At 41.2% G+C, this 72089-nt stretch overlaps 3 protein-coding genes and 1 long non-coding RNA gene across 5 annotated transcripts; all 4 read left to right on the top strand.

Annotated features, from left to right (window-relative positions):
- The first annotated feature begins 39684 nt into the window (after positions 1-39684).
- On the top strand, positions 39685-42575 carry LOC130729740 (uncharacterized). 2 transcript variants are annotated; one of them, XR_009016128.1, is made up of 4 exons: positions 39686-39920; positions 40262-41540; positions 41680-41798; positions 42186-42509. It is a non-coding gene; the product is annotated as an uncharacterized LOC130729740 (long non-coding RNA). The 2 variants fall into 2 exon arrangements; XR_009016111.1 differs by having other exon boundaries at positions 39685-39920; positions 40262-41798; positions 42186-42575.
- Positions 42576-48272: 5697 nt separating this feature from the next.
- LOC130736511 (F-box protein CPR1-like) lies at positions 48273-49499 on the top strand. The gene has a single exon (XM_057588337.1). The coding sequence runs from the start codon at positions 48273-48275 to the stop codon at positions 49497-49499; it is 1227 nt and encodes a 408-aa protein (XP_057444320.1).
- A 6498-nt stretch (positions 49500-55997) lies between these two features.
- Positions 55998-57233, top strand: LOC130736500 (F-box/kelch-repeat protein At3g23880-like). The gene has a single exon (XM_057588329.1). It carries the CDS (start codon positions 55998-56000, stop codon positions 57231-57233), a length of 1236 nt encoding a protein of 411 aa, XP_057444312.1.
- Positions 57234-58426: 1193 nt separating this feature from the next.
- On the top strand, positions 58427-61960 carry LOC130736494 (uncharacterized). Its single transcript, XM_057588322.1, has one exon. It carries the CDS (start codon positions 58427-58429, stop codon positions 61958-61960), a length of 3534 nt encoding a protein of 1177 aa, XP_057444305.1.
- Positions 61961-72089: the final 10129 nt, after the last annotated feature.

The following is a 72089-nucleotide window of genomic DNA, read 5'->3' as shown; positions in this document are numbered from 1 at the left end:
ATACTTTTCTAATTGACCTAGTTCATCAAACTCTTTTTCCCATTTCTATATGACTAGTTTAGTTTAGGCTAAAAAGCACTTTTGGCCCCTGATGTTTTAAGTTTGTGCAAATTCTGCCCCTACTCTATTTTTGTCGATGTTTCTACCCCTCATATTTTCAAACAGTGCACCGTCTACCCCTCCGTAAGTCAGATGTTAACAAACTAACGATATGAGCTGATTTGACTTTTTTTTTAATATTTTTTGGACCTGCCACGTGGAAATTACAAGTGAAATTGGAAAAAGGGGGCATGCGAGATTCAAACTCAAGACCTGTAAGTAGCAAAACATGCATTTAACCAGTTCAGTTACATACATAATTGATATATACATCAAGCAAATTTAATTTATATCATTTCCTTGATCATCATCAACTTCATATACTCCTCTTCATCTCTCCAATCCACTCAGGAACCTCTCCTGAGAAAGTCTGACTGGCGGAGGGGTAGAGGGTGCACTGTTTGAAAACATGAGGGGTAGAAACGTCAAAAAAAATAGAGTAGAGGCAGAATTTGCACAAACTTGAAACATCAAGGGCCAAAAATGCTTTTTCTCAATGAGATATTTTCTTTATGATTCTCAATGGACACCAAATTGAGTTTTCTATATGAAATACCCATGATAATGATTTTTTTTTTATCAAGATGTTTATGAGATAAGAAAAGAAAAAAAGTCAATATTTAAACCATTTTTCAGCTATATCCAAAGAGATATAAGAGGAAGAAATAGAAAATATGAAATATTAAGTAAAGAAGAATGATATAAGAATAGACCAATAGCTTTTAATGCATATATATATAATTTTTCCGTACGCGTAATTTATTATTATCAATATTATTATTAAATTTTCCATATGGATTAACATTCCATATTATATTTCAAAAAAAAATATTCCATATTATTAAAATTTAATATGGATTAATTTTCCATATGCACATATATTGATAATTTATTAAATATATATTATTAATAATTAATTAATTTTTTTTGAAATAATTTTTTAATAATTAATTAATAAAAAAAGCTGAAATTCGAGAAAAAATTAATGTCTTATTTAACGTCGGTCGAAACCGACGCAATATACGAGTATGCTCAATTACAGCGCTTGTGCAGCTACAAGCGCTGCTATGTGTTAATAATTACGTTGGTTTTGACCGACGTAATATACGACATGAGAAAACCAATATGAGAATATTGTGGCGTTTTAAGCCGACGTTTTGTGCCAATAATGCCCGCCATTTTATATATTGCATAATAAGTCGGATGTGGTGGCGGTTACCGTTAACCGTCATTTTATACCTTACGTCGGAGCCGATTACGTCGGTTTCTCAAACCGACATTTATGTAAATTACGTCGGTCGAAACCGACGTAATTATCACAAATCGACCGACGTAATTTACACAATTTTTTGTAGTGACTTATTGCTACGGTCTATTCCTTATGCAATTTACCCAACCCACTCCTAGGGTAGAATTGCTTTCAACGACAATATTACGAATAAGATGCTGCTGACACAAGGTCAAGGCTTCATGAATTGCTACTACTTCAGCTACGTATGGAAAACCATGGCCAATGTTTTTGGAGAAGAAACCTTTAATCTCATTTGGACTGGGCGAGACCCCAGGGTCCCTCGCCCAGGGGACCTAACCTTAGGCGGGGAGCGCGCTGTGACTTTGGGCCGCCTTACCCGAGGCCCAACTGGCCCATCTGGATAGGATAAAGGCGCCAAAGCCCAACTCTACCTCTATAAATAGGAGGGAAATACCAATTGTAAAGGACTCTTAGCTCATTTGAATAATAGTAGCATTGAAATTCAGTTGTATTTTCTCTCTCTAAGTGGTTAGAGCTTCTCTCTCTAAGCATTCTCATCACCTTCCTCACACTTTGGGTATTACCTTCCCTCTCTATGTTCTAGCACTGAACATTTGACGCCGTCTGTGGGGAACGGTAGATTTCTATTTCCAGACTACGTGGATCGTGATTCAGAGGAGTGAAACTCGTTTTTCTGAAATTTTCTTAATTCTTTGATTCTCAGTTTGGAGTTTGGCGATTTGGTTTTGAGAAATTCGATCCTCTAAGAGATTCTCCAGAATTCAAGGATTTTTGGCGGGATTTTCGTTATCCTTAGCGCAGTCTGATGAAGACTCCTCGCCAACGATGTGGCAACGACGTCTCTTCCCCAAGGAGCGATAGAAATCGTTGTGCCGAAACGCGTCGAGCGCTAAGTGGCGACTTGAGGATGCAAAATGAATGTTTACAAGAGCAGTTGAGGTACTATCACCTCCGGCAGTGGAATCAAGAGGACGAGGAAGCTGCGGCTACGGCTTGAACCAAGCCTTTCTCGGCAGCAGTACGAGAAGTGACTGTACCGGATGGCTTGGTGAACCTTGTGGTGGAGGCGTACGACGAGCAAACCGATCCAAAGAATCATCTGTCTCATTTTGCTGCGAAAATGGCGAACTACGCGGTCTCCGACGCTGTCAAATGCAGGATGCTTCCATTAACGTTTCGAGGCGCGGCAAAGGAATGGTTCACGAATCTGCCTCCAGGATCCATTGCTAAGTTCCGCGATTTTTCATCGAAATTCATTGATCATTTCTCTACGAGAACGATCGAGGATCTATTTGGTATTCGGCAGGAGGAACGTGAAACCTTGAAACAATATTTGAAACGATACAGTGCCATATCCACGAGGTTCGAGGAATTGCAGCCACGCGTGTGCGTGTTCGCTTTCAAAGGCGGTCTGTCGCGGGGAGAATTTTATTGCGAGCTGAGTAGGGAGCTGGCATGCTCAATGACGGAAGTTCGCGCCCGAGCACAGGACTACATCTTAAAAGAGGAAATTAAAGCACACAAGAGGAAGGGCGAGCGAGCGGCAAAGGTATCGCTGGCGAGGAAAAAGGTACAGGACAAGGAAGCGAGTCGCGAGCAGGGGTTCGGAGAAGCTGGCCGATTCATAAAGAAGAACAAAGGAAAGCTACTCCGCCCGAGAATGGGGGATAGGAAACACTGGTGCTCACGCCGAGAAGCGAAGGCAAGCCAGCGGATGAGGTCGCAGGGATGCTCAAACAAGGAGCTAGCAAAGTTACTTCTCGAGGCAGAAATTGAGGACATGAACAGAGTCGGCGAGCGCAGAAAGGACCCCAGAAGCGAAGCGAGGAATCCGTTGAGGTGGTGTGAGTACCACAACTTAGAGGGTCACAACACCACCGATTGTTTCATGCTAAAGGGTCAAATCAGGCGGCTGATCGGGGCGAGACGGCCGCAAGCGGCGAAGGGAAATAAATTTGAAGAAGTTGACAGCGGCGAGGGCGGAGAAACAGTTGAAGCAACGAACACAATCGCTGGAGGTTTTGAGGTTTGCGGCGACGTATCGACGGCGAGCCGGGGAACAGTCGGGGCGACAACATCTGTACAGGTGTATCCGGATTCATTTGGGTGCCCACACCCAGACATAGTGATGTCGACCGCGGACTTCAAGGGAATCAAGGCCCACACGGACGATCCGTTAGTAGTAATGCTGAAAATAAAAGGTTTCAATGTACAGAGGGTGCTTTAAGACCAGGGCAGCTCGATCGTTATAATCTATGAGGACGCGTTCAGACAGATGGGGCTGACGGACAAGGATTTAAAGCCATACACAGGAAGTTTGGTAGGTTTCTCCGGGAAGCAAGTTTAGGTACGTGGCTACGTAGAGTTGGATACAGTTTTCGGAGTGGGCGAGGACGCCGAGCTCTTGAGGATAAAATGTCTGGTCCTGCGAGTTGCGGCAGCTTATAACGTCATCATAGGGCGAGGTACCTTAAATCGCCTCCATGCAGTGATATCTACGGCCCACCTTGCAGTAAAGTATCCCCTACTTTGCGGAAGGATAGGAAAGTTGGCAGTAGACCAAAAGGGGGCAAGGAAGTGCCATAGCCATTGCCTTAACCTGTATGGCAGGAAGGGAGCTGGCGACGGACACAGGTGCCACGAGATTGGGACATCGGAAGGCGGTGAAGGCGAACGAGAGCGTTTAGGAGCACAGAGCCAAAGCGACGGTAACAAAAGGAAGGGGAAGAATCAGGGCGAAGAATCCGGCAAAGTAGGGGAAGGCAGGCTCTACGCTAAAAAAGATAATGAGTTGTGCGGCGAGAGCTGGGACATGAACGCTACCAGCAGAGGAATACTGGCAATCGAGCCTAGATTCACCAAGGAACAAGAACAACGCCTGAGTGAACTAGTAGAAGACAACGTTGACCTCTTCAATTGGGGGAAAAGAGGAACCGTTTACGGGGAGCCGCCTGCATTTTTCTGGCCCCCTCGGAAAGAAGGAAAGGGAGAAATTCATCATCAGACCGGGAATGAAGGAAAGAAAAGAGCAGAAGGAAGGGGTAACAAGAGAAAGGCCGAGCAACTAAGCGATGTGGGCGGAAGACCAACGAAGTTAGCTCGGCCCACCAATCGCGAGGAAGGACAGGGATAGATCCCTCGCCACGGCAGGAAAGGCAAAGAGGGCGAGGATGACAGGATGCTGGGAGTAATACTTTGATTGAAAAGGAGATCAAAAAGCAAGGACCAAAATAAAGATGCACTCTTTTTCTCCGACACGGGAGTTTTTTAACGAGGCATCCCTTGATGTAAAATTTAAACAAATCAAATACAAAAGGACATTCTTAGCAATACTGCAAACTATCGAACTGAGACGGCAGCCTGGTGGGAAGAATTCCCTGAAGGTGGCGATCCCAACACGACCTTGATGTCTGGGGATCGCTCCGGAAAGTCCGGCGCTGACCGTAGCCCCTGCAGGCAACGTGTGCGGATGAGCTTCCCACCGCCACCCGTTGGCGGTGTGCCCAACATGAAGTGCAAGATGCTGAAGATGTTGTCATGTATCTGGGATGTGAAGACTGTTATGCTTTACCCGCTATTTATAAGCTCAATTTAGTCTCCAGACGTTAATGCTGAAGCTGTTTCTCGAGGATAAGTAACTGAAGCTTCTCTTTACTTCCGTGGCCGGTGGTAAACGTTCTGCATATGCATTAACTCATTTCATTAATTCGTCAATTTCTTTTTCATCATTAATTATTTCTCCATCTTTTTGAAACTTAGACCTTCTCTAAGGGGGAGTACCTTGTACTTCAAGCTAAGTTTTTCACACCCCAAACTTTTTGCTTACGACAAAAAAGGGGAGTATAACCCAGTTTTTTTGATGTGTAAGCTGTGTTAGTGTGATTTTTTTTCTTTTGGAGAATTTAAGAGTTCCACTTTTATGACCATAGATGTGTCACTGGGCAAATACAAGGAATACATTTTCACTTCTTCTGAAGTGATATTGGTTGACTCTGATACCTTACTCTGCTCATGACTCTGAATACTTATGCGCTCTGATTATTTCATTTCATCTATGTCATGCGTTTTCACTCTGAACTCTTCTATTATTTAGCTCAGAATCTAGATATCACTAATGTTTTCATTAAGTCTTAGATTCAGGGGGAGCTAAGCTCAGAATCAAGCTGTGACTTGGATTCATAATGAGCAAAATAAACCATTCACATCAGGATAAGTCTATTTCTATTCTTTATACTATGAGTGAATTCAGTTTATTGTTTAAGAATTGTTCATCAAAATACTTGGTTTTGTCATCATCAAAAAGGGGGAGATTGTAAGATCAAGTTTTGATCATGTAGTACAACTCTATGTTTTGATGATTACAAGTTAACGTTTTAGTATGAACGATTATGGTACTCTAACGTGTTTTCTGAGTGTGTTCATGACAGGCTCTGACCTTGATATAATCTCACACAAATCAGAAGCACTTTGCTTAAAGAGTAACCCTAGCAACGCTTTCGCAATCTCTATGTTCAAACTGAACAGTAGAAAAGCTTCAGAAGATCTGAAGATAGTCAAGCTCTGATGTGGACTCAACTCACTTGAAGTTCTGAAGGTCCAGACGTTCTGATAACCCAGACACTCTGAAAGGTCAGAAGCTCTGATGGTTTAGAAGACTCTGAAGATCCAGAAGCTGAAAAGTGTAGTCTATGAAGTCCAGAAGCAAACTGGCTCTGAAGACTAAGTACTTCTCCTCTGAGTTCAGAATCAGAAGATACAACGGTCAGAGGATCCATGCTTCCCTCTGACTCTAATCAACAAGCTTCACAAGTTCCAACACGAAGCATTCCTCTGATCAGAAGTCAACAAGGTTAAAGGTCATGTCACTATCCAAAGTACAAAAGCAAGTGTACTATCCTGACGACCTAACCTAACATTCTCAGCCACAACAGAAGCTGGAAATCCCAGATCTGCCCTCCAACGGTAGCATTCCCATGCAATGTTCAAACCCTAATCCTTGGAGTATATATAGAGGCTGAAGACTGAAAGATGCTGTTGAAGAAACTTATACGCGCAAGCAATATTCAAATCTTCTTAGCAATCTTTCTTCATCGAATTCATTGTGTTTACTATAAGCTTTTCAGAAGCAATTTCTTTGTAAACAATATCTTTTAAACAGTTGTTTAGTTTACCTTTAGGAGATCAAGGTTGATCGGATCCTAGAGAAGACTAAGAGAGTGAATCTTAGTGTGAGCTAAGTCAGTGTATTGTTAGTCACTTGTAGGTTTCAAGTGCAGCTGTAACAAATCTCTGATTAATGAATTGCCTTCATTCTAAGAAGGAAGAAATCACCTTCACGGGTGGACTGGACTAGCTTGAGTGATTCATAAAGTGAACCAGGATAAAATCCTTGTGTGTTTTTCTCATCTCTTATCTTAAGCACTTTACTTGAGTCTCGAAAGATTTGTTAAAATCTTAAGTGGGAAGTTTTATTCTGAAAACGCTATTCAACCCCCCCCCCCTTCTATCGTTTTTCATACCTTCAAGGGCTTCCTTGACGTTCTTGGGTTCAATTTTTTAGATGAAACAACCATTTGCAATGATTTCTCTAGACCTTGTAGTTACTCTTGTGTTAATATCTCCTATGATGTTTTCCTTTGGATGAATCTTCTGAATTCTGATAGAGGGTCCTTTGTTCTGTGGTGATGTGCTTTCATTTTCATCTTCAGTTTCACTGTCTGAAGCAATGTCAGTGACATGTGGTCTGACAACGGATTGCGGTGGAAGATCTTCTTCAACATCCTGTGTAACTTCAGTTTCTTCCAATTTATCATCAACCACTACATTTATGGATTCCATCATTGTCTTGGTGCGTGAGTTGTAGACTCTATATGCCCTGCTGTTCGTAGAGTATCCTAGAAAAATACCTTCATCACTCTTTGGATCCATCTTTCTTCTTTGCTCTCGATCAGCTAGTATGTAACATTTACTTCCAAGAACATGAAAGTATTTTACAGTAGGTTTTCTCCCTTTCCACAACTCATACAAGGTGGAAGTAGTTTCAGACCTAATTGTCACCCGATTGTGAATGTAACAAGCTGTATTCATTGCTTCAGCCCAGAAGTGATAAGGAAGTTTCTTGGCATGCAGCATTACTCTGGCAGATTCTTGCAATGTTCTATTCTTCCTTTCCACCACTCCATTTTGTTGAGGAGTAATAGGTCCTGAGAACTCGTGACCTATTCCTTCACTGGCACAATAGTATGAGAATCTGCTATTTTCAAACTCTTTGCCATGATCACTTCTGATTTTGACAATTCGATAACCCTTCTCTCTCTGGAGTTGTTGACACAGTCCTTTGAACACATCAAACGTGTCTGATTTTTCTGCAATAAAATTCACTCAGGTGTATCTTGAGAAGTCATCAACACAGACAAAAGCATACATTTTTCCTCCAATACTTTCTACTTGCATTGGCCCCATGAGATCCATGTGAATAAGTTCCAGTGTTCTGGTTGTTGCCACATGCTGCATCTTATTGTGAGAGGCTTTTGTTTGTTTTCCAACTTGGCATTCCCCACATATTTTTCCTTCTTCTATCTTCAAGGTTGGTAGACCTCTGATAGCCTCCTTTGAGATTATCTTCCTCATGCTTGTTAGATTTAGATGTCCAAGCTTTTGATGCCATAGCTTGACTTCCTCTTCCTTGGTTATCAAACATCTTGAGGACATAGATTTGTACTGAGAGATCCACATGTAGCAATTATCCTTTGACCTTGCACCTCTCATGACAACTTCACCATTTCCTTCTGTTACTTGACATCCAGTTTTGCAAAATGTAACATCTAGATCCAAGTCACATAGCTGACTTATGCTTATCAGATTTGCTGCTAGACCTTCTACTAGCAAGACATCATCCAGCTCTGGAGATCCACTACTAACAAGCTTTCCGGATCCTTTGATTTTTCCTTGTGCACCATCACCAAAAGTAACATAAATGGTGGAGTGTGGTTTTACATCACCAAGATAATTCTTTACTCCAGTCATGTGCCTGGAACACCCACTATCAAAGTACCAATCCTCTTTTGAAGAAGCTCTCAGAGAAGTATATGCAACTAGGGCCGATGTGTTGATCTTAAGCTTCCACTTCTTCTTCTTTAACTCTTTAGAGTTGGATGTAGCTGAACTTCTTTTTGGAAACCCATGTAGCCTATAGCAATAAGGTTTTATGTGGCCAAACTTCCCACAATGGTGACATTTCCATCCGGTTTTGTTTCTTTTCTGTGCTTGAGAATAAGCATATGGAATCTGAGAGTACACATGTTTGACACCATGTTGTGACATCGGGTTTGACATGTGAAATTCAGTTTTCCTTTCAGCAGGAACAAACTGATGAGTGACCTTCTTGTCATCATCTGGTGTAGAGTCACTCACATATCCTAGTCCTTTCACATCTCTGGAGGTTTTTGCTGTTTCTAGCATGAGATCAAACATATCAGTTCCATTATTCAACATGCGTACAGATTTAACCATACCTTCCAGATTGGATTTCAAGACAGATGCTTCCTCCTGAAGTTTTTCATTTAGAATTAGAAGTTCTTGTTTTTCCTTCTCAAGCTTTGTGACAGTTTTGTCCAGATTCTTGCCATAGTTGCAAGCCCCATGCCATTTTTTCAACAAGAGCTTGTATGCAGCAGCAAGTTCTTTATCTGAGATTTCTTCATCACTGGAGTCACTATCAGTGTTGTATTTTACTGTCAATCCCATTACTGGATGTTCCTTTTCTTCCTCAGAATCATCATCTGACCATGTTGTCGCCATTCCTTTTTCTTGCCTTTTAAGGTATGTTGCACATTCTGTTCTGATATGACCAAAACCTTCGCATTCATGACATTGTACCCCTTTTACTTTGCTTGCTCTGTCTTCTTCTCTGTTTTTGGGAGCCATCCCTGTGTCCTTGCTGGTGGCAAACCTGTTGTCAATGACGCTTGGTCTAGAACCTCTGTCAAATCTTCTCATGACTTTGTTGAATTTTCTCCCAAGCAAGGCTAGTGCTTTTTCCAGATTTTCATTTGTGCCTCCACCATTCTTACTTCCTTTTCCCAGATTTGACACAAATGCTATGCTCTTGTTCTTTTTCTCAGACCTATCATTTATTGACATTTCAAAGGTTTGCAATGAACCAATTAGTTCATCCACTTTGATGCTACTAATGTCTTGTGCCTCATCGATAGTAGTGACCTTCATGTCAAATTTCTTAGGTAAAGACCTAAGGATTTTTCTGACCAATTTCTCATCTGTCATGGGTTCTCCTAGTGCAAAAGATGCATTTTCCATATTACGCACACGCATATGAAACTCAGAGATTGTTTCTTCCTCCTTCATCTTGAGATTTTCAAATTGAGTAGTTAGCAGTTGTAGTCTTGATAAGTGAACTCTGGTTGTACCTTCATGCGCAACCTTGAGAATTTCCCATCATCCTTAGCAGTAGTACAAGTATGAATCAGTCTGAACATGTTCTTGTCAACACCATTGAAAATAGCATTTAGAGCCTTAGAGTTTGCAGCAGCTTCTTCATCTTCAGTCTTGCTCCAATCTACTTCGGGTTTGAGTTCAGTAGTTGTGGTTCCTTCCTTGGTTTGCACTGGATGAGTCCACCCTTTGAGCACGGACTTGTACACCTTTCCATCATCAATAGATCTGAGAAATGCAACCATGCGAGCCTTCCAGTAGTCATAGTTTGTCCCATCAAGCATAGGTGGCCTGTGAATTGAACCCACATCCTTGCCGTTGTCCATGATACCAGAATAGTAAATCCCTGGAGCTCACCCAATCAGAACAGGGTGTCTGCTCTGATGCCAATTGAAATTCTGGCACACGCGGACAGATGTTCTACCAGATGTCTAAGACATCTTGTACAACATGATACAAAACAGTTAATTGAATATGCAATAAAAAGAACATAAACTGAGACAAGACACACAGGATTGTTAACCCAGTTCGGTGCAAAATCACCTACGTTTGGAGGGTTTTCACCCAAGAGAAAGATAATCCACTATTAAGAGAAATTGTACACAAAAGGTCTTAACAGAACTGCCCCAGTTCCCAGCCTTTTCTACCTATCTCTACAAGTGATTAATACTTAGTCCTCCCCCTAAGTATGAGAGCCCCTCTCACTTTCTCTCAATCACTGCCACAGTGATTCAATAGGTCACAACACGAGCAAAGGCAGATCTCATGATCAAACAACAAAAAAAACAACTCTCAGCAAAAGAATCAATACATGAATAAGCTGAGAGAACAACAAGTGTGAACACAGTCAAGAGTAAACCCTAGTCTTACTCAACAGAAGCTCTCTACCTAACACTAGGTTTCGTTCTTCATATATAGCAGTCATCCAGGCCTTGTCTTCGATGGGCTTGGACGAGCAAAGGTCCACACAACACTCAAGGATTTAGTACGAAACAAATCTGCAAAAGAATCTTCAATATAAAGTTTCCTATTTCAGAAATAAAACTCCAACAAATCTTCAAATCAAATCTTTGAAACCGATTTCATTACATAATAATATAATCCTTGAACGGCGCACAGAAGCTTCCAGAAATACCCTATCTTGATCACCAAGTAATCAGAACGAAGCTTCACAGAAAACCTAGCCAACTTATTGCAGGCAAGATGTTGTGACATCGGGTCCGACATGTTGGCCAAAAACTTAACTTAGCTAAAATGCAGACAACATAACAAAGGAACAACAACATGCAATGACTAAAATCAAACAACTCGTACTGAGGACCAAATTGCAACTTTGCTTGCCGGATGGACGAGATTCAAAACTTACTATAAATGTAGGGATAAAAACATATTTAGCCCATTCTTTTTTTATTTAGTTTATCATTCATTAGATATTGAATTTTAAATCAGAAACTATAAATGGAAATTGATACTATCTTGAGTAAATCAATCACGAGTTCAGTGTAAATAGGACCTACAGACTGTGACAGAGACTACAAAGCATGACAGAAAGCTTCATAGAAAACCTTATCAACACTAAATTAGTGTGATGAAACGGTTAAATGCATATCACAACTTGATAAGTTTGAACCATTTCACTACCAACTCCATCACCATCTTTTAGCTTTTGTATGGTAAAGATCAACAATATATCCACAACTTCAAAGTTAATGCATCCAAAAAGACACCCTAAGTACCTGAAAACCATGTAAAAGAGGCTAAGAGAAATAGTTTGCAAACACAATACCAGTACCTAGAGGAAAAAAAACAAAAAGATGCTAAATAGCATGCAATTATTACATCTGACGTTTGATAAATCCTACTTCCAAGCATAGTAAAATTTTAAGTTTGCTTCAAACTCCAGTTTTACTGAAATCACCACTAAAACATACACTACTACTTCATCCACACTAGGTTGTTTAATATCGCATGATACATATGACATTCTCTAACGCTTGCAGTATCATCATTTGAAGAAAAACTAAGAGTGGGACATCAAGGAAAATGTATAAAATATTCTTACTACTTTGTGGCTTGCAAGAAACATAAGTTCATATATGGTAAACACCAGTTGATATTTATTAAGATTTTATCGTTAAAACCTTATTGTAAAATCTTATTGAATACTAAGCATTATAGTCCAAGTATCTTTTCATGTATAACTTTCAATTCAAATTGCCTTTAATATTTCTGAGTAGTCAAGGAAACAAATATTTTTCAGTAAATTCAATCCAACACCGAATCTCATCTTCCCTATCAATTTCAATAATCATTTTTTTACGAAAAATGAAATATTCTTAAGTTAGAAAGGGACAGTGCAACAATAGGTTTAAGGTGCCATTATCATGTATTAGGCATTCTGCATATAGCTCTTATCTTTTCATTATGCAAGATGAACTAGAACTTAAAACTAAAAAGGGTTGGAGAACATTGCTTACTAATTTTTTTTCCTTGTTTCCAGCTACTGACAATCATCTTCATCTCTTCTTGTTTGCTCACCAGGGAGTGCTAGTAGGCTCTCCCTGTACATGTCAAAATACTTTAGAGCCCATTTGTCCGAAAGTCCATTTGTGTGATCCTCCAGCAGCTCTCCCTTATCATTTAATTTTTGGAACCTTCCACTCTCATTTAATCTGAATACACCACCTCCTTGAGTGAAGCATATTGGCAAAAATCCAGGCATAACAAATAATTTAGTCCAAGAAGTCTGCACTTTATATTCTTTTATGACCCGTATCTCGAAAATTTCTTGTCCAACAACTCTACCCAAGTAACACAGGCCAAGACAATCTCCCTATACCCTTAAGAAATGACAGTTCCTGTGCCAAATCAGGTGTAAGAAGAATCTCAGATAAACTCATTTCAACCAAATCAAAGGCAATGACAACATGAAGTTGTGTAGCCTTGGATTTGACCAACCAATGCAAGGACTGATTCAAGAACAAACCAGATACAGGCTCAGGTTTGAGGTCCCAATATTCAACCTCTTCATCAAAATTGAAGGAGGGCACAATGATTTTCACAAACAAAACCTCAATCGGAGGCCGCGAAAACTTAGCCACTGTAGATCCACCACACATCATACAAAGAAGAAGACAGTCAGGGCTATGCGGCATCATTTGAGGTTCAAGTCCACCCAATCGTATTAAAACAAGCAGATAATCATCTTTGGACTCGTCATAGCCAAAACCATACACAAAACCTGTAACGTCCCAATTTCTCACTTGAGGAATCACATTGGAAACATATCAAAGTCTAAGGACTAATTTGCAATCCTAAAATACAAGAGTAAATTTTTTTTGAAAAGAACTAAACACAACATCGCTAAAGCGAATACAGCTGCCACTTGTTTGATAAAACACTTCAACCATAAGTTTGGAAACATAACATAACCTTAATTAAATAACCCGTTCCCGACATTCAGTTACAACATCATAAGAAGGGTTCAAAATAAGTACGCATATTTAGACAGTGGCAAAAACAAGGTTTTAATAACAGAGCTTTCAGATGGCGAAGAAGACTTATACATAGTCTATAAAAAGAAAGTTAAATTGCTTCTCCCATCGCTACTCTGACGCCTACAATCCTTGTCTCCAATTCGAACATAGCTAAATTTCGGCGGAAGGACCTCCATCGCCTAATAGCGTTAAGCGCCCAAACAACAAGTAGCAAACAGAAAGGGTTAACTCCATGCAAATACTTCACATAAAAAGAGAAAAACATGTTATTCAAATTTTAGTGCATAACATGGCATATGAAATAAAAACTTAATTCAAGATAGATGACAACACATATCCAACAACATGTAATCAAATCAGATATAAACATAATCAAATGTTAGTGTTCTATAATGCGACTATATGTTGCTTGTGACGCCTTGAGATGACGAGGGCGAGGATTGATCGCCTTCTATGTGGAGGGACGCACCACACCCGAACAAGACGTATTCCGATACTGTGTAGGGATGAACTATACAGTTGAGGAAGGCATATATGATTTGATTGTACTACCCATAACAACAAGTTGCAACTTCTTTTCGGGAGCTCAACTCATAAGAACTCCATGGTTAAGTGTGCTAGCCTTGGAGTAATATTGGGATGGGTGACCTCCTGGGAAGTTTTCTCGGGAAGTGCGCAAGTGAGGACAAAGCGCGCTGAAAAGACTCGTGTTGTTAGTGTGAGGCCGGTCGTCAGATCGAGATGTTACAAATGGTATCAGAGCCGACCTCTCCCAGTACCGTGTGGTTCGAGGACGAACCAAGCGGAAGTTGGTGGGCCTGTGACGCCTTGAGCTGACGAGGGCGGGGAGTGATCGCCGGTGCAGTGAGGCATGGACAAGGAGCGGCTCCTGGTAGGCTTCTAGGCGGAGGGGCACATGAATGAACCGATCTCACACCCGAACAAGAGGTATTCTGAGACTGTATAGGGATGGACTATACAGTTGAGGAGGACATAAAAGATTTGATTGGTACTACTCATGACAACAAGTTGCAACTTCTTTTCAGGAGCCCAACTCATAAGAACTCCATGGTTAAGTGTGCTAGCCTTGGAGTAATATCGGGATGGGTGACCTCCTGGGAAGTTTTCCAGGGAAGTGCGCGAGTGAGGACAAAGCGCACTGAAAAGACTCGTGTTGTTACCGTGAGGCCAGTCGTCAGATCGGGATGTTACATTGCAACCAAGATGGATCGATCAATAACGTCTCACAAGACGGGACGATCACGTGGGACAATCACCACCACACCGCCACTTAGCGTCTCAAAAGACGGGACAATCACGTGAGACAATCACCACCACATTGCCACTTTAGGACATCTCGAAAGATGGGACGATCCTGTGGGACAATATCCACAACATCGCCACTTTATAACGCCTCGAAAGACGGGACAATCACGTGGGACAATCACCACCACATTGCCACTTCAAGTTCAAGCCCTATATGCCAAAGTTAGTCAACAACATCTCATCAAGCTCAGTGGTCATTTAATCAACAATTCCAAGTCCAATAATCAAGTCAGAGTAACCACATGTTATTCATATTTCCAACAAGTATAAGTCAATTCAATTATGCATACTAGCTCATCAAGTAGATCATTAAGCAATGAACATGGACTTAAGCCCAAGAAAAACAAAGGCGTAAGCCTTAAGATTTAACAATGGTTGAAGCCTCAGAAAACATTTAGCAGAAGCCTCAGAAACGAAAGCGTAAACAAGTATATATCACAGTAAATATGTCAATTTCGCAATCAAACTAAACACCTTCATCTCAAACACATGCAGTGAAATTAAAGCAGGCAAGACTCAAGGACACTTTTATACTGAGTTACCCTTACCTTCGTGAGTAGTGGTAGTGCATAGAAATTGCGAACCTCGTGACCTTTTAGATCTCAGAAAATTAATCATTTTTATAAATGCTATGCTTCAAGATTCTAGTTTCCTCAACCAAACTCAAGGATTTTCACCAAAACTAATGAGATAAAACTATTGTATGCCAATTCTTTCTCGTTTATATTCTCTTAATGTGTCTTTTTTCAAGTCCTTCTCGTTCTATTTATATGCTTCAGCTAGCCGGAGGTGGCAATGGACCATGCACCTAAGCTGGAGGTGTGGAACATGCACCAAGGGACCATAACGTGGAGGCTTTGGAATTGAATAATATATATGCATGCAAGTTGAATTTGGAACACGTAAGGTATGTACGTGTTGCACGTGGCTTTTCCAAGCCATGACTAAGGCAACCTACAGATATTTTTTGGTGGTGCTACAAAGGTTAAAAATGAACAATGGATATGAGTTAATTTGAATAGTGTAGGATTTAACTCATAGAGCTATAGAAAAATATTAGGAAGATGAATCATTATCCTAAAAATTATTAGGGACTCTATGATATAAATTAAGATCACTTTGAGCAAGTTTAAGTGATCAAGAAACAAGGTGTCAAATTGTTAAGTAACATATTAGTATATATGTAAATTAATTCTTCAAGTTTACTTTCTTCTTCTTTTTTCTATTTATTAAGTCACTTACGTGACTCTTATTCTTCTTCTCTTTTTTTTTTTTTCTTTCTAAACTTTCAAAAAATATTTTCTTTTCTTTATTTGCTTAGAAAATATCAATAATATTAATAATACACTCATTTATATAAACACACAAGGCACAATTAACCCATCAACTTAAGCTTAATAGCGCTTATCACTATAAAATCGATAAATAACTAGTTAACTAATCGTATAAATTATACGGGTCATACAAAACCAAACTTCAAAGTAGCAACATAACGTGGAATTCCTTGGCGGACACGGGTAGATGGGTCATCGTCGTCATACCATGAATCCCAGTCAACATCGGTTGCTTGAATTTGTCTGTGGGCACCAGTTGAAGGTTTCCGCACAATGAGATCACCAACAAATGGACCCATCGTTTTGGTTAACAACATAAACCCTCTGCAAGAACCTTAAGTAAGAAAACTGGGGGCACTATAGAGTGGGAATTTTAGGTTTATCACAGCAAAAGGGTCATCAAGAGATGCTTCGAAATATAATGATTGAATTTCAGAACCAACATTGATTCTTTTGAGAAGAAGACGGTGTGTGGGTGCAGCGGCTAGCTCAAAATGGGATTTACGGAATTTGGGGTCGGAAATGAGAGAGCGCCATGAAGTATATACACATTTGAAGAAGAAAAAAAAGCATGATACAACAAATACAAAAAACATGATACAGAAGAAAATAAGAAAAATATGAGGAAGGAACAAAGTGTCAAATAAATGACAAGAGACACGTTCCAGAAGAAAAAAAAAGTCATATGTCAATTGTCCATAATACTCAGCATAAGCCAGATCACACCAGCATTCCTACATCCACAAGCAACGAAACAAAACTCTGATACTCCTTTGCCATATCAGAATGTAAGATTGGATACTCTCACCACAAATTGTGTGTGAGGTAGACAATATTATTTATAATAATAAAATAACAGAATATGCTAAGAATATTCTGAGGCATATTACAAAATAAAATAAATAATAATAAAGAAAATATCCCGTAGGATAGTATGCCTATTTATCTCTAACACCCCCCGTCAAGCTTAGCGTTGGATTAGGACCAACTCGAAGCTTGGATCGAAAAAGGTCAAACAACGGACGAGGCAACGCCTTAGTGAAAATATCAGCAAGCTGGAGAGAAGTGGGCACATGGCGAACAGCTAAACGACCAGAGGAAACCAGCTCACGAACGAAGTGACAATCCAAGTCAATGTGTTTGGCATGCTTATGAGCAACAGGATTCTGAGCCATAAACAAGGCACTCTGGTTGTCACTAAGAAGAAGAGGAGTCGCTGGTAACCGAACACGAAGCTCATGAAGAAGATTAAGCAACCAAACTAACTCAGACGCAGTATTTGCCATTGCCCGATACTCAGATTCACAACTAGAGCGAGCAACAGTAGGTTGTTTCTTGGCACTCCAAGACAAAATATTATCACCAAGAAAAATAGCGTACCCATAAGTAGAGCGGCGAGTGTCAGTGCAGCGAGCCCAATCGGCATCACTATAACCAAGAACAGCGGGGGAAGAAGTACGACGAAACGTGAGACCAAAATGTTGTGTGCCATAGACATAACGAAGGATTCATTTGACAGCCTGAAAATGATCCACAGTCGGAGCTTGAAGAAACTGACTAACAGTGTTAACAGCATATGACAAGTCAGGACGAGTAATAGTCAAGTACTGCAAAGCTCCAACCAAAGAGCGATAGTGGGTAGGATCTGAGTAAGCAGCACCAGAACTGACAAGATGAGATCCGGCAGCCAAGGGTGTAGAAACATGACTGGCCTCAAGCATCAGAGCACGAGAAAGCAAATCATGGGCATATTTAGCTTGTCCTAAGAACAAACCATCAGAAGTATAGGTGATCTCAAGACCAAGAAAATAGCCAAGCTTACCCAGATATTTAATGGCGAACTCAGCATTAAGGCGAGCAATAAACTGAGTCAGAAGAGAGGGATCACTACCGGTAAGGATGATGTCATCCACATACACAAGAAGATAGAGAGTAATATGTCCTTTGTAGAAAAAAAAACAAGGATGGATCAGCCCGACTACACGAAAAACCATAACGCAGGAGAAAACAGCTCAAGCGTTGAAACCAAGCACGAGGCGCCTGTTTGAGGCCATAGAGGGCCTTGTTCAACCGACACACATGAGTCGGGAAACGAGGATCAACAAACCCAGGAGGCTGCTCCATATAAACAGTTTCAGTGAGATGACCATGAAGAAAAGCATTTTTGACATCCAACTGATGAAGCTGCCAAGTATTAAGCACAGCAAGAGATAAAATGAGGCGTACAGTAGTAGCTTTGACAACAGGACTAAAAGTAAGCGAGTAATCAAACCCTGGAATCTGAGTGAAACCCTGAGCCACCAAACGCGCTTTTAAACGCTCAACAGTGCCGTCACTATGGAATTTAGTGCGAAAAACCCATTTACTTCCAACAACATTAGTAGTGGAAGGACGAGGAACCAAAGTCCAAGTACAATTTTGATGAAGGGCAGAAAGTTCATCCTCCATGGCTGCCAACCAATGAGGATGCTTCATAGCAGATTTGAATCCCTTAGGCTCAGTAACAGTATGCAAAGCAGTAAGAAGACCAGTAGGCTGAGCATGAACCAAGGCATAACGTGGATTCGGCTTAAAAATACCAGTCTGAGAGCGGGTCCGCGGACGACCAGCAACAGGAGCAAGTGGAACCTGAGCCACAACAGGAGGTGTAGCAGGCGGGGAAGTAGGCGGAGCCTGAGTCACAATAGGAGGAGTGCTCGGCTGTGCTGGGGAAGCAGGAGCTGGCGAAGGGAGAGCATCATCCGGAAGAACCGGCGAAGGTGGTGCATCATCAGGAGGAACCGGCAGAACATCTGGGTCAGCACAAGATGAACAAGGCAGAGGACCAGTCGGTGGGGAACTCTCCGGAACAACAGGAATAACAGGGTGTGAAGATGGAGAAGATCCCGCAACCGGTTCAGAAAACGTAGAAATCACCAAATCATGGGGAGAAGAGTTTAAACCTGCAAAAGGGAAGCAAAATTCATCAAACTGAGCATGACGAGACACATAAGTGCGAGAAGTCGTCGGATCGAAGCATTTGAATCCCTTGTGGTTGCTGCTGTATCCCATAAATATGCAAGGAGTGCTCCGAGGACTAAATTTATTTTTCATGTAGGGACGCAAGCACGGAAACACCCGACATCCAAAAGGATGGAAATTAGCATACATGGGTGCAACCTGAAATAGGAGCTGAAACGGAATCTGATCAGATAACACCTTAGAGGGGACACGATTAATAATGTATATCGCAGAACTGAAGGCATCAACCCAATAGGCAGTAGGTACACGCGAGTGATACAACATAGCAAGACCAAGCTCAAGAATATGTCTGTGTTTCCGTTCAACCCGACCATTCTGGGCCTGAGTGTGAGGGCATGAAAAACGATGAAGCACTCCAGAAGAAGTAAATAACGTCTGTACTTTGTTATTTGTGAATTCAGTGCCGTTGTCACTTTGAAAAACTTTAATCGACCGAGAAAATCGATTTTCCATAAACACTTTGAAGCGAAGAAGTACATCAGAAAAATCAGACTTACGCTTCAATGGATAAAACCAAGTAAAACGGGAGAAGTCATCAACAAATATAACAAAGTAAGAAAACCCATCAATAGAAGCAACGGGAGACGGTCCCCTCAAGTCACAATGAATAAGGTCTAAAACTGCAGAAGCTCGCTTATTATTATCATGAAATACTAATCGTTTACTTTTAGCCATCTGACAAGAAGTGCAACAGATGGGCTTAGGCAAAATAGAGGAAACATCTAAACAGCCATGTTTATGCAATTGTTTGATAATATCAAAATTGACGTGTCCTAATCTTGAGTGCCACAATTCAAAAGAGGCACGGGGTAATGGAGAACTGGTAGTAAGCAACGCCTGCGAGTCCTGATTCAGCACATAAAGTCCTTGATCACATCTGCCCCTTCCCAGAACGGCGCCTGTCTTTCGATTCTGAATCACAAACGAATCATCCAAAAAAATGGCTTTAGCATGATGGTCACGAGTCAATTTGCTAACAGAAACAAGATTTGTAGTTAACTGAGGCACAACCAAAACATTAGATAAAGGAACAGAATGTGAAACAGAACGAGAACCAGTATGAGTAATATGTAAACCAGCCCCATTACCCACAAAAACACAGTCATTACCAGAATAGTCCTGAGAGTCCGTCAGCTGAGATAGAGAAGGAGTCATATGAGAGGTAGCACCTGTATCCATATACCAATCAGAACGGTCAGAGTTATCCAACGAACAACCTGCAGCAAACGATTGTGCCAAATTTGCAGACTCAGAAGACCGATCCCAGCGAACCGGACACTTATCAGCATAATGACCTTGCTCACGACAAATTTGACAGCGAGGCGTATAAGAGCCACGGCGGCCAGAGCCACCATTGTGGCGTCGCTGACGAGATCCTCCATTAGAGTTGCCACGATTTCCACCACGAGAACCTCCACCGGAATTACCACGGTTGCCACTATTGGAAGACTGATTACCAGAAAAGCGGGGCTGATTGCTTGCATGGAAGGCAGCAGGCGGAGGGGTCACTGATTCCTCAAGAGAAGCCTGAAAAATAGCATGGCTTTCGACCTTACAAAGAATATCAGTAAAGAAAGGTAAGAGTACCTGATCAAGCTGGCCCGTGGAAAAATTTGCATATGACGGGCCAAGACCTCGAAGGAACCAGTGAACTTTATCATCATTAGGCACAGGTGCACCAATAGCAGCCAGCTGATCACAGATAGTGCGAAATTTCCGCCCGTACTCAGAAACTGATAAAGAACCACGACGCATGAGTTGAAGTTCATCACGGAGACGTAGTTCACGTGCCTTGCTGCGGGAGGCATAGGCAGAGTGTAAAGCAACCCAAACATCACGAGCAGTGGTTGCGCTTAGAGTCTCAGATAAGGCCTCCTCAGTGAGGGAGGAAAGAAGCAGATTGTTGACATTACGATCTCGAGCCTGCCAATCAGCATAAAGAGGATTTGGAGAAGGAGCACCATTACGTTGTGGTTGAGTAACAGTTTGTGCAAATGTCTGTTGAGTAAATTCTGGCGGAGGATCGACGGTAGGGTCAACAATATCATACAAGTTCTGATTCTGAAGAAGAGCAGTAACCTGTTTACGCCAGAGAAGAAAATTATCTGGTTTAAGTTTCACCGTAAGCATATGCACCAAAGTATGCATGGAAAAAGTCGGAGGAGTAGCATCAGAAGCCATGTCAGCAATACTAGAAAATAAATCAAATAATCAAATATGTGGATGAGTCACAAGAAAAGGACAAAGAAAAAAAAAATAATGGCTGTTGGTGGCTGGCTGGCACGGGACCCACAAAAAACAAGGTGATGATGATGGAATGATTGTTGCATATGAAAAGCAACGTGATGATGATGGAATGATACTTGTTGCATATGAAAAGCAACGTGATAATTATGGAATGATGCGTGCAAAGCCTTCACGAGAACAGCACAGAAATTTTGGCTGACAGCACACACGGAAGCACGAGTAGGCACAAAAATCAAAGGGGAAAATAATGGCTGTATCAGAAAAAGAGGGAGAGAAAAAGGGTGGCAGCACAGGAAGGTTTGGGGGCTAGGGTTTCAACCTAAACCTGATACCATGTAAGATTGGATACTCTCACCACAAATTGTGTGTGAGGTAGACAATATTATTTATAATAATAAAATAACAGAATATGCTAAGAATATTCTGAGGCATATTACAAAATAAAATAAATAATAATAAAGAAAATATCTCGTAGGATAGTATGCCTATTTATCTCTAACACAGAAAAAAAAAAATGCAGCCCTTCCAATCCAACAGACTTAGCCATTTACGCCTAAACAGTAACAAAGTTAAAAATACCTGTTACAACATCTCAATGCAAGTAACAAGATTTAGACTCCAGTTTGTTGTAGATGCAGAGAAATCCCTTCTCTTTGCTTTCAACGAAAGCCAGGATTTAAATTGAGCTAATTCAACTATCCTTTATACTTCCACCACCTCTCCCCTGAAGATCGCCTTATTCCGAAAATACCACAGAGAACATATTGCAACAATCCAAAGCCAGGATCTCCTTCTCTGTCTCCTTCTCCTTCTCCTCCTCGTTGATCATCATCTTGTTCTCATGCGCAAAAGAAAGATTAGCAATTTCAAGAATCATCTCGGTGAGGTTGAGGTTCTGCTTCTCCTTCTTTTTTTTCTTCTCGTTAACTTTCATTCATTATGAGAAAGTAAATCGGAGAAAATAACTCCCTCTAAACTGATAGAGTGCTACTCAATTCCAACAAAGCAATAGTCAGACAAAGTAAATTTGGCCAAAATGCCTGCAGCCATATTGCTCGATCTTGAATCATGAGCTAAATGAAAATGATGAAAAGACTAAGAAATAACAAGAAGATCAGAAATAACATAAGCTAAGTAAGAGCAATGTCTCCTATGACTATTCCCAACATTCACCACAAACTGATAATCAATTTCCATCTCAACCTTGAAAAAACCAAGCTCCAAGGACAGCTGCAACCTGCAATGCCCACCACAACACTATCGCTTCCACTATGAGTGGCTCGCTGGAAACAATGGTGGAGAGAAATTGTGAAAGGAGAAAGAGGAGAATGACTGAATTTGATGAAAAAAATTCTTAAGAGATAAAAAAGATGTGAAAAGTCCATGTGATCGGCGATGTGAATTGATTATTGATAAATAAAAATATCACTTGAGGTTTATAATGTAAGATAAATAGATTTAGGAACATAAATAGTTTTTTTTCGGTGGACATTTTAGATTTCAATTATAAGTTAAGGAACATAAATATCTGAAGGTCTTGTTTTAGTTCAAACTTATCCCTATATGTACATAGGGTATTCTTTAATGTTTATTACCCTGTGAAATTTGAGCCAACAACAAGAAATTTGTAAGAGCAGAGTGGAAGATTAAAATAGATAACTCGTTTAGTTACCGGGGTGGGATTAAGTTGTTATTTTTTGAGGGGAAAAAGTGTTTCAGATGTGTTATTTTTCTATTTTCCTACTTTGAAATTAGCTATGGTTGTTTTAGAGTTGAAAGTATAGAACACAAGGAAAAAATTGTGTAAATGAGCACAACCCCTTTGACCTTCTATTCCAAGTTAAGCAGGTTAAGTACTTAAAAAAAATGATTTACCTAATTTAATCCAATTAAATAAATCCAAAAATAAATTTACCCTTTACCCACCATCCTCCTCCCTCCCTACTATCCTCCTCCCTCCCTACTGGCTACTTCTCCCTCTGTTCACCAACTATCATCCTTCTCCTTCCTCCCCACCGCTCCCCTCCTACAACCTGAAGCAACCACCGCACCATCCTCTCTCCCCACTGGTTAGCCAATTCTGGGATCTAAGGAATACAAACGGAGAACCCTCTAGAATCGACACTTTCCTGACAAATCTAAATGAGCGTCGAAGATGCTTCTCCGGAAAACGCCCACGTACTGCACTTTTACCCCCAAATAGCGTCGTCGTTCAAATACTATGTCGCCACCTCATCACCAACCCCGTCTCTCCGGTGAACCCAGAGGAGCTCCTTTGTGTGTGCACCAACCTCTACCAGCAGCAAAACTCGCCCGAGCCAAGGTTCCGCTCAAAACTCACCGCCTGCGAGTTGAATTGAAGCCATAATTTCGAGGTTGGACCGATAGTGGATGTGGTCATTTGAGGTCTGATTCGATGGGATCTGAGGGATGGTGGTGGGTTCTGAGCTTGGGGTGGCGTGAAGAAGTTATTGATGGTCGTGAGTGGGTTGGGGTGGCGTGGTAGGTTCTGAGGTCTGATTCGATGGGAGCTGAGGATGGTGGCAGGTTCTGGGTTGGGTGTAGTGTGGTGGGTTTTGAGGTATGATTCGATGGATCTGAGGCATGGTGGTGGGTTTTGGGTGATTGGTTCTAGGTTGGGGGTGGCGGAAGAGGTTGGTGTTGGGGGTGGCGTGAAGAGGTCTGATTCGATGGCTTCTGGGAGATGGTGGCGGGTTCTGGGTGATGGTGATGGGTGGGTTGGGGGGTGGCGTGGAGAGAGGTTTCATGTTAGTATTGGTAATGGTGGTGGGTTCTGGGTTGGGGGTGGGATGAAGAGGTTGGTGATAGTGGTGAGTAGTTGGGGGTGGCTGGAGCCGTGGAGAGACCCATGAGAAGGTAGAAAGAGAGGAGGGAAAGATTTGATAATTAGGTCTTATTTGAAGGGTAAAACAAGAATTTTGCATATAGAAAGTTTAATTAGAATCTAGGGTTAATCCTCTAACTGGTCCCTGTGGTTGTGTGGCCGTCTGAAATTAGTCCCTCCCGTAAAATCTAAGTCCTCGCGTTTGAAAAAGTGTGTGTAGCAGGTCCTCGCCGGAGGGACTAATTTCCACACACTTTTCAAACGCGAGGACTTAGATTTTACGGGAGGGACTAATTTCAGACGGCCACACAACCACAGGGACCAATTAGAGGATTATCCCTAGAATCTAATTAGTTTAAATTAAGTTAATTATGATTAGTAACTTGTGATAGAGAGCCATATGCCCCTTGTGTAACTTTGCACAACAAAAAAGTTTGTTGTGCACTTACCGTACACCAATTTTTGCTTGTGTAACCCTCACTTGACCTGCTATACTAGGTTATAATAGGTTAAATCATTTTTTTAAAAATATTTTAATTATAGTAAAAAAAACCACGTCATTTTTAATCTTAATTCATTATCATCTTCAATATTTTTTCATCATCTTCATCTTCCAACAATAAAAACCCAAAATATTAATTTATTCACATTCATTTTCATCATCTTTATCCAGCAACAACCATAAAAACCCAGAAAAATAAATTATCCACCCTCTCACGCACTCAGAACGCAAATCCTCTCAGATCTAAACTTCTCTTACTTCTACAACCCATCTCCTCTCTTGTCGCCGTTATTTTCCAATCTCTTGCCGTCGTCATTGCCGTTTTTCACCACCGATTCAAAACAGCGACCAAAATGAAGTCACAAAGCCATAGCTACAACCTTTTTCGCGCTCACCTGCCTCTGCATATGCCTCTGTTCACCTTTTAATGACATGCAAGCATTGATCATACTACTGCACAAAACTAAACTGTTTAATCAATATTTTTATTTAAGCCTCAAGCATCCCATTTTCAAGTTCTATCTTCGTTACCCTTAGGTAGAATATTTATAATGTTTCAACACTAATAAAATGTAATCCATTCACCTTACATACCAACCCAATGCTATTGAGATTTTTATTATATTTTATACCATTTAGCTTTAGAAAACTTCACCTCATTATATAATTTACATTTACTCATTTAGATTTTATACCCTAACACATTTACAAATTTACTTTTATCTAGTTTATGTTGGATTCCATGAATTATGAAATGTTTCATTCTTTTAGAGATTTTGGATTATATAGAGTTTCTATATTTTTTTAAAATTTTTCATGTTTTTAAAATAAATTGTGTGTAAATTTCAAAATATATATTTTTTATTTTGAACTTAACTACTCGAACCGAACCAATCCAATTGAGATCGGATTTGATTGGTTCAAGTCCAAAAGCAAAAATCAATAAATGTGAATAAACTCAAACCGAATATATTAATTGATTGGAATTGGATATTTAAACACCATGAATTGTAACCAACTTGATCCAATTACACGGCTAGTTTACATGTCGTATTTATCCGGTTGCATACATGTTGGATGAGACATATGGGAGAAGATTTGACACTCCACCTATTAGATTTCACACCCCATAATTTCGGTTTTTTAAGTTCTGAATTGGTTTGGAATTTTATATTTCAAATTACTTTGGGATTTAAAATCTTGGACGTGCAAAATACAATGTAACGCTCCACTTTTAAGTGGAAAAAATGCTTTGAAAACTCAATTATTTTGGAAATTAAAATATCGAAATATTTCGGAAATTTAAAAACCGAAATTGTGGGGTGAGAAATCTAATGAGTGGGGTGTCAAATCTAACTGTCATAATATCGGAGAGTATGAAATGAAATTAAGTAGTGTCTCCCTCTTCCGTCGCCTGTCTCAGCCACGACCACCGCGCATCCGTCATCCCCACCACCGTGATTGTGACCCGTCTATTGGTCGCTGCTGCTGTCAGTGGACAATACCATGCCAAAACCACTTCATTATTTCACTATCACCACCACAAGGTATGTGCCAAATGATTTTTTCCTTCATTTTTTTATAGCTATATGCATATTGAATCTGGTAGAAACCTGGCATGCTAGCCTGCCTAATTTGTCTTCAAAGTGTGATACTTTTCATGTTCTTTAATATAATCAACTATGTAACCAATCTGTTGTTTCAGAGTTGTCTTTTTAGGTACTAAAAATTAATCATGGTTTTGTGGGTTGTTTGGTTTGAGTATGTGCTTTCTCCTTATGTGGTTTGGGTTGGATGCTTGGATTAGCTTTGATGAGGCATAAATGTGCTTTCTACCGACACAATTTATCTATCCATTGACAATATTTTCAGCTCTATCTACCACTAAAAAATGAACAACCAGCGTCGATGAAGGACCATAGAGAGCCTCACCCTCTCTTCCATTCTCCCTCATGATTTGGTTGTTGAAATTCTGCTGAGGTTACCGGTGAGGTCTTTGCTTCGTTTCAAATCCGTGTGTAAGTCGTGGCTGTCTCTGATTTGTGATCCCCAATTCGGTAAATCTCATTTTGACCTAGCTGCAGCACCCACCCAATTCGGTAGATGCATCATTTCACGATGAGTCTTCAAAAGTAAACCTCAAATTTCCGCTGTTTCCATCACCACATAGATATACTGGTTATCTTGGTTTCCATATTCAGATTTTGGGTTCTTGTAGAGGGTTCATAGCTCTACTCCGTCCAGGGGGCGGTGTCATTGTATGGAATCCATCAACCTGTATCCAGAGAATAATTGCAGATGATGACATTGAAATGAATAATATTTATGGAAATCAAGGTTTTGGGTATGACAAGTCAACCAATGACTACTTGCTCGTTCTTATAGATTTGATTCCTTTGGAGTTACGTGAGGAAGAAACCACTGTAGCTGATTATCATTCTAGCATTGAAATTTTTTCCTTCAAAACACATTCCTTGTTTTATCCGGAGCCTATTCCATATGCGAAAATGGATGGTTTTAATAACAGTTCTCTTGGGCCCTTCTTGAACGATGCCCTGCACTGGTTGGTTATCAATGCTGAAACCTATCTTCATGCAATCATTGCCTTTGATTTGGTACAAAGGAGTTTGTCAGAGATTCCTTTGTCACCAATTTTAGCCGAGAAATTACAACATCAACTATATTATTTGAGGGTCATGGGAGAATGTCTCAGCCTATGTTACTCGGGTGGTGCGACTTCAATGGCTGAGATTTGGATGATGAAAGAATATAAAGTGCAGTCATCTTGGACTAAGTTATTTGCTTTCTCTACTTGTGACATCCCCAAATACTTCTTTTGTCCATTATGTTTCACCAAACACGGTAGAATTTTTGGAACAAATGGCTTTGACAGATTAGTGATACTTAATGACAAAGGATGGCTGCTTGATCAGTGCACAACTTGGCCCGATGTCCTTAACAATTTTTTTTTGTCTATCAAATTGCAGTATGTATAGGGTTTAGGGACTTTGAGGAAGAAAGTGGTGACTTCAAGGAAGAAAGTGGTGACTTTGACGAAGTAAGGGAAGATGACCAGCTGATGAGTTCCTTAGAGGAATCACGTGAAGATGACCAATAGTAACTGACAATAAGAATTAGTGTATGGAATTCTTCAAACTAAGATTTTATAGAATTTATAATAAGGTGACATTCAGTTTAAGCTCATCTTTTCCAGCAGGCCATGAAGGGTCTAAGAGTGCACTACACAGTTACGCTTGATGTCCTGGTTTGCCTTCAAATGATGATACTTAGCATTTGGTAGAGAATGTTATTTATACAATGTTAAATCATCTCGCTGGTGTTAGTACATGCTATTTAGCATCTTTATTCTTTTCCTCTTAAGTTTCAGTTTGTTTCTCTTTCTTTTACATTGTTTCCAGGTTCAATCTTTACTTAGTTGTACTGTATTTAGGTACCTCTTCTACAAAATTAATTCCTGACTTTTGTAAGGTATTGTGCTGTTACTCAGTTTGACTTGAAGTTATGGTGTCAATCTTAATCATCTTGGAGCTAATAGAAGGGAAGGGCTGAAGGAGGTTGAAACTAATCAAGTTATGATATGGATTGATCTCGCATGTGGTCAGTTTAACCCCTTAATCATACTGATGTTCATAAGGCATCTGTCCAGTTTCATGATATCTGTAGATACTTTCATTGCCATAGCGCAGTGCATTGGAAATGATGGTGCAACTGTGTCAGGATTGAATAAATTTTAGCTTAAGCAGAACCTTGCCCATTACTTTTTCTTCCTCTGTGTAGATTATATTTCTCTGCATAAGGTAGCAAACTTGCTTTGTTATTTGGATGTTTTATTTTTTGGTTCCCACTCTGCACATGATGTGTGTGTGATTCTATTGCACTCAATGCAGAAGTTCTCATGTCTCTCCAAGCTAAAAGCTTTTCTTTTTGCAGCTTCAGACAGACAGGCATTTATATATGCCAACAACCAAAAATTGGAGGCATAAGTTGTGATTTTATTCCATTTTTCATAGAACTTGGTGCACTTTAAAAAAATATTCCACGACTAACCAACAAAGAAAAAATGTAAATTTATCTATTCAATCCCCAATTTCAAATGTCGGACACCGCACATATAACTCAGTTTTTCTTATATGCAAAGCTGCAGCCAAAAAAAGGTCTTTGTTATCCAGGGCAAAGAGACAACCTGGATTGAACATAATCATAAAATGAGTGAAAACATGCCAAGTTTATTGTATTTCTTACAAATATTTTATTTTTACTCCTTCATTTTCTTCCACCTATGAGATCCCAAATTGTAGAGATTAATTTTAATCATTTAAAAGAACCAAGAAAAATTGCACTAAGTTTTCATCAACAAGAAAATGGTATAATACTCGCTCCAAGAATGCAATACCAATCAATGAATTCTGGGTCTGAAACAAGCGTGTGAACACACAGCTGAACGGGTGGAAATGGAGCAAATCTTCAACACCGACTGGGTTTTGCCATCTGATTCTTGTCCCATTTGAAGTTATATGTAGAACTCTTGATTAGAGAACTATGAATGAAAACACAATTATGGGTTTGGATTCTTTTTTCTACCTTGCACTCTGGGTTAATGCTTTTGCCTGAGTTGGTGTTAAGACGTACCCCAATCATTCAATTCTAGCTTTTTTTCACTATGATAGCCATGATTGCCTTACATTTTTTATTTTTCTTCAAGATTGCTCACTCCTTACCAAAAGTTTCTGAAAACCGGACCGGTCATCAAACCGGTCGAGGCACAGGTTCAAGGTTCAAAGGTCGAACCGGGGTCAAACGGGGTTCGACCGTGGTAATATAAATAATACATTACATATATTAATATAGATAATATATGTTATTTTAGTGAATAATGAATAGCTTATTGATAAATTATAATAAAATACTTTTTATTAAATATAAAAATAAAAGAAATACAATATTACAAATTTACTCAAATTATTACTTAGTTTATGTCATTAATATGTACATACTTGTAAATTTGTTTTTCTTCTATATATTAATAATAAAAAATATATATTAATGTTTGATAAATAAAAACAAATATATCTTAAGTAATATGCATATATTATTAAAAATTGTTACTTAAGTTAAATATGTGCCTTGAATGCAAGATTTGTTTCCTCAATCACTATGTAATTATAATAAATATAAAAATACACACAATTTATCCTAATAGAACTTGTGGCCTAGTGTATACAAACCTTTTTGGAACTCCAAGGTCCCAAGTTCAACCCATAATGAGGACAAAATTTATTCTAAAAATAATTTTTTTCTCAAACCGTTGACCAGCCGGTTTAGACCGGTTGACCGGCCGGTTTAGACCGGTTTTCCCGATTCTTGACCGGTTTGTTAGTCCAGAGACCGGTTCAGTAATCCCCGGTTTAATTACCCTGACCGAACCGGTCAATGGTCCAGTTTTCAGTTGAACCAATTCAACCGGACGGTCCGGTCCGTTTTTTAGAACACTGGTATTATCGCTTATTACCATTTAGTACAAATGCACTTGTCCAACAACTATTCCCTAGACCAAATAGCAGCATTTAGTTGGGTTTCTTAAGCAATTAGTCTAAGGTTTGATCCCTGAACAATGTATATAGAGAAACATTTGTTATGAAAGACCTACTTACTTAAAGTGATCTCAAATCTCAGAGCCTCTGAGAATTAGTCTTATGAATTTGACAGTGGTTGGAAAAAAAAATGCATACAGTGATTAATTGTTTTTTTCACTAAATACAGATACAAATATTTTCCTATGAAAAAACCAAAGGATACAATTTTAATAGCGATTAAAACCCTAATGTGTTAATTTTACAAGGATGAAAAAATACTTAATCCAAGAACTTTTGTTTGCTATTTAACTTTGGCCCTCCATGAAAGTCTTGGCTGCACTTTTTCCTTCAAGACTCTCCTTTGGTTATTTTGTGAAATACTCCCAAACTAGATATAATACCCGTGCGTTGCACGGGTTAATTTACAATATTTTTCAATACATCATTTTTTTGAAACAAAACTTTATTGAAAAAAATAAATCATGAGAAGAACCCCTCATGTAAGTAATTACAGTGTGCTACACATGACCCATAAGACATCCCGCCTCCCACTTTTTATATTTAAATAATTTTTTTCAACAAATACACACATATTATAGTTAATATTAAATACCTATATAGCGACACATTTTATTTAAAGACTGTTTTGTCTTAATTATTTAACGTATTTTTATTTTACCATTTAATATATAGTACTTCTACATGTTTTAATGTAGTTTTTTTTTGTTGTTGATGATTTTTTTCCTGAACTAAAGAAATAACAAATGAGTAATGTAAAAAAAGTTCAAAATTTAGTTCATAATTTTATTATTTAATATAGGTAGCTAAATAGTCTCTAGTTAAAAGTTACTTTACTTTGGCATGTGTAAAGTTAAAAACTAAAGAGATTGGTAAGTTGAATAGAAAATAGAATTTAATTTGTTCAACTTAATTGTTTAATGCATTTAATACTTATAGTTCAAGTGAGCTTTACATATATATACTGGATATAATACCCGTGCGTTGCACGGGTTTATTTTCAATATTTTTTAATACTATATAGAAATTATTATACTTTAAATCAATATTAATATAATTTTTAATTATAATTAAAAATAATTATCTTGAGACAACTTAGAGCTTTCTTTGTGTTAAAAAATACATACTTAAATTTATGAATTTATTTTAATAATTATCATTAAATTAGTTTCAACAATTTAATAATTCATTAATTTGTTTATATGAAAAAAAAAAAGCAAGTTTGAAAATTTTTATATTAAATAATAAATTTTTAATATCATAAAATAATTTATAATAATAATAACAACATAATTTGTATGCTTTTTTATCAACAAAAAAGTAATTTAAATTTTTAAAATTATAACAAATTATAGATTTTATAGCTCTTAAAAAAATTAAATAGCGTAAAACATTATTTACTAAATTTAAATTTATTTAGTTTTTTTTTTTGTAGTTAGTTTCCTCTGTTATCCCTTCTCAAGTCATTTTCACTAATCTAAAATAGATAGAAAATATATATTTTTCCAAATAATACACAAATACCTTATTGCGAGAAAATTTTAATTTTAAAACTATTTTGTCTAAATTATTTATTAATAATTCATATTTTACCATTATTTAATTTTGGTTCTTGATGTTAATTTGTTTATGTAGGAAAATTTGGTTTTTTATCATGAATGATAATGAGTAGTTACTATGAAAAATGGAATGTCATGAGTTTTTTTTTTTTTTTCAAGGAGGTGAATAGAGCGGTCTTCATTTCTGCTATATATTGTATTTAATGCTATGGTTTAAGGCTCCCTTACATATATGTACACGATTCGAACCCAAGACATTGCTTAAGGGAAATAAAGAATCCACAAAAATATTTTAAATGATTCCTTTTTTAAGATATTTATTTACATAAATTATTTATAATATTTTGTATTATTATATAAATAAAATTGTTCACATGTAAATTATTGGTACTTTTATCAGTGTAAATTTTGGTCGATAAACATCAGTGTAATTTTTTTTATTAGAGTGTCTTGTTTTACTCTTTTTAGAGAACTAAGTGTTATGTCATGGAGCTAGCATTTTGTCATGTTTTGTTCTACCTTATACAACAAACATAAAAATTAGTTGGTTGTTGAATAACTTATTGATGTGAAATTTTTATTGATCATTTTCAGTTTAATGTATAATACAAAGTTTCTTTTTAATTTTTTGATGTATTTATAACAAAATTTAAATTGAGTTTTACATTTTTGAAGGTAGTTGAATAGCTAATAACTTGAGAAATTTTATTCAATGTTAATTTTATTTATTTAATACAAAGGTCCAAAGTGACTTTTACATTTTCGTTGGTAGTTGAATGGATGACTTAGGAAATTTTATTTAGTTTTTAATTTTATTATTTAAGTTACTAATACAAATGAAATGTTATATCATTTAAGACATTCAATGTAAAGGAGTGCAACTAAACTCAAGTCTCCTTTACATAGATTTTTGAGGAATTTTTAAAATTTAAATTCTAAGTATTATGTGGAAAAAAATTCTCATTTTAAATTCCAAATTAATAGGAGAGCTTTCTTAGTTCTTTTTCCTCCCCTCTTAAAATTTAAAGGGCTAAACAAGTTTTTGGTCCAAGAGGAACATAAGGGTTGAAGGGAATAAATGGTGAAGGGTCCAAAGTTTGAATCTTGAAGAGAGTCTAATTTATTTATTTTTTATGCATCGGCTGACAGAGTCTAATTTACCAACATTACTAACAACTAATATTTGCCTATAAAAAGAATAAGTTTTTGGTCCTGAAAAATAGTAAATTGGTTTTAGTCCCTTAATTTGTTTTCATTGAAATTGAAATACATCATTCATTTATGGAAATGCACACGTTTTAAATTATCTCCCCAATTTTTTAATGATGTGTCTTGTAACACCCCATTTTTCCCATTGTTTTATTTAAAAACGTTTATCAGAGTTTAAAAACATATCAAGGGAGTATTATACTTCTTCACGAAAACTCATTAAAATTAACACTGATTGTGTTTGAAAATTTATAAGTTCATATGCTTTCCAAAGAATGAATTATTTCTGCCAATAAAATTTATAAACCAGCCAGATAATCCTAAGATGCATAAAATCACTTATTTAAATAGGTCTATCTTTCATGATATTCCAATAAAATTCATCATACTCAAAACTGAATTTCATAGGCACTTCGGCCATCAACAGTACGACATCGCCATAATTTAGAAAATTATTCAACAACGTCCATAAGGAGAGGTTATAAAATCCTCTCAACATAAATGTAAAAGTAACGTAAAATATTTACTCAGTGTTACATTACAGAGCAAGACACTTATTTTATTATAATAATAATAATAATAACATAAACTAAGACTCTCCGAAGCTACTCCTCATGAGCCACATCTCTACCTCCAGTACTTGAGCGATGTCGCATAGAACATCATTCCAACAGAAGGGTAAGAACTTACATTGTATAAAATATAGCATAACAAAGAGCAAGTAAACAATTCAAATCCTGCTTTATAAACTCTTCACCTTTTCTTTAAAATCTGAGTGATTATAATATTTTCTCTCAAGACAGTTTCATAATTCTTATTGTTGTTTCGGAAAATTATAAGTTTTAAGAAGAATAATAATTCGACTTTACCACAACAGCAAAACAATTCACCAACAAATCACCAAACACATAAACCACTGAAAACGTGAAACTTAGTGTGTGAGACTCTAATGTATGCATGTGGTACCAATTGTTAACCTTAGCGGTATCACCGCATCCACTCCAGACAGTTAACCACCAATGAAGTCCACTCCAGACTTCCAGAACCACGCCAGTTCTGGGACAAACCTCAGTTTTCTGATGAAAACCGACACGTTGCCTCTTGACTAAATGAAGTGTATTTCGTGCAAAAACTCATAAATTAAAACATGCAATTTGAGACCACTCCAGCCCCAAATATATAACATATTTTCTCACCAAATTCCATAACGGAAATCACACCAAAATTGCACAAAATAACACTTCAATATAATTATCAAATCATTCACTATTCAACCGATAAACTAGCAACACAAAATCATCAAATGTCTCATATCAATTACTAGAACCAGTTCCAGAATCAATCACAGAAATAAGCAGAAACATAGCAAACTTGCAGATAATTCTGGTACTAAACGAGCACTCCAAAAATTATGAAAATTTTACCAAACATAGCCTTATACGTTAGTTTTCGTATAAAATTGGTTTCACCCAATTTGGAATTCTGTAGAGAGAGTTATGCTCTCTACAGCACAGGCTGTTAGGGTGTCTGCGAGCATAAACAGAGTGAACTTGCAGATAATTCTGGTATTGAACCAGCAATCCAAAAATTATGAAAATATTACCCAATATAACCCTATGAGTTAGCTTTCATACAAAATTAGTTTCACTCAATTCGGAATTCTTTAGAGAGAGTTATGCTCTCTACAACACAGGCTGCTAGGGTGTCTGCGGGAAGAAACAGAATGAACTTGCAAATGATTCTGGTATTGAACCAGCAATCGAAAAATTATGAAAATATTACCCAACATATCCCTATGAGTTAGCTTTCATACAAAATTGGTTTCACTCAATTTGGAATTCTGTAGAGAGAGTTATGCTCTCTACAACACAGACTGTTAGGGTATCTGCGGGCAAAACAGAATAGAACCCAATTTAATCCCGGAACCTCAATTTCGCTCAAATTTAATTTTGCTCACCACATGTTAACACTCAACACAATCTCTCAGTTCTGAATTTTCAAAGAAGATGGGGGTTCCTTCATGTTAAACTCAACCTCTGTTATTCTACAATTATACAAGGTAAATTCAAACCCTTACCTTCTATGACACCGGTACAAAGCCTCCTTGACCCTTTTCTTCTTGAAGATCAAATTCTAGGTTTTCTCCACCTTTTCTCCTCTCCTTCACCTTTCACGTGTTCCTCTGTTCTGCTGCTTCTCTAATCCTAATTTTCTGATTTCTCTCTTTTTAATTCTCTCATAACCCTTAAATAATCTTACAATGGGCCCCACTCCCAACTACTCACTTAAAACCTAAAACCCTTATTTATCTATATCACATAATTATTTAATAAAATAACTTAATGACCTTATCATCTAATTAAATCACATAATCACATAATCATCAAATTAAATCACATAAATTATCAAATTACCATATAACATAATAATTAAAATAAAATAATAAATAACCTAATAACGAAAAGTGGGGTGTTACATGTCTCACCCACATGCCATTTTAAATGTTGTGGTATTTTTGTTTTTCAATGTGTAAAGTTCTGAGTTTATTTTTAAATTAGAATGTTTCATCTAAAATAATGATTACCTCGTCCTCGAATGATAGCTCAAGCTATAAGACCTAAGAACATATGAGTTGGGTGTGGGAGGTCCAGGAATAAATCCCTGGAAGGTGCAATTTATATTTCCGATGAACAAAAAAAGGATGATGACTAACTTACCCTCTAATTTTTAGGGTTCACCGTGAAGAAGAGAGAAAAGTCCCTCTTAACGATCGCGAGATTCCCTTCCTCAATTTAGCCTCAACCATCGTCATCGAGACAAGTTAATGCAGCTTTTAGTCATTTTGTTCCTAATCAAGCCCCACTCGCAAAGGAAGAACAATGAAGCCCTCAATGAGAAGTCATGTCGCTTCGGAGGGAAATCAGTGATTTTGACTTCAATGAGTCATGGGAGTAAGTTTTGGGGATGTCCACATTAGAATGTAAGTACAAATATTTGATTTACAAGTTTTTTTTTTGTCTTGACCAAGGTATTCCCACAGCCGACAGCTGTGAGACTAATCTCTCGCCCCACGGTCAGCGCACTAAGTGGTAGGAGGCTAACCAAGGAGTTTTTTTCTATTCGCAAGAGTTGGGATTCGAACCCTCAACCACTTGCTTAAAGGATGAAGTGCTGAACCACTACACCAACCCACTTGGTTTTGGATTTACAAGTTAGTTTCTTGTATTTGATTTTTCTTTTATGTTTTTTATATGAAACTATGATGATATTTACAATTTGGATAATTATTTTGTTACGTTATTTATTATTTAATTTAAATTAATTTATTTTATCCAATGAGTACCGATCGTAGTCGTTAAAAGTGACTATTTGAACTCTTAAAGTCGAGAGTTCAATTCATAGAAACCGCGCTTTTTGAGAGATTTTTAACACTCATTTAAACAAGATTGCCTCAATATATGATACTTGCGATTAAAACAAAAAATTATTCTAAGTTAAAGAAATATCATGTTAGCATTCACAACACTTTTTCTTACATACTTTTTCAATTTTTTTTCCTATCTCTACATTAAACAAAAAATTATTCTAAGTTATTGTGAGTGGCTGGGATGCAGGCTCTAGAAGTACCTCATTGAGAATTGAAATTCCAACGGAGGGCTGGAACCTATTCCTCTTCGGTTGTAATTTTCCTATGAACTATTTTTTGACTGAGGTAAATGGTTTAGTAAATGGGAATTGGGCTGTCAAGCTGTTACAAAGCCCGCCAGTGCAACACCTCACTGGGTCATGTGAGCAACCCATCAGTTCCAAATCGGGTCAAGATTGTGGGGAAGAGATGGTTTCAATTGAAGGACTTAGAGCATCTCCAACGCCGGGCTCTTAGCCCAGCTGGAGGGCTTAAGAGCCGGCTCTTATTTTTTCTGTGCGTTGGAGAGAGCCTTCAAGCTCTTAGCTACAGTGTAGAGGCTCTTCTGCAAGAGCTCTTGCTTTATGGGCTCTTACATTAAAAAATTATTATCTTCTCTCACATGCATCAACAAGAAAACGAGGGAACAATAACAGAATGAGAAAAGAAGATGAACAGAGACACAAGTTTTACCAGAAATTCATCCATTAACAACAAAAAATCAACATTTCATTTTCATTAGATAAAGGAAGAAAATTTCTCAAAGATTAAATTTTTACAATGAAAAAAAAAATATAGCTCCGATCTGAGGTCTGTTCTTGCATGTCACCGATCTGCTACTGGAACTACCGATCTAGAGCTTGAAACATTGATCTGGACTGCTATTGCTTTGCATGTGCGAAAAATTGGTGGCGGTGAGGGTTGTTTTGTGGTGGGTCAGTGGCGGTGAGGTGGGTTTTTGGTTGCGGTGGTGGGTGTTTGGTGGCGGTTAGGTTGCAGTGGTGGGTGTTTGGTGGTGGTCACTCGATTTGGTGGGTTTTGGTGGCGGTGAAGAAGAGGGGAGAAGAAAGGAGGAAGAAAGGGAGAGGTTTAGAGGAAGAGAGAAGAAGAAATGAAGAGAGGAGGAAGAAGACGTGTTTTCAGAGAGAAGGAGAAAGTAGGAGCGGCTAGGGTTTTGGGTGAGGAAGAGAGGAAAAAAGCATTATATAGGGGGTGACCTACTGAGCAGTTCATCCAGCCGTTGTGGACCGGTTCCAGACCGGTTTTGACCGGCTGGAGCCGGGTTTTTGCCCGTTTAGGCTGGTTTGACCGGCCTGGACAGTTTTTTTTATCTTTGGACTATTTTTTTTAAATCATCTTTGGACTCCTTGATCAGCCCAATATTTTTTTTTACTTTCAACCCAAACATTAATATTTAATTATAGTATTAAGGAAATTAAAAGGAAATAATTAAATTTAATTATAGTATTGATTTAGTATTAAATTTTAAATCTAAATTTGGTGAAAATAGATATTATAATTTAATGCTGTATGGTGGGACACGGGTGGGACCCTTGTAATAATAATTTAAGAGCCTATACATTAGAACAAAATCTGCTTGAGGCTCTTAGTAGACTCTTAAATCTGATGTGGCACATAAATAGTGTAGAATAGTGTATAAGAGCCCAAATAAGAGTCAAGGCATTAGAGTTGCTCTTATTGACCTAGAGGAAGTGTGTCATGAATACGCAGTCTCAGAAATGAAATAAGAGAAGAGGATCGAATTGAATATAGTGAAGGTGAATCCAGCGAGCAATCGAAATTTCAATGCCATCTGGCTTCGAAGGGCGTAAGTAGAATTAACAAACGTCGGGCGTTGCAGATTCTGGACTCTGGGAAAACGAGGAAGGGGGAAACAGGCAAAAGGAGAGGCAGAAAAACAAGAGCAGAGGTAGGCTCTGCGATTCTCAGAGAAGTCAGTGAAGGGTCTGGAGGCGTTGATCCCACACTAGCGAGTCTACAGACAACAGTAGAAAGGACAGGGTCTGGAGGATACTTCACAAGGGCCACAAAAGCATGGTTATTGGGGAATGGAGCAGGCCTTCGTTATCCAGGTACTGATGCAGAAGCAATAAGGGGTTTGGCAGAGGAAGGACCTGTTCGTTGACCTGTTCGTGTGGGGGTTGATGGGGCGTGATCGCAAATGGCTATCATGGAAAGTTAGGGGGTTAGGATGTGCTGAGGAGAGAAAGTCTGTTCGAGATGTTGTCAGGAAAGCGAAGGTAGAATTATGTTTTTTTTTTCAGGAAACAAAACTGGGAGAAGAAGAATTAAGGATAGGGTGGAATTTGATACAATCCCTCAATTTACAAGGAGAATTTTGTTCTGCTGATGGAACTGCGGGGGGATTAGTTTCTTGTTGGGATCAATCTTCAATTACAGTAGAGGAGGTGGTGAAGGACTCCAATTCTATTCTGCTAGTGGCAAAGGTCTGAGGATGGTAATTGCACCTGTGATGTGAGAAGGGAACGACTCCATCATCAGTGATGGGCTTAAGACGAGCTCATATTAGGAAAAGCTTACTGGGCTTTGTTTTTGTAATTCCCAAAGGTAACTTTGGCCATTAGAAACTATATTTATTTTATTTATTCGTAGTCAAGGGTCTGTAGTGGGAAGTTTGTGAGCTAAGTAGTCATTCTTCTTGGTGTTGCCTCATGTTTGAGTACTCTTTTTCCTCCCCTAAGATTTTTCCCACTGGGTTTTTTTAGGGAGGTTTTAATGAGGCTTGCTCATGAATTGCAACCGCACCAAAATAGATTAGCTCTGGATGATATTTTGTAGCATTGATTTCAAATTTTACATGAGAGGAATGTTCTCATGAACTTTTTACTTATTATTAATAAATTCAGTTTGCTCTAAAAAAAAAAAAGAAATATCATGTTAGGCGTCCTCCCTATCAAATGTTGTTTGGATAGAGGACGGACCTCTAGAGAACGGACCTCTGAGACTTTCCGATTTTTTGGTTGTTGACCGTTTGGCTTCCATGCTTGTTTTTAATTTTTGGTAGATCTTCGATGCCGGTTTGATTTATTATTATTATTTTTTGGTTACAAATGAGAGGTTAAGCCCTGAACGAAAACAAACTATTATGTTTTGTTATTTATTATTTAATTTAAATTAACTTTTTTTTTTGAGAGAGAATTTTTTTTTGAAAACAAAGAAAAATTTAAATTAACCATTTTTTTTGGTCAGTAAAATTTAAATTAACTTTGAATAAAAGAAAAATGCAACACACCACATTTCCATCCGTTTACATTTCGCATTCAAGCAGTCATATATATGTTCGATGAGAGAGTATAAAATGAAATTAGGGATTTGCGAAATCACAATGCAGAGAGGTTAAAGGTCTCGCGCGTCTCAGCCACGATCAAAGACGTACCCCGTCGCGCATCCGTCGTCCCTACCGCCGGAGTGACCCACCGCCACTGAGACCCTTCCTTTCATCGCTATCTCACAATCCCATGCCCAAAACCACTTCATTGTTTCAATTGCTCCACTAGGTATGTGCCAATTCATTTTTTTCCTTCGTCTAAATGACTTTGTTTATTTCATACTTATATGCATATGCATGTCGAATCTGGTACAAACCTGGTTTGCTAGCCTGCATAATCTGTCTGGAAAGTGTTGAAAAAGTAGATTCTTTCATGCTCTTTAATTTAATCAACCATGTAATCAATCTGTTACTAAAAATTATTGTTGGATTTAATGTTTTGTGGGTTATTTGGTTTGAGTTTGTGCTTTCTCCTTATGTGATTTGGGTTGGATACTTGGATTAGCCTTCATGAGGCATAAGTGTGCTTTCTACTGACACAATTTATCTGTCCATTGACAATATTTTCAGCTCTATTTGCCACCACTGCTAAAAAATGAACAACCAACGTCGAAGAAGGAGCTCAGAGAGCCTCAATCTCTCTTCCATTCTCCCGCAAGGTTACCGGTGAGATCTCTGCTTCGTTTCAAATTGGTGTGTAAGCCCTGGCTCTTTCTCATTTCCGATCCCCAATTCGGTAAATCTCACTATGACCTAGCTGCTGCACCCACCCACCGATGTCTGGCAAAACGTAATGATTCTGAAATTGAGTCCCTAGATATAGATGCAGCACTTTACAATCATGAGTCTTCTGTTGTAAACCTCAAATTTCCGCTTTCATCACCTCCTGGCGAACATAGTGATTATTTTCTTTACAACCCTGTTGATTTCTTGGGTTCTTGTAGAGGGTTTATACTTGTAGCCTATCGAGGGGGTAATATTATTATATGGAACCCATCAACCCGTGTCCAGAGAAGAATTGCAGACAACCGTGAAGGGATGAGGTTTCTTTTTTTAAATGGTTTTGGGTATGACACATCAACGGATGACTACTTGTTTGTTTGTATAGAAGTGATTCCTTGGGATACCTATATTTATAGTGAACAAGATCCAGACATTATAGCTAATCATCCTACTTGCATTTGCCTTTTTTCCCTGAAAACAAATTCCTGGTTTTCCCCAGAGGGTACTTATGCTCAATATGTGGATCTGCGCTATTGTGAATTCAGAGTTGGGTCCTTCTTGAATGAGGCTCTGCATTGGTTGGTTATCTCTGTTGAAACCAATAATCATGCAATCATTGCGTTTGATTTGGTAGAAAGGAGTTTGTCAGAGATTCCTTTGTCTCAAACTTTAGCCAGGGAATTAGAATGTAGAGAGTATCATTTGCGGGTCATGGGAGAATGTCTCAGCCTATGTTGCCCGGGTGATCACTATGACGTGGCTTCAATGGCTGAGATTTGGATGATGAAAAAATATAAAGTGCGGTCTTCTTGGACTAAGTTATTTGTTTTTTCTACTTGTAACATTCCCCACAACATGTTTTTTCCAATATGTTTCACCAAACATGGTCGTATTTTTGGATCAAATGGTGTTGACAGATTAATGATAGTTAATGACATAGGAAAGCTGCTTGATGAATGCACATTTGATACGTATAGAGCGGATTTACTTCATTGTGGTATGTATAGAGAGAGTTTACTATCACTCCCTAATGAATTAGAGGAAACAAGTGAAGATGGACCAGCTGACGAGTTCCTTGGAGGAGACAAGTGAAGTTGACCAATGGTATCTGACAATAAGAATTAGTGTATGTTATTCTTCATTCCTTTTCACCATTTTATTACTATTTATCATGCATAGTGAAAAATGAGAAGTCATATGTACAACACATGATACAAGAACATGATTCCTTAATCTATCGATTTACTTCAATGTGGTATGTATAGAGAGAGTTTACTATCACTCCCTAATGAATTAGAGGAAACAAGTGAAGATGGACCAGCTGACGAGTTCCTTGGAGGAGACAAGTGAAGTTGACCAATGGTATCTGACAATAAGAATTAGTGTATGTTATTCTTCATTCCTTTTCACCATTTTATTACTATTTATCATGCATAGTGAAAAATGAGAAGTCATATGTACAACACATGATACAAGAACATGATTCCTTAATCTATCTTGTACTTTCTCCGTCTTAAGTGATTATATTTCTTTCTAAAAAAAAATAAGTGTGACAAAAGAAATTGCAAGAAAAGAGGAGTCTTGGTGGTGGACGAAATTTATAGGATAAACATTTGATGTCGCCTTTTCTTAGAATAATCGAAGACAATTTTGGTGGTAAATTATATAAGGAAAACTACTAAACCCTGTGTTTAAATAATAGTTCTCTGACTAAGATCCTATAGAATTTGTAATATATTGACATTTAAAATAAGCTCATCTTTTCTAGCAGGCCATGAAGGGTGCAAGAGTGATCTACAGTTATGCTTGATGTCTTGGCTTGCCTTCAAATGATGATAGTGCAAGAGGAGAGCTTAGCATTTGGAAGAGAATGTTATTTACACAATGTTAAATCATCTCGCTTTAGTAGTGTTTGCTTTCTTGTGATTTCAGTAAGTTGGAGTCAAGGCTGTCTTTTGAACTTAATTATTATGAGTTATGATACCCTAGCTGGAGTTTGGACATGCTATTTAGCATCTTTATATTTTCTCCTCTTAATTTTGTTATTGTAGTTGTTGTTTGTTTCTGTTACCATTTACTTGGTTTTCAGGTTCAATCTCTACTTATTTGTACTGTATTTAGGTACCTCTTTTGCAAGGTATTGTGCTGTTACTCATTTTAAGTTGAAGTTATGGTGATAATGTCAATCTTAATCATTTCACATGTGGTCAGTTTAACCCCTTAATCATACTGATGTTCATGAGGTATCTGTCATGCAGTTTCATGATATCTGCAGACATACTTTCATTGCCACAGCGAACTTGCGTTACGTGCAAACTTGCTTCTCTTTTCTTTTTGATTTTGGTAAAAAACTTGACTTATTTGGACCGGTTAATATAAGAAAAATATGTATATGAATAGATAAACAGTAATGGCCTCGTCGGGGCTTTGGATGGTCTTTTTTGCTTAGTCTTCGTCTGATGTTCAAATCATTTATTTGCTCCTCTAAAAAATCTTTTTTTTATAAATAAATTGTTGTTAAACATGGAATTAGCATTGAATTGAAACTGAGGGGATGAGAGGTCATCTAACGAAAGGTCCTGCGTCCTCCTCTACCCAGACGTTATAAGGTAAATTAAAAATTATACTTAGACATTATATAGTTCCCAACTTCCCATATTGCAGTTTCTCCTAACATGCACTAACTGGTGAGAGCCAAAACCAACTGTTCTCGCCAAAACCAACCGAGAGTAGCCTGCATTCCTTTATCACGGATTGTAGGTAAGATGTAGGGGTGAAGGAGTGCCAAACCTTTGTAAGTGCAAGGCAATTAGTCTCATAGATGACGTTCGTGAACCCAAGGTCGAGACACAAGTGTATCACCCACCTAAAGCATATTTTGCCTCCATAATAATAGAACTTAGTTGAGGCACCGAAAATGACATGCAATGACCGGCATATTTCTAGAAGTGTAACGCCCATAGTTTGTGGAATTCCCCTCTGAAAAAGCAGCATCAAAGTTTGCTTCAATCCATCCTATTATTGGTTGATTCCAAGACTGAATCAGAGGTGCTGCACTGAAAGAAACATGTAACAACGACAGAACACTTGGAGTGCGAGTTGGAGCGTTTGTGGAACAGAGAGGAAGTAATTATTGAATTGTTACCGATTGCGCCGCATCCACACTGCCCAAGTGGTGGCTGCAATATTGCTAAGGACCCATATATCATCAACTTACAGCAGGTTGTCTAATATGTTGAATTATCACCATCTATCCATTTTTCTAGTTCTGTCCCACAGGGGAATCTTTTATCTAAGGTGAATAATTTTTTTACTACCTCCATTCTCAATTAACTAGCCGGAGAGATAAGAAACACATATTAAAAGATATAATTAATTTTGATAATTTTCATAAAAGTATTACTCCTTCTACTAGAAATTAAACCCTGCGTTGCACGGGTTCGTTTTTAATTTGTATTTTTTAATTGTAATATTTAATTTTGCAGAAAGGTAAGAAAGATATTATTTAGAAGAAGATTTAGAATATATGTATAATTAAATATAATTGAGTTATGATATTATCACACTTTCTTTCTCTAATAAGGGAAAAAATGATCCAACAGGTAGATTTTTTTTTTTTTGCTTCATCGGAAGAAAAAATAGGTAGATTTCTATTGAGATTGAAATGAGAGTAGTTTTTTTTTTTTATATAAAAAAAATTTAATTACTTAATTAGATTAGTATTGAAATGAACGTGGTAGTCTACTAATTTTTTTTCTAATATTGATTTAGTCATGGCAGTGATGTTATCAGTTGTGCTAATTTTTTTTAATCAAGATTGTTGTGGTTGTTTACCATTGCTGGTTGCATAGAAGTTCTTTTAAAATCACTTTCACGAACATAAAAATAGATTCTATCTAACTGCAGGTTGGACGTCATTTGTTCCCTTTGAATGATTAAGTTGCTATCTTTTTTTCCATAATATGACAATATTGAGGAGTGAAAGATTCTTATTTCTTATCAAGAATATAGTGAGTACTACATTTTACACTTATCTTTCTAGTGCAGTATATAAACACAGCAACCTGCAAGTAAATTGCAGATTTAAAACTAACCATGCGTACTTGTTCAAAGGAAGCAAAATTTTGTAAATTGCAGATTTAATAAACATTAATCTTGCTTCCTTTGAACAAGTACGCATGGTTAGTTTTAAATCTGCAATTTACTTGCAGGTTGCTGTGTTTGCACCGAGTAAATCTGTTCGTTATCTGAATATAACGTTGCCCAACGTAATCAAAGTATTTCCACAGGATAGCGGACCCTACGACTTCATCGATATCGCTGAGGATTAATTTTGTCGAGTGTTGCTTCTGAATAATTTCGTGTACCCTTTGAACTGCTTGCCATGGATTATTTATGTTACTTATCCTGCCTTTGATTATTTACGGTGTAGTTATACAGGTTTTTTTCAATATAAGAGTCTAAATATAATGAGTGGAAATAGAAAGCATGATTAATATAAAGAGAGTCATAATACAAAGAGTCACATGTCATAATATAAAAATATACAAATATACAGTCAATCACTCGCCCCGACCCCTACCGGCCCCCCTACGACCTCTAGGTCCACGAGCTCTGCCTCCACGAGCACCCTCTCACCGGGGTCTGCCTCCACGCGCTCTGCCTCCACGACCTCTGCCTCCCGCAGCTCCAGCTCCTCGGACAGCCGCAAAGGCTACTCCCTAGGTACCAATGAAGGCACTGGATCTAATAAGATCCAACGCCCTCTCATTGAGGGATCGGGCATGCGTGCCCACTGCAAGAGCATCTAGCACCTCCAGTGACTGCTCCAACAAGTCCACGGCCCGACGCACAACCGTCTGCAAAAATAATGTACATACATGTTTAGGTACAAATAAAATATCATGAACAAAAATCACAATTGAATGGAAAATAAAATTCAAACTTACCACAGCACTGAGCTCCTCCCTCCTATCATCAGGGATGATGAACCGATGGGACACACCGCTATACCACCTCATGTAATCCTCCACAGCCTCTCCCGAATAAGTAGCAGGGATCCCCTGAGGGCGCAGGTGCGGCACAAAGTCAGCATCTGCGGTCTCAGCAAGGGACCCAGTCGTCTGGATCTCAGAGGGGTGTCGAGGGACATCCTGTATGTAGCCAAACTGGCGCAGAACCCTCTCTAGTAGATGTCGTCGAACAGCACGGCCAAATGGCGTCCGGATGTAGCCATAATACATGGCCCTCGGATCCCGTGGTCGATGAGCCCGATGGTCCTCAAATGGGGTCCATATAATGTCATCCACCGTCAGCTCATCGAGCATGACGCGCCTCTCATCGAGGCCTGCATGCCCGACCCGGGACGTAACCCACCGCCGCGCCCTAGGCTGGTCCTGCGAGTAGTCCGAATCCGCCCTCCGGATAATGACGCGGTCAGAAAGGTACTCGTAGGCCCATCCTAGCAGGAGCGAGCTGAAACCTCCCATCTGGGCCGTCCCCCTCCTAGACGCTCGACCAAGCTGGTCGTACAACGTAGCGAGCGCAATCACGCCCCACGCGTACTCGGACACTCGACCAAGATCCTGCAACATCCCTATCCAGTACAGGGTCATGTGGTAGCCTCCGCTCTTGCTAGCAAAGAGCGTCGCGCCTAGCTGGTTCACCAGCCAAATCCGCGCAACATCCTCATATCGGTGATCTACAATGAAATGAATTGAGTTAACAGTTTATAACAATACAATAATAATAGATACAATTTAATCAAGTAATAATTAAGACATACCCTCCAACGCAGCATCATACAGGGTCTTCAAGACCCCAAAGCGAATAGTATGGCTCCTATTCGTATCAAAATCAGCATGATAACGAGCAGCAGATCCTCCCATCAGCTCAGCACAGAGCGCTGCACACTCGTCCCTCTCCCCCTCCCAAGCGTATAGAACCTCGACCCCATGGGGAGATGGAGAAGAGCCGACACGTTGTCCAGGGGGATAGTCATCTCCCCGAATGACATGTGGAAGCTACTAGTCTCTTCATGCCATCGCTCCACAAGGGCCAAAATGAGGCCTGCATCTGTCTCCGGGTAGCCGCACCAGGGTAGCTGATGAAGACCCGTATGCTCAATCAACTCTCGAACCCGCCTGTGACTGTCTGAATCACCATCACAAGCAAGGTTCCAAACCTTCCCCCCAGTTGTGGCCACCTTCAAGTGTCGACGGTCCGCATACCGCTCGTCTGTGCGTAGGAGTGCATGCCACGTCAAGGGAGCCTTGTGATCAGCATAATGCGTGAGAAGCGACAGCTCAACAGGCCCCCCGGAAACGGCGGCAACCTCTGGATCAGGTCCTCCTCGCCACCCGGTGCCCCCTCCTCTGGCACGACATCAACATCAACATCAGGAGGAGGAATACTATCCTCGTCGGATGACTCCTCGCTGGATGACTCCTCGCCGGATGACTCCTCGCCTGATGACTCATGGCTAGATAACTCAACCATGGGAGACGGCAGAGTAGGAACTGGATCAGTAGGGTCAACCACGGGATCCAGCACAGTCGCATCCATAGCTGGAGCTGAAGACTCTCCTCTAGTAGACTGCACAGTGGCAACTGGAGCCGAAGACTCTACCATGGGCGACTGCATAGAATCAACTGGAGCTGAAGCCTCCACCGCTTGAGAGGTTGCAGTATGATCGCCGCGCCGGCTAGAAGCATGTAAGCGCCGGTGTCTATCCTCAGTAGCCCCCACATCCTCACTAGCTCGAGACCTCTTTCTGTTCTTCATTCTCACTATATATTCAGAGCAAACAAATTTAATAGCATTAACATCAATTAAAATTATAGTCTCTCAATTATTAAATCTCTCAATTAAATCTCTAAATAAATTCACAAAATAAATTATAGTCTCTCAATTACTAAATCTCTCAATTAAATCTCTAAATAAATTCACTAAATAAATTATAGTCTCTCAATTACTAAATCTCTCAATTAAATCTCTAAATAAAATCACTAAATAAATTATAGTCTCTCAATTATTAAATCTCTCAATTAAATCTCTAAATAAATTCACTAAATAAATTATCTATAAATTCACTATATAATTCACTATCTTAATTATCAATTTAAAAACATTTTCTAAATTAATCAAGCTAATTAGATTTTTGCTTAAAGACTAAACAGACCCAAAATACGGAAATTGAAGTTCCATATCAAATACGGAAAATGATGTTCCCTATCGAATACGGAAAATCATTTTCCGTATTGAACCAGAACCTCCATTAACGCCATTGCTGAATCGGTACTCGCCCCAAACCTCCATTAACGCCATTTCAGCCAACATAACCTCTACGTAAGCATCAATCGACTACCCTAGGGTTGAAAGATTCACATAATTTCAAGTTAAATGGTGAAAATCCAAACTTACTTACCTCTAGGTTTCAATGCAATGAATGGGGAGAATGGGTTTGATGAATAGCTTTGATGGAGATGATGGAACCCTTTCCAGATGATGATTGAAGCGAGGAGAGCGTCGGAGAGCGTCGGAGATCGAAGATTGAAGAGGAAAAAGGAGAAGGTTGGAAGAGAGCGCTGAAATGGGTTTGAAAAAACCCTCTGTCGTTTACATACTAATATAATACGGAACTTTATCTTCCGTATTCAATACGGAATTTAATTTTCCGTATTCTATTAAAGGGGGGCTTTCCAGTAACTTCCCCACTTTAAGTGGGGTGCGGAGCCCCATAGGGGGGGCCCCAAACCCAATTCCCTTGCATTAGCCATGATAAGGAATATGTGTGTTTTCTACTGACACAATTTATCTGTCCATTGACAATATTTTCAGCTCTATCTACCACTACAAAATGAACAACCAACGTCCAAGAAGGACCATAGAGAGCCCCAATCTCTCTTCCATTCTCCCGCACGATTTGATCGTTCAAATTCTGTTGAGGTTACCGGTGAGATCTCTGCTTCGTTTCAAATCGGTGTGTAAGCCTTGGCTCTCTCTCATTTCCGATCCCCAATTCGGTAAATCTCACTATGACCTAGCTGCTGCACCCACCCACCGGTGTCTTGCAAAATGTAATGATTCTGAAGTTGAATCCCTAGATATAGATGCATCACTTCAAAATTATGAGTCTTCTGTAGTAAACCTCAAATATCCCCTTTCATCACCCCATCACGAGAACAAACCTGTTGATTTCTTGGGTTCTTGTAGAGGGTTTATACTTGTTGCCAATCGAGGGGGTAATATTATTGTGTGGAATCCATCAACCAGTGTCCAGAGAAGAATTGTAGACAACCTTGGATGGAAGAAGTTTCAGTTTTTAAATGGTTTTGGATATGACCCATCAACGGATGACTACTTGCTTGTTCGTATAGAAGTGATTTTTTGGGATGATTATATTTATAGTCAACAAGATCCAAACATTATAGCTAATCATCCTACTCGTATTCGCCTTTTTTCCATGAAAACAAATTCCGGGTTATACCTAGAGGGTACTTATGCTCAATATGTGAATTTGTGTTATTGTGAATTCAGAGTTGGGTCCTTCTTGAACGAAGCTCTGCATTGGTTGGTTACCTCTGTTGAAACCAGTAATCATGCAATCATTGCCTTTGATTTGGTAGAAGGAAGTTTGTCAGAGATTCCTTTGTCTCAAATTTTAGCCAGGGAATTAGAAGGTAGAGAGTATCATTTGCGGTTCATGGGAGAATGTTTCAGCCTATGTTGCCCGGGTGATCAGTCTGGCGTGGCTTCAATGGCTGAGATTTGGATGATGAAAAACTATAAAGTGCGGTCTTCTTGGACTAAGTTATTTGCTTTTTCTACTTGTAACATTCCCCGCAACATGTTTTGTCCAATATGTTTCACCAAACATGGTGAAATTTTTGGATCAAACGGCTCTACAAGCTTAATGATAGTTAATGACGAAGGAAAGTTGCTTGATGAATGCACATTTGATACGTATACCGAGGATTTACTTCATTGTGGTATGTATAGAGAGAGTTTACTATCACTCCCTAAAGAATTAGAGGAAACAAGTGAAGATGGACCAGCTGACGAGTTCCTTAGAGGAGACAAGTGAAGATGACCAATGGTATCTGACAATAAGAACTAGTGTATGCTATTCTTCAATCCTTTTCACCATTTTATTACTATTTATCATGCACAGTGAAAAATGAGAAGTCATATGTAGAACACATGATACAAGAACATGATTCCTTAATCTATTGTGTACTTACTCCGTTTTATGTAATTATATTTCTTTGTACAAAAAAAATAAGTGACATATGAAATTGCAAGAAAAGAGGAGTCTTGGTGGTGGCCTGAATTTACAAGTTGATAGGAAAAACATTTGATGTCGCCTTTTCTTAGAATAATCGAAGACAGTTTTCGTGGTAAATTATATAAGGAAAACTACTAAAGCTTGGGTTGAAATAACAGTTCTCTGACTAAGATCCTAAAGAATTTATAATATATTGACATTTAAAATAAGCTCATCTTTTCTAGCAGGCCATGAAGGGTGCAAGAGTGATCTACAGTTATGCTTGATGTCTTGGCTTGCCTTCAAATGATGATAGTGCAAGAGGAGAGCTTAGCACTTGGAAGAGAATTATATTTGCACAATGTTAAATCATCTCGCTTTAGTAGTGTTTGCTTTATCGTGATTTCAGTAAGTTGGAGTCAAGGCTGGCTTTTGAACTTAATTAGTATGAGTTAGGATACCCTAGCTGGAGTTTGGACATGCTATTTAACATCTTTATCTTTTCTCCTCTTAATTTTGTTATTGTAGTTGTTGTTTGTTACTGTTATCATTTACTTGGTTTTCAGGTTCAATCTCTACTTATTTGTACTGTATTTAGGTACCTCTTTTGCAAGGTATTGTGCTGTTACTCATTTTAAGTTGAAGTTATGGTGATAATGTCAATCTTAATCATTTCACATGTGGTCAGTTTAACCCCTTAATCATGCTGATGTTCATGAGGTATCTGTCATATGCTGTTTCATGATATCTGCAGACACACTTTCATTGCCATAGCGAACTTTCGTTATGTGCAAACTTGCTTGCTTTTCTTTTCTTTTATTTTTAATTTTGGTCAAAAACTTGCCTTATTTGGACTGGTTAATATAAGAGAAATATGAATTTGAATATATACACAATAATGGCCTCGTGGGGGCTTTGGATGTTCTCTTTTATTTGTAATAATACAATGAATAGGGCGAATGGGCGAAAAAAAATGGACCAGCTTAGTCTTCGCCTGATATTCAAATCATTTATTTGCTCCTCTAAAAAAATCATTGTTTTTTGTATAAATAAATTGTTGTTAAACATGGAATTATCATTGAATTGAAACTGAGGAAGATGAGAGGTCAGCTAACAAAATAGTGCCTAAACGAAAGGGTCCTCCTCTACCCAGACATTATAAGGAAAATAAAAAAATATACTTAGACATTATATAGTTCCCAACTTCCCATATTGCAGTTTCTCTTTACATGAACTAATTTGTGAGAGCCAAAACCAACCCTTCTCACCAAAACCAACCGTGAGTAGCCTGCATTCCTTTACCGTGGAATGTAGGTAAGAAGATGAAGGGGTGGAGGAGTGCCAAACCATTGTAAGTGCAAGGCAATCCTCCACAATAATAGGACTTAGTTGAGGCACCGAATATGACATGCAATGAATGGGATATTTCCAGAAGTGTCACGCCCATAGTCTGTGCAATTCCCCTCTGAAAATGCAGCATCAAAGTTTGCTTCGATCCATCCTATTGTTGGTTGATTCCAAGATTGAATTTGAGGTGTTGCAGAACACTTGGGAGACTTCGAGTGCGAGTTGGAGCGTTTGTGGAACAAAGAGCAAGTCATTATTGAATTGTTTCCGATTGCGCCGCATCCACACTGCCCAACTGGTGGCTGCAATATTGCTAAGGACCCATATATCATCAACTTGCAACATGTTGTCTAATATGTAATATGTTGAATTACTTGAATTATCGCTATCTATCCATTTTTTCTATTCCCGTCACACATGGGCATCTTTTATCTAAGGTGGATAACTTTTTTACTACCTGCACTATCAATTAACTTGCCGAAGAGATAAGAAACACATATTAAAAATATAATTAATTTTGGTAATTTTCATGAGAGTATTACTCCCTTCGTTTTAGAATAGTTGTTGTTTTAGTTTTTGACATATTTTAAACAATTTATCACATTTTTTTTTCATATATACTCTTATTTAATATTGTAGCGCTCACATACCACCTCTAAATCTTACCAATCATAATTCACATTGAACATTTAATCCCTAATCTCTCAAAGTACTATGTTTTTTTTTTTTTGAAATCAAAGTACTCTGTTTTAGAAACATACTGTAACAGATAGTCGTTCAAAAAAGAAACATAACAGATAGGTGTGTAATATATTAATGTGCAGCGGTTCCTCACGTTTTTCAGTACTGATCCCAAAACCCTAAACCATTATCGATTGAGAAGCTTTTCAACTCTATCTTCTCCACTGGAAAATGTAAGACCCAAGTTTTAAACTTATGCCAAGTGAATAAAATTCTTATTCGCGATTAGGGTTGATGTATCGTGAAGGGAAACCTGAACAAGAGTTTACCAAATGAAATAAATTTATGAAGGAGAAAGTTCAGGAAAAGTCTAAGGATTGTATCGAAGTCGATAAAATGTTATAACACGATTAGTATTATTCGTTTACGCCTATGACGAGAGCCTTAGGAAAAGATTAATTCCACCCTTGGAACACTGTAGGAATTAATTCCGAAAATCTTCAAAAGGAATATAGGGATTTCTCTTATTCCTTTCCTTGACAAGCGTTTCAAGGCGAAACTCTAGAATCTACGAACGTCCGATTCCAATCCTCGGAAGTTTGCCGAAACTAAAACCCTGATAGTTCAAAACCCTAAAATCAACCGACGATGAAGACTTTTTCTATTCGGAGCTTCAAATGAAGATTCTACGCGCGTACACCCATTTCTCTTGATGATTTCAATCTTTCTTCAGAAGGAAGTTTTCTATTCTGACATTCGATGCAAAAAGTAACTTATCGGGTAAAATAGTTTTACACCGACTTTGCATTAGTCACCTAAAATACAAGGAAACCTCTTTTGAGTTTTGGAATTATGTCGCCAAAACCTATCTTAGAATTCACGGAGAATGAAGCCGGAAAAATCGGAATCGCGAAACTTTCATTTTCCCGCGTTTTTCCCAACCTCTATATATATCCAAGAAATGAGAAAAAATCACAAAACTCACCCATTTTCTTCACCAAGGCCGCGAGTTTGCTAGAGGAGGGAGAAGAGAAGATTTTCTTCATTTCTTGCTTGATTGTTGATTCAACAGTTGCTGCTTGAAGGTATCGAGGTATAGTCGCTAATCCTTACCTCTGATCGTCTTTTCCGTAGCTTTTCTCTATGTCTTTCTGTGCTCCTAGTTTTGAGGTTTTTGCAAAACTATCCTGATAACTTCATTTTTCTATCTAAACATCTTCCCTACGTGCCCAAGAGCATGTTTATCTAATAATACTGCGCCGATTCTCGAAAAACTACCGTCGAGTTTCAATTCTGCTTAAAATACCCATTTTGGGGCAAAGCTTCGTCCTTTGGGCTGAAAACTATCGCCTTAGCTTAGAGCTAGTAGGATTAGTTGTCATAAACGTCGTTGGTGACGTCCCCATCCAATTTGCTTTTTGAAATTTCAGTTTTGAAATTCTGAGCTAAAAATATTGACCAAAATACCCCTGCGACAGCTTTTGATCCGATAATTTTTCCGAGTTTAGAATACCCTTAGTTACGACTAATAATAACCTAGGAACCAAGTTTGATCGAAGAAAAATCGACCCACCTAATTACCAATAGTGGCCGAGCACCCTAGGGGGGGAGGAAGAAAATTCTTGTTTCAAAAACTTGTCCTTTCGCGCTAGATTATCGTACCTCGGAGTATATACTACTTCGTGTAACCTTAGTGAGTATTGATTACTGAGTTTCTGATAGTTTTTGATGGAATTCTGTGGTTTTACTCTAAAGGTTCTTTTGAAGAATTTCCTGAAGATCAAGGAGCGCATTGTGAAGGAACTTTCGAAGAGAATCCTGGAGAATCTACAGGTGAGGGCTACTCACTGAATCCTTAGTTAATGCCTAGGTGTCGATGCTTTCGACATTGATTTACTGTTTATGCACTTGTTTGTGTTTGACTGGAAAAATGTTTTCTGAGGCTTCGGCTGACAATGTAGATGATTCATCTACTGACTGTTTTTGAGATTGACTTACATGCTACGTGCTATGTGGGTAATCTAGGATGTGTGATGCATGCTTTATATGCTAAGTGCTACGTGATTATTCTAGGATGTGTTGATATATGACATGTTTGTTGACTGTGCTGATTTAATTATGTCTTTTCACTGATATCTGAGATTCTGAGTAGTGAGAATAGCGGGCAGGTCATGCCGATTTTATTTTGAGTTTTTGGGGAAAGTTTGATAGGACGAACGAAGATTCGGGCCTTGTTATGGTTGTAGTAGATCGAGACATTCTCGGGGAGTTAATTGGGATTATGGGATGTTGAAAACTCATAAGTTTTGCGATAAGACTAAATGGAAATTATTTTGTAAGGAAAATTCATAAGACATTAAACAACCTCTAAATCTTCAAATAATGATAACAAACTCGAAAGGAAGCTTAGGATGCAAATCTTAGTTGTGGGAAAGCGAGAAGTGTCGTCGGATCCAGGTGTGAGAATGTTAAGAAGTTTTGAGTATGTTGATACTCTTGTGCTCTGGGAGCAGTTGTGTTGTTGGGCTATCCGAGAGATAAGCCGGGAAACAGGTAGTTTCCGAGTATGTTGATACTCTTGCTCGTTGAGCAGTTTTGACCATCGGATGGAGATGAGTCGGATGATTTGGAGATCATCATGAGTTATTATGTTGTTGTAAAGAAGTGTCTTTTGTCGCAGAATCGACTTTACCTTAGGGTAAGCTTTTAGAGACATTAATTTAGCTAGAACGTGGCGACGTGTCGAGTGAGGTCGGAGACGTTGTTTGGCTAATCATTTCGCATTCATGCACCATTAATGAGGTATTAACACGAGACGGACTTCGGACCTCGGTAGATTCCAAAATGGTCATAAGACCCGGATTTCCGCGTAAGAGCGCTATTAGGCGACTCTTAGTAGCAGACCGAAATGGCAGGCCTTCGGGTTTTATGCTGATCTGACTACCGTTGTTGTTGGTATAAGAGGCACGCGGGCCAAAATGGTCCCACCGTGGCTGGTGCTAGGGCTGATCCGTTGATGTCCATCCTTTTCGGAATGCATTTGGTTAACTGGGTTAACCGTTATCTGCATTTCATGCAACATGCATACTGACTTAGTTGCTGAGTGTGATTGATAATTGTTAATCCTATTTGATGCATGCTATTTGTTATTACTGTCGTTTATATTCATTGTGGAATATGCAACCCTAGGATGCTATCTCTAGCTATAAGCCTAAGTGGCTAATCTCTTATCTGTATCTATTGGTGATATTACTTACATAATTCTTTGGAGTTGACCCTCGCGTCTTCTGTGTGTGCTTTGGCGGACTACGCCCATTGTCAGATGTCTTTAGCGGATTGGTTCACGATGGTCCACCCTTCGGGGGGGACTAGATATGAGATGATAGATCAGGATGACCCCGGCGCGTGGGTGGTTGACCCCGCTAACCATCGTGCGACGTACTCGGGGAGGATCATGGAGGATCGGGTAGACAGAGTAGGACACTTGATGGAAGGAGTACCGAGGAGGAGCACTGTCAGTTTCAACTTGCCGCCCGGAGTGCATTGCGGGCCAGGAGTAGGAGCGCCACCGCCACCGTCGTCTTCGGATGATGAGGACCCCTCAGAGGAGGAGCCTGTGGGAGTGCATTCTTCAGAGTCCAGTTCACCCACCGTTGCTATCATTGATGATCATGGTTCGGGCCCAAAGCCCGTGAGTTCAGCACCGGAGCGCATTGCGGTTGCGTGGGGAGGACGGATAGTGTTTATAGACTTGGTCGTTCTGGATTCAGATTCAGACGACGATCATGCTAGCATGTAGGTTTTAGTGCTGGTGTGAGCTCCTCGAGATAGGATTAGTGTAGGAGTAGAGTCTTAGCTCTGACCATTATTTGTTTCTTTGGGGACATGGTAGTTTCCCACCTATAGCTTTTTGTGTGGTTTCTTTACGGGAATCACAGAGAGTTGGTTGGACTTAGGAGGTCTTGTTTTCAGGCCGATTGGGCTAACTTATTCTCGTTTTTGAGGTTTGTGTTGCGGACACTTCACCTTTACTTTGGTCTGTACATATTGCCTACGGGCGTTACACTTTTCTTCTTTCCGTCACTGGAGGTTACTCGTGACGAGGTTGCTACTTACAGCGGGGGCTATAATTTATATTGTATATTAGTTCTGTTGTCTTTCGCATTTGAGTTTTATTTATTTCAGTCTTGTTCATATTATATCGACAAAAAAAAATATATTCACGTTTTCCGCATTAAGTTTATTTTTGGTTACTAAAGTGACGCCACCGAAATCGGGGTGTTACAGAAAATGAACAAGCAGCATCCAAGAAGGAACACAAAGAGCCCCTTTCTCTTCTCCCATCTCCTTGAAGAGTTGATTCCACAAATTCTGCTGAGATTACCAGTTCGATCTCTGCTCCGTTTCAAAACCGTCTACAAATCATGGCACTCTCTCATTTCCGATCCCCAGTTCGGTAAATCTCACTATGACCTAGCTGCTTCACCCACCTACCGATGTCTTACAATAGCTAATGATTCTGAAATTGGGTCCATAGATGTAGATGCGCCACTTCTCAATTATGAGTCTTCGGTAGTAAAACTCAAATATCCACTTCCACAACCCTGTAAGCTATCTCTATTTTCTGGCAACACTGTTTGGTTCTTGGGTTATTGTAGAGGGTTTGTAATTGTAGTTTATGAACAGGGTGATGTTTTTCTATGGAATCCATCAACAGGTGTTCATAAGAAATTTAACACGGCAGACGTTTCGAACGATACGTTTGATTATCTACATGGTTTTGGGTATGACACCTCAACTGATGATTACTTGGTTGTATGCATGGTATTGATTCCTTATGACTGTTTTGAAGAAGATCCAGAGGATGTAGCTGATTATCCTACTCGCATTTCATATTTTTCCTTGAACACAAATTCCTCGTTTTACCCGGAGGGTACTTATGTTCAATATTGGGATAATGGTGAACGTGAATTCAAAGTTGGGTGTTTGTTGAATGAGGCCCTGCATTGGTTGGTTACCTCTCATGAGACTAAACTTCAAGTAGTTATTGCCTTTGATTTGGTACAAAGGACTTTGTCTGAGATTCCCTTGTCACCAACTTTATCCAGGAAGTTAGAACATAAAAAGTATCGGTATCATTTGAAGGTCATGGGAGAATGTCTCAGCCTATGTTACCCGGGTGGCGGCGATTCAATGGTTGAGATTTGGGTGATGAAAGAATATAAAGTTTCGTCATCTTGGACTAAGTTATTTGTTTTTTCTACTTGTAACATTCCCAACAACTTGTTTTCTCCAATATGTCTCACCAAAGATGGTAGAATTTTTGGAAGTGGCTATGGAAGATTAATGATACTTAATTTTAATGGATGGTTCCTTGATATGTGTATACTCCGGCCCGAACCTGATATACAGAAATATATTGATGTACATCACTGTATGTATAGAGAGAGTTTACTATCACTTCCTATGACTTTGAGGAAGCAAGTGAAGGCTTCGAGGAAGCAAGGGAAGACTTCGAGGAAGTAAGGGAAGATGGTCAGTTGACGAGTGCCCTGGATGAAGCAAGTGAAGATGACCAATAGGTAACTGTCCATAAGAATTAGCGTATGTAATTCCTCAATCCTTTTCACAATTATATTGCTATTTATCATGCATAACAGAAAAATGAGAAGTTGTCTTGTACTTTCTCCTTCTTAAGTGATTTTATTTGTTTCTCCATAAGTGCGAAACATGAAATTGCAAGGAAAGATGAGGTTTGGTGCGGGGCTGAATTTACTTATTGATAGGAAAAACAACTAAGGTCTGGGGTGAAATAACAACACTCGAACTAAGATCCTGTAGAATTTATAATATGGTGACATTTTAATTAAGCTCATCTTTTCGAGCAGGCCATGAAGGGTGCAAGAGTTCTGACGCAGTTACGCTTGATGTTTTGGCTTGCCTTCAAAAGATGATATTGCAAGAAGAGAGCTGAACATTTGGATGAGAATGTTATTTATACAATGTTAAATCTTCTCGCTTCAGTAGTGTTTGCTTAATTGTGATTTCAGTAAGTTGGAGTCGAGGCAGGCCTTTGAACTTATATTTTAAAGTACGAGTTAGGAAATCTGTTCCGGGAACCCTGACCGGGGACGGTCAGGGGACCTAGGACAGGGCCGGACCCACCAAAAGTCCCAGATAAGGGGCCGTTTGGGGGAAGCCGAGAACCCCCTACTCCCGAGCCCCACCACTAAGGGTGAGGACAAGGAACCCGGGGCCCACTACATAGGGGTTGACCTAGGCCAACTACCCTAGGAATAGGTTGGCTGGTGCAGGTCCGTAGGGCCCCCCAGACCGTTGGATCACTGTTCCTCTGCAGGGGATCCAACGGTGATCCATGCCCTCATGTACGAGCCATGCATGACGTTGCATGGCTCCAACCCTAATCCTGCCTCTCCTATATAAAGGGAACACTCCTTCTATCTAAAGGTAACGTATTCTTCCCAACTTCACTATTCTTACAACTTCCCTCACTAACTTCAGCATCAGAGTGTCTTGCAGGAGCCCCTCCCGGGACCTTGCCTACTGGAGCATCTTCAACCCGTCCAGATCCCTCCTCTCCTACCCCTTGTCAACGGGTAGCTTGGTCTCTCCCAGATCAATTGGCACCGTCTGTGGGGATCTGGTAAAACTCTTCCCAGCACCGCGTGCCGTCGCCTCAAGTCACCAACTAGCAAGCTATGGTAGAGACACGTCAGACTTCACGCCGTCCTGTTCCAACCCCTGAAGGCCATGTGGAGACTGTCAACGAAACTACCGATCGCAGAACCCCCCCTCCTCCACTACACCCTCCTCCCCCGACTCCTCAACCACAGCCCCCTCGCTCGCCGGAACCTGCGGCCATTACCCCACATGCGGCCCATGAGGCACTCTGCCGCTTGGAAGCTCGCATCCGGGCAATGGAAGAGGACAATGGGGCGGGGCGAGAGCAGGCCCATAGTATGAGGATTCGGGACGCTCAAGAGGAGATTCACATGCTCCGAGCTCGCCTGCGACAACTTGAAGAGCAGGAAACTCAATCGCGCCCCCCGCCCGCGTTTTCCCAGGAAGAGGAGACGAACGGGGGCCCGATCCCACCCCCTTACTACCGGGAAGCACGCCACCGGGCGCCCGCGGCCGAGCGGGTGGCCAGCCATACACCACGGAGACGCTACTCTCCCCGCCGGAGCCCATCCAGGCGCCGGAGCCCAACTCCGACTCGGGATAGGACGTACAACCGCCCCAGGTCCAACAACGCGCTTGTCACCTACCCAGCGCCGATCGGAGGTCCTCTATCCCCGGAGATCATGGCGTTCCCTTTCCCTCAGGGGTGGGCACGGCCCAAAGTGAAACTCTACGAGGGAGACTCCGACCCACAAGAACACGTGAACTTCTTCGTGGGCGCGATGCAGTATGCTGGGGCCAGCGACCCTTTATACTGCCGATGCTTCCCCATGAGCCTGGGAAAAGGACCCATGAACTGGTTCCAGAATTTACCGAGCAACTCCTTGCACGACTGGAACGGGGTCGTGACCTGCTTTTTAGCCCAGTACTCCTCGGTGCGCAGCATACCGAAGACCGCGCAGACTCTAGCTTTGGTTAAGCAAAAAGAGAAAGAATCTCTGAAAGCATTTCTCAATCGGTTCAACAAAGAGGCCGGCGATATCACCGGTCTCCTCCCCGACACCAGATTGGTCCTGGCTACTGCAGCCCTTGCACCGGGACCGTTCCTGACCTCGCTGGACGGCAAGCCAGCCAACACTCTAGAGGAATTTCTAGCTCGAGCAGAGAAATTCATAAATATGGAAGATGCCGCGACCCTAAGAGCCGCGAGTCAGACGCTAGCGATCAAAGGACCGCAGAAGATGAAGGAACATAAGGACCAACCTTCGACCCGGGAGTCCCGACGGAAGGGTCAGGACGAACGGAAGCCGAAACGGAAGAAATATGATAGTTATACCCCACTGAACTCCTCCCTCTCACGTATCCGGAGGGAGAAAGCCTCCACCGACCTCCGAGACCGCCCACCCCCACTCCTGACAAGGGGGGACAAGCTAGATTCTAAGAGATTCTGTGAGTTCCACGACAGCCCGGGCCACAACACTGACGAGTGCCTGAACCTCAAGGACAAGGTGGAGGAACTGATCAGAGCAGGGAAACTGTCCAAGTATGTAGCTGTGTCAACGGGGGCCCTCCCGCGCCCGCGCTCGCCACCCCCGAGGCGGACACCGACCCCCCCGAGGCACCGAGACCGGACTCCTCCCAAGCGCCGATCGGCAGAACGACGAGACAGAACTCCACCGCGTCGCTGGAGTCCCGAGCGTCGCGGACGAAGCCGAGAACGGAGAAGAAGCCCCGACCGCCACGGCCGGGATGAAGTCAGAAGACAACATGGAAGCCATTTAGTCGACGTCGGTTCAATAGCAGGAGGATGGGCCGTAGGCGGGCCCACCAACAACAGCCGGAAGAGGAGTACCCGCGTCATCATGTCCGCGGCTGGACGGCCCCGGCCAGGGTCCCTCCACCCCCCAAGGCAGAAGGTGGCCATAACCTTCACGAAGGACGATTACGGCGAGGACACCGGCGAAGAAGACGACCCTATCGTCATTGAAGCCCTGATCGGCAACGGTAAGATCCGAAGGACACTCATCGATACAGGTAGTTCTGCTGACATTATGTTTTATGATGCTTACAAGAGCTTAGGACTATCTGTGAAGGATCTGCTCCCCTACGACCATGATTTGGTCGGGTTCACAGGGGACAGAGTCCTACCCTTAGGATATTTTGATACTTGCCTTTCCTTGGGAGATTACAGAATTTGCAGGACTATAAAAGCCCGCTTTCTGGTGGTGGAGTGTCCGACGGCGTACAACGCCATTCTTGGCAGGCCAAGCCTCAACACTTTCAGGGCAATCATATCCACCCACCACCTGATGCTGAAGTACCCCTGGGCAGGAAGGGCGGTACCAGTACGCGGCAATCTAGAAATGGCGAGGAGCTGCTACAACTCCAGCTGCAGGCTGGCCAGGGAGGAAAGGAAGAAGAAGAAGTCCAAAGTGCACGACCAACAGAACAACTTTCACGTTCAACACACCAGTTTCATGACCGACCTTGACCCCCGCGTGGACCAGTCTAGAGACGACCAACGCCTCAAACCCGACGGGGAGTACCACCCCATCCAGGTCGGTCCCCTTCCAGAGAACACTACCAACATAGCTCGGGGCCTTCCCCGAGACCTCTGCAAACGAATGGAAAATTTGCTACTTTCCAATGGGAAGCTGTTTGCCTGGTCGTCAGCCGACATGCCCGGCATTGACCCCGCCTTCTATAGCCACAGACTTTCCGTCGACCGGAAGTTCAAACCAGTTGCTCAGAAGAAGAGGCAGATGAGCTCTGAGAAGCAGCAGGTTATCCAGCAACAGACCACAGAGTTGCTTCAGGCCGGAATCATTCGGGAGGTCAAGTACACGACCTGGCTCTCCAATGTGGTCTTAGTCAAGAAGGCAAATGGGAAGTGGCGCATGTGCGTCGACTACACGGACCTCAACAAGGCTTGCCCCAAGGACCCGTTTCCCCTACCGAGCATTGATGCGCTGGTCGACAATTCCTCTGGATACGAATACCTCTCTCTTATGGATGCCTATTCAGGCTACAACCAGATTCCCATGCATAGGGACGATGAAGAGAAAACTGCCTTCATCACCGACCGGGGCACCTACTGTTACACGATGCTGCCCTTCGGCCTCAAGAACGCAGTGGCGACCTACCAACGGATGATGACCCGAATCTTCGGGGACCTAATGGGGAAATCGGTCGAAGTCTACATTGATGATATTATAGTCAAGACCCCAAAGGGAGGGGACCACGCGGCAGACCTCGCAATCGTTTTCGAGCAGTTAAAGAAGCACAACATGCGCCTCAACCCCGACAAGTGTACTTTTGGCGTTCGAAGCGGGAAGTTTCTGGGGTACATGCTCACCAACCGCGGCATTGAGTTGAACCCTGACAAATGTCAGGAAATCATGAATATGAAGAGCCCGCGCACAGTCAAGGAAGGCCAACAGCTGGCCGGGCGCATGGCCGCGATCGGCCGCTTTTTGCCAAAAGCTGCTCTCCGGGCCCTGCCTCTTTACACCCTCCTGAAGAAGGGAGCGACTTTTGAGTGGTCGGCGGAGGCCGACGCTGCTTTCACTCAGCTGAAGGAGACCCTGTCCTCCCCCCCCTTTTCTGACTAGCCCAAAACCAGGGGAGACACTATACCTATACCTGGCCGTGCGGGAGAAAGCAGTTAGCTCTGTCCTAATCAGAGAAGAGGAAGGAAGGCAGCTACCAGTCTATTTTGTTAGCCGTTCATTGAAGGGTGCGGAGCTCAGATATAAGATGCTGGAAAAGGTGGCACTGACCCTACTAACCACGACGCGACGCCTAAGGAGGTACTTTCAAGCTCATCGCATTGTGGTGCGAACCGATCAGCCGGTCCGACAGGTCCTTCATAAGCCTGATCTAGCCGGTCGGATGGTAAGCTGGTCCATCGAGCTCTCCGAGCATGACATCCGCTACGAGCCCAGGAGAGCCATTAAAGCACAAGTCCTAGCGGATTTCTTGGTCGAGCTCACAGATGAGGAAGAGCCCCCCGCCGAGACCACCTAGGTGGTCAACGTAGATGGCTCGAGCAACAAGGAAGGTGGCGGGGCTGGGATCGTATTGCAAAGTAGCACCGGGATGGTGGTCGAACAATCCCTCCGCTTTAACTTCCCAACTACAAACAACCAGACCGAGTATGAGGCCTGCATTGCGGGACTTGTCACAGCCCGAGACCTGGGAGCTAAGGAGATACTTGTCTGCTGCGATTCACTTCTAGTCGTCTCACAAGCAAACGGTGAAGCTCAAGCAAAAGATCCCATCCTGGAGCAGTACTTGGCCCATTTGAAACGACTGGCTTCAACCTTCAACAAAGTGGAATTCCGCCACGTCCCCAGAGCCCAGAATGACCGCGCAGATACCCTGGGCAAACTGGCCAGCACGGGAAAGCCTGGCCTGAATGGAACGGTTATCCAGGGGACCCTAGCCCTCCCCTACGTAGCCGACCCCGATCGTCCAGTAGGAAAAGTTATGATGCCGATCGGTACTGAAGACGATTGGAGGACCCCGATCATCAAGTATCTCAGATCAGGATGGCTGCCCGAGGAGAAAGCCGAAGCCAAGAAGTTGGTACGACGCGCCTCCTGGTACACCATCGTTAATGATGATCTCTTCAAGCGGGGATTCTCCACCCCCCTTCTGAAGTGCTTGGCTAAGGACAGAGCAGCCTACGTCCTAGCAGAAATCCACGAAGGCAGCTGCGGCCACCATCCGGGTGGGCGTTCCCTTGCCCGAAAGGTACTCAGAGCCGGCTATTACTGGCCCACCCTAGAGAAAGACGCCGCGGAGCATGTTAAGCAATGTGACCCCTGCCAGAGGCACGACGATCTGCACAACGCTCCCCCTGCCCGTCTTTCCTCTCTGGTCAGTCCTTGGCCCTTCCACCAGTGGGGCATGGATTTATTGGGCCCGTTCGACACTGCACCCGGCCAACTCAAGTACTTGGTAGTAGTAGTGGATTACTACACCAAGTGGATCGAAGCCGAGCCACTAGCAACAATCACCACAGCTCGAGTGCAACGCTTCTTTTACAAGAACGTTATAAGTAGGTTCGGAGTCCCCGGGGTCCTGGTCACAGACAATGGAACCCAGTTTACCTCTAAAGGGTTTAGGGACCTCTTGGACGGGCTACACATCAAGCAGCGATTCACTTCTGTCGAACACCCCCAGACGAACGGGCAGGCAGAGTCGGCCAACAGGGTCATTCTCCGAGGCCTCCGGAAGAGATTGGGGAGTGCCAAGGGCGACTGGGCCGAGCAGCTCGATCACGTCCTGTGGGCATACCACACCACTCCGCACTCGACTACGGGGGAGAGCCCTTACCGCCTTACCTTTGGCACAGAAGCTGTGATTCCGGCTGAAATAGGAGAACCGAGCGCTCGGACAGCGGGTTTCGACCCCAACCAGAACGATCAACTCATAGGGGAAGACCTCGACCTCCTAGCTGAAAGGAGAGCGGTAGCCAACTGCAGAGAGCTAATCGCAAAGCAGCAGGCAGCCATCCGCTACAACAAGAAAGCAGTTCTCCGCTCCTTTACCACAGGGGACTTGGTCCTCCGGAAGGCCAGCGTCGGGGCACGATCAACCGAGCGGGGAAAGCTAGCAGCCAACTGGGAAGGCCCTTATAGGGTGGTCGAAGCAACTGGCACGAGAGCATACAAGCTGGAAACCCTCGCAGGAAAAGAGATCCCTCGCACCTGGAACGCAACCAACCTGAGAAGATACTATAGTTAAGCCGCGACCGACCAAGCACCCGCTATCTGTCCAAGTGTTTTCTTTTACTTTAATCTTTTGTAATCAAGGGTACACACCCATCTCGTCCAAGCTGTAGACGTCTAGAGCCACGAGCTCCAGGCGCAGAAATGAAGCAGTTTTTATGTTGAATTTGAATTATTCGAACTAGCAATATATACAACCGCATCGACAAACTATCTAAGACCCACCGGGCACGAAATTATCAAAGACCCATAGGGCACCAAGACCCGCCGGGCACCAAATAATAAAAGACCCATCGGGCACAAAATAATAAAAGACCCATCGGGCACCAAATAATAAAAGACCCATAGGGCACCAAGACCCGCCGGGCACAAAGTAATAAAAGACCCATAGGGCACAAAGACCCACCGGGAGCGTAACCATTAAAGTACCCTGTTCGGGGAACCGAGTAGAGAAGTAATAACACTACTTGAAATTCAAAATAGCAAACAGACAAGTTCTTACAAATACGATGAAGAATAGGAACAACACGTCTTTACAAACACATAACGAAAATTAAGACGAGAAAAACCACAAGTTTATACAAACGCAGGACGGTCATTAAACACATCAAATTACAATAAAAAGACAGGGACTTCAAGGAGCTGGCTCGGCTGGGAAGGTCGGAGTAAACTGCTTCTGGTCGTCCAGAGTCCCGATCTTTCCCCCCAACACAACCTTACGATAGTGAAGAGGGCCCACATCCAGTCCCGGATGGACCACCTCAAGCTGAGCCAAAGCATTGTCAAAAGAAGCCTTATGAATCTCCTTCAGATTCGACCTCAGCTTCTTCCTCTCAGCCCCCAGATCGGCAACCTTCTTCTTGAGCTCGGCATTGCTTGCTCTCAAGGCCTCCATCTCCTTAACTTCACTCTCTCGAGCAGCCTTCTCGTCTTTCAGGGCCTGCTCGGCTTTCTCTGCCCGGGAGCGCAACCAATCGTTATCCTTCTCACTCAGCTCCAACTTCTCCGCAAACTTCTTGGCCGCGGCCGTCACCTCGTGAACCTCCCCTTGTAACTTCGCTTTAGCGGAGGTCAACTCTTGAACCGATTTCTTGGAGTCAGCCAACTCTTTGTCCGCCTTAGCGAACTTATCCTCGGCGGCGTCCAACTGCTCCTTGACTTCTTCCACGTCGAGCACCGGCCCCTGCTGAACATGACGAATGATGGAGGCAGTCTGAAGCACTGCTTTCAAAGTAAAGTTCAAGAGATTGTAGGGTTCCTTTGTGTTCAGGAACGACTGGTCGAGCTCATTATACACCAAATCATCGATTTGGTTGTTGTGCTCGTCCGTGTCCACCGCATCTCGACCCCACACAGAAATTGGCTCCGAAGGACCCACCTGAGCAATCGGAGTCGCTCGTTCAGGAGAACGGACCCCCTCGCCTGAGGAGCGGCGTGTCCTCTTGGCCGGGCGCTCTAAGCCGGCCCTATTCCCCTCAAGGGAACCCTCCTGCTGACGTTCGGGATTCCCTGAGCCCGACCCGGGGTCTGCGTTTCCTTCGCCACCGACCGGGCCACTATGACCGGCCCCAACGGGGTTAGCCCCGGCTAAAGGCTGCTCCTGGTTGCCAAGCCCATCACCCTCGTCTCGGGGCACCTCCTGCTCCCCCTCACTGTCGGTCTCGACCTCATCAACTGGAACCTGTAGAGCAGCGACCAAGGCAGCATTGATCTCCATCTTAGCACCTGCAAACGGATTACAAGAAGAAAATTAGTAAGACGAAAGAGCACACAACACTTTGGACATAGTAACAAAAACACCCTACCTCTCTCGCGCAACAAGCAAGCGTTCTTACGAACGCTATAAGTACAAAGATCGTAACAACGCAACGGCCGAATGCAGAATTCTTTGGGTGGGTTACCCCTTACTTCCTTCCGTATGGCAGCCACCAAGAGGTTTTTGAAGGCCAAGTCCACTTCCGACAAGGCCCCGACCTCGTAACCAAAAGCACTGATCTTTACATCGTAGTGCTTGGCGTTCCAAGTCAGCGGGAACCGGGCGCGACTGCCGCCGTTCGGGGCCCTCTCGAACCACCAGTGAGGGGGCGGAGTAGTAGGCGCCACCCGGAAGAATTGATCCTTAAAGTCCCGGTAAGACTCTGCGAACGGGTGAAAGATCTGGAGGTCTTTACCTGACCTCAGGGTCACGATACCGTGCCCGCCATATCCTTGAGTGTGGGCCACCTCGAATAAATGGAAAAAGAGCGGAATCGACGGCTTCTGGCCAAACAAGACGCAAGCAACCTCGTACGCTCGTACGAAACCCCAAGCGCCGGGATGGAGCTGCGACGGCGCGACCCCCATATGGCGAAGAACGTCACATTGAAAGTCCGTGAGTGGCATCCCCACCCTCACCTTCTTCATGGTGTAGATATGCATGTACACCCCGAACGGCGGGGTGTGAGGTAGCCGCTCCTCCTTGCCCGGCGAATACACCATGTGACCGGGGCCGACCTGAGTCTGCGACATAAAACGCTGACTCCAGAAATAATCCTCCTTCTCGTTTGCGTACTCCGACGGGAGAGCGAGAATGGTGCGGCACCACTTGTCGTACACGGCCAAGTCCCCCTCCAGATGCGGGTACTTCTCCCGGTCGATCTTCTTATTCTTGGGGGCCCCCGACCGGGGCCTAGAAGTCAAGGCCCCGCCCGAAGCCTCGTCTACGGTCTTGCCTTTCTTCTTCTGAGTAGGCTTCCCCATAATGACACCTGCACAAGGGAAAACGCCGTATCAACACCTAGGTCGTTGGAATCGGCTCAAAGAAGGACCCACCCGGAGTCCATCTTTGCCCTAGGCAGGAAAACGCGATCGTGCGGCGGCACAGACCCTCAGAGAGGATCTCCCCCGCCGCAAGAGGGGGCCACCGGGGGAGGGGAAACTCCCAACTCCCCCAGGAGCAAGCTACCCTCTATGCTAGAAGAAAGAAAAAATTAAAACCTTAAGAAGGAGAGTTAAGTGAAGCGAGGACTTACAAGAAGAAGCTAGAAAAACTTCCAAACGACCACCGCGCGAAAGAAGACACCACCGTGAAACACCGAAACTTGGAGGAAGAAAAGGGAGAGGGCTTAGAGAATTCAGAGATGCAAAAGTGCAAATGAATCCCCCTCCCCTCTCTTTTATAGAAGATGAGGAGGGAGACGTGACGTTTCGACAGCCCTAGGTTCCCTAATCATGGCGCTTGGGGAAACCAAGTGGCATCGTCCAATCAAACCCTGCCACGTCAGAAAGGGAGCAGTGACGGCGAAGCGACACACGCCTCCAAAAGCACGTGGGAGGGGACTCGCGAAGCGACGCGACCCACTCGGAAACGACACGTACCATCCCAAGAGTCAGGTGCATTAAATGCAGTGGGCCCGAAACCTCACACCGTTCCATCCTCCCGCACCTTTTTGACTTCTCAGATTCAAACCATGCAACATCCCACTCGGTACTAGACCCGGTCGTCCTAAGGGCGAGCCCCACCCGGTCGGTCGAGGCTGTGTATACAACCTAAGGGGGAACGCCTTGACCACCGACCTCAGCATTTAATGCCCCTCTCATTTCCAAGAGAAACGCATGGGAAAACGCTAAGGGGCGTTACCTCCCACGAACGTTTCGTTTATAAATAGTAACCACCCCCTGGCAGGCTTCACACTCACCCCAGAGACAAAATGATCTCCACGGAGACTTACCTGAAGGCACTCAGGGCCGAGGCTCTGGATTGTGACCTATACTACTCCTACCAAACGCAGGTCACCACCCCTGATAGGATCAGATCCCTGGTCAGCAGGCTTCTGGCAGAGGATCTGGACCCCCAACTGAAGGCGGGTTTGCTGACCTTCTTGGAGCGGACGGAGGAGATGTGGGAATTGCACCGACGCCGCCTGGAGGTTAACATGCTAATTTGGGGCCTCGAGGTGTCCGCCGCAGAACACAGGGGCGAAGAGACGGGGACGATGGGCGAGATCGAAGCCGAGCTGACCTCCCTTCTGGCCATACGAGAGGGTCTCGACAGGGACCTAAGGGTCGTCCGCCTCCGCTACGATGCCATGCGAGTAACACCCCCTTTCTAGGGGCACTAAATGTAATGGCCAAACGGCTCCACCATTAATGAATAAATGAATAAAAGTTTACACGTTTGACCTCTACGTAACAACCCCGAGCACCTCTATGACACCACCAGCCCAAGACACGATTAGCCCACGCTCCGCTGGAACAGCCGACCAGGGCTAGGGGGCTACTGTTCCGGGAACCCTGACCGGGGACGGTCAGGGGACCTAGGACAGGGCCGGACCCACCAAAAGTCCCAGATAAGGGGCCGTTTGGGGGAAGCCGAGAACCCCCTACTCCCGAGCCCCACCACTAAGGGTGAGGACAAGGAACCCGAGCCCACTACATAGGGGTTGACCTAGGCCAACTACCCTAGGAATAGGTTGGCTGGTGCAGGTCCGTAGGGCCCCCCAGACCGTTGGATCACTGTTCCTCTGCAGGGGATCCAACGGTGATCCATGCCCTCATGTACGAGCCATGCATGACGTTGCATGGCTCCAACCCTAATCCTGCCTCTCCTATATAAAGGGAACACTCCTTCTATCTAAAGGTAACGTATTCTTCCCAACTTCACTATTCTTACAACTTCCCTCACTAACTTCAGCATCAGAGTGTCTTGCAGGAGCCCCTCCCGGGACCTTGCCTACTGGAGCATCTTCAACCCGTCCAGATCCCTCCTCTCCTACCCCTTGTCAACGGGTAGCTTGGTCTCTCCCAGATCAAAATCCTAGCTGGAGTTGGTACATGCTATGTAACATGTTCATCTTCTTTCCCTCTTAATATTCTTACTGGAGTTGCAGTTTGTTTCTCTTATTGTCGTTTGTATACTTATTTGTACTGTATTTAGGTACCTCTTCTGCAAAAATGATTCCTGACTTTTGCAAGATATTGTGTTGTTACTCATTTTGACTTGAAGTTATGGGGATACTGTTGATCTTAATCATTTTGAAACTAATTTAAGTTATGTCATGGATTAATCTCGCATCTGGTCATATAAACCTCTTAATTATCCTGATGTTCATAAGGTATTTGTCATATACAGTTTCATCATATATGTAAAGATGCATAACTGCATAAAATACTTGGTAGAAAGAGCTTTGTCACTCATGGTTGTTATATTTAGTTTAAAATTGCGAAAGTAATTAAATATACTTTTGATTGCCATAGGAAATGATCGAATAAATAGAGTTTAGCTTGAGCAGAACTCTCCAATACTTCCATTACTTTTTCTTCCTCTGTCAAGATTATATTTCTCTGCAAAAGTTATGACTTACGTAGTATGCAAACTTGCTTTCTGATTTGGACCGGTTGGTATAAGAAAAATATGAATAGATACATTAGATACACAATTTTAGGGGCTTTGGTTGTTTTATTTTTTTCCTACTATTATCTTTGGGTTAACATGCTTTTGCAGCAGGGTTTGTAACAATATATAGTGGTATAGTTGGTGTTATATATACCCAATCATTCAACTATAACGGTTTTCACTATGACAGCCATGATGTCATAAGTGTCACCGTCTTAAGTATTTTTCTTTCAAGGTTGCTGACTATAAAGATGTATTTGGTGGATTTGTTTCAGTCCTTGGCAGTCACTGCCTTCACCTTCAAACTTACCCTGATGTGTTTAATATCGCTATAGTTTGGTAATGTTAGGTTATGTTTGTATGTTGAGTTTTAGTCGGGAGGGAAATAAGTGAGAGGCTTATGAAAAGTTCTCTCCTAATTTGAGAGATTTTAGGGGGGGGGGGGGCAGTATTTTTGAAAATCCAATGAAACTCTAATCCAATTGGGAGATTTTTTGGGGTTTTGAACTTTCAAATAAGGGGAAAATTTATCCTCTATTCCCCTATCTTCCCCTTACCTCTCAGTTTTATCTTCCACTCCCCTGAAAACTCTCAATCAAAGTCTTAGTGGGGTGATTTGGGTGATATTTTTTTAGGGAAAGGAAGGGGAGAACTTAATTTTTTACTTTTAAATTAAGAGAATTATATTATATATTCGATGACAAATAAATAATTAGTGTATTATGCTTATACTAATTAATTTATCGTTCTATTAGATACTATTTATTTAAAACTAAAAAAATATATCCTCTCCTCGAAATTAAACTTGCAAAAAACCTTATGGTTTTAATTTTAAATCAAATCAATTACTTTTTTAATTAATTATTCAATCTAATGATTTTTTTGAAAATCTTATAAAACTCTAATCCAATTGGGGGATTTTTTGGGGTTTTAAACTTTCAAACAAGAGAAAAATTTATCCTCCATTCCCCTATTTTCCCCTTACCTCTCCTTCCTCTCAAAGTTTTATCTTCCAATTCCCTGAAAACTCTCAATCAAAGTCTTAGTGAGGTAATTTGGGTGATAATTTTTTAGGGAAAGGAAGGGGAAAACTTAACTTTTTACTTCTAAATTAAGAGAATTATATTATATAATTGATGAAAAATAAATTATTAGTGGATTACGTTTATATTAATTATCATTTTATTAGATACTATTTATTTAAAACTAAAAAAAAATAAACTCTCCTCCGAAATTAAACTTGCAAAAAAACCTTAGAGTTTTACTAAATCAAAACAATTAATTGTTTTAGTTATTTATTCAATCAAATATATTTTTTGATATGGCTTTGGGCTTGGCGCCCCTAACCCTTCCTAATGGGCGCCATCGCCACAAGCCCACTGGTGGACTCGAGCCGGCAGGGGAACATAACAAGAAGTTCAAAATGTTAATTTTTAAAGTTTTAATTACCAAGCCATGTTGGCCATTACTCTTTGTTGTTAGACCTCAAGTTTTAGCATTAACTGGCTTCTCATGGCCATCGCCCTAGTTTTTCTACTAAAAGACACACTTAGCTCTCATGTTTCGAGCTCGGTGTCTTGTGGACTGGGCGAGACCCCAGGGTTCCTCGCCCAGGAGCGCCAGCTTAGGGTGACGAGCTGACCAGGGACTTGGGCCTCCTCCCAGAGGCCCAACCGGCCCATTAGGAAGGGTTAGGGGCGCCAAGCCCAACTCCACATCTATAAATAGGGGATGAAGGCACACGCTCTCAACCGTTTCTGTTGCGCCAACCAATAGTTCCTCAGCTTCATGAACAAAAAGAAAGACTTTGATTGAAATGTATGAGTTTAAGAGTGAAACTAAATTTGGTGAATCACGAATGAGGGTGGTAATGCTTTTCTTGCGGAGGCTACTGCCATGAGGGATGACCTCTTGCTGCTTTGGGAAGGGGGTACAAGTATAATGGAATAATATTGAATTGTATTGCTTTGAATAACAATGTACATGTATATATATTAAATAACAATGTACAAGTATATATTACACAGGTTTGACCCGGGGAGGAAGGAAAAGCTAGAATTAAGGCTAAACATATGAAGCAGCTGTTATTACATAGCAATGTTGAATCATCTCCTTTCAATGCTAATAATAATTTAATCATTCCTCTTAGTGCTGATAATGACTTCATCCAATCTTCCTTTCTCATTCCTTGACCAAATCATGTGAAGTAATTGCACACGGTCCATTAACAGGAACGTCATCTGTGAGGTGGACTGCAGTGCCTTGTTGTCTTCGCTTCAAGATGATGAGAGCATAAGGTTCTACCCTGTGTTGAACAACATCAGAGCATGCCTTAATCGTGATTGGCAGGTTGTGCTTGATGGTATCAGTAGAGATGCGAACGTCTGGCGGATGTCTTGGCACAAGCAGGTTCTTCCTCTTCCCTAGCTAGCTAGTGTGCGGAGCTTGGAGAGGCCTTTGATTCCCTGTTCAGTGTTGTTCTAGTCCTTGTAATTTTTCGTAGCAGTAAAAAAAGGATTGTAAGATACTCATCATTGGTAATGGGAATAAAATTTGGAGAAAACATGTAAATTGTATGTCTGAGAATCCATAGCGCTTGGAAATATTTTTTTCTAAAACTTGTACCAAACA

The sequence above is a fragment of the Lotus japonicus genome, chromosome 1 (genome assembly GCF_012489685.1).
Source record: "Lotus japonicus ecotype B-129 chromosome 1, LjGifu_v1.2".
Taxonomy (NCBI): Eukaryota; Viridiplantae; Streptophyta; class Magnoliopsida; order Fabales; family Fabaceae; genus Lotus; species Lotus japonicus.
The sequence above is the reverse complement of the archived record's forward strand: the minus strand, read 5'-3'. Positions and strand labels throughout refer to the sequence as shown.

Coding starts and splice junctions, on each gene's coding strand:
- LOC130736494 (XM_057588322.1), top strand. CDS start 58,427: ATGGTAGAGACACGTCAGACTTCACGCCGTCCTGTTCCAACCCCTGAA.
- LOC130736500 (XM_057588329.1), top strand. CDS start 55,998: ATGAACAAGCAGCATCCAAGAAGGAACACAAAGAGCCCCTTTCTCTTC.
- LOC130736511 (XM_057588337.1), top strand. CDS start 48,273: ATGAACAACCAACGTCCAAGAAGGACCATAGAGAGCCCCAATCTCTCT.